The sequence below is a fragment of the Neovison vison genome, chromosome 1, assembly GCF_020171115.1.
Source record: "Neovison vison isolate M4711 chromosome 1, ASM_NN_V1, whole genome shotgun sequence".
Taxonomy (NCBI): Eukaryota; Metazoa; Chordata; class Mammalia; order Carnivora; family Mustelidae; genus Neogale; species Neogale vison.
The window spans coordinates 309,522,313-309,594,401 of NC_058091.1; the positions used below are offsets into that span (position 1 = coordinate 309,522,313).

A 72,089-nucleotide genomic window follows, 5' to 3' on the forward strand; every position below is an offset into this window, starting at 1 on the left:
TCAATTAACAACAGATCTGAATTTTAATGACAACACTAAAAAAAGGGCCAAAAATGTGTAGTTAAATCCCATGGCCTCTGATCCTACCTCAGGAAGAAGCCCCTCCAGTTTCAAGGGGATCTTACTGCAAAGCAAAAGACACAAGAGTAGAGGTAGACAAGTGTTTCGGGAAAGCACTTACCTGTAACGCATTTGGCTGAGTCACATCCAGCTGTGCCTGGGTTGAAAAGAAAAGAAAAATAGTGCAGTGGCAGGCTTGTGTTCCAGAAAGCATTTTGAACTCGAAAACCAGATTGGAGTGAAATAAAGGGAACATTGTGGTTGAGGGATTAGAAGGAAATATCTTGGAAAGGATGTTTTGAGTGGTCTGCCAATGGGAAGGGCCATGCTGTTGACAATGAAAACCAAGTCATAGTTGATGAAATCAATGAGCCTGGAGATTTAGGAGGCAGAGAGATATAGGACAGGATGCACTTTAAACTCTATTATCTTTCCATTATCAGCACATGGACATCTTCCATTTGTCTATACCCACACCAGAGAGAATTTCTCTCTGTCCACACCAGCACCTTATGTGCTGACTCACACATAATATGATGTATAATGATGTATATTATGTATAATGTATAATCATAATGAGAGGTCAAGTGTAATTCCCTTTTAAGCATTCATTGACAGAAATGTGCAAGTCTATTTATTGCTAGCCATGGCCTGTGTGCAACATGTGTAAGTTAGGGTGTAGGTTAAGCTGCTGTAACAAAGAGACCCCAAAGACAGTGGCTTGGACACGATAGATTCTCTTCTGTAACTGTCCAGACGGTATCAGTCTTGGGTGTTCTGTCAACAGTAGTATAGCTCTGCCATATAACATGTAGCTTCCACCTCTGGATCCAAGATCACTGCCTCAGATGTGCAGGGCAGGAAATGGGCCAGGAGGTTCACCCACATTCCTTTTTGGGATCATGGCCTGGAGGTGGTACTAAGTTTCCTAGAGCTGCTATAACAAAGTGCCACAGAATAGGGGGTTTAAGCAATAGAAGTTGATTCTTTCTCATTTCTGGAGACCAGATGTCCCAACTCAAAGCACGTTTGGTTCCTGTACAGGGCTGTGAGCAAGGGATCAGCTACAGAACTCTCTCCTCAGCTTGTAGATGCACATCTTCTCTTATATCTCTTCATCATTTTCCCTCCATGCTTCTATGTCCAAATCTCCTCCTTTCTTGAGACACCAGACATATTGGATAAGGGCCTACCCTAATGACTTCATTTTAACTTGATTACCTCCACAAAGACCTTGTCTCCAAATAAGCTCGCATTCCGAGGTATGGGGGTGGGCAGATTAGGACTTCAACATAAGAATTTTGGGAGTGACACAATCTGGCCTACAATAGCATTCATCACTTTTGTTCTTATCTTATTAAAACTTAGCCTGGGTCCACACCAAACTACAAGGGACACTAACACCCGTCCTAACTTGTGGCCTTTGAGCTTATATATTTTGTCCCTCTTCCTTTTAATGTTTAGGAGGAGGACACCCACTTTGTGACCAGACCCCCTGCTTTGGGTTTACAGGTCGGGCTTTTTAAAACATGGAGTCATGGGGTACAAAACAGACACAGTCTTGGGGCATGACTGGGTGAGTCAGCACATAAGGTGCTGGTGTGGACAGAGAGAAATTCTCTCTGGTGTGGGTATAGACAAATGGAAGATGTCCATGCGCCGATAATGGAAAGTTCTTTGTACAAAGAAGCCTGGATGACTGTTGGGCAAGGTTCAGCTCAGTTGCTAGGGGCACTCAAGCAAAGCTACTTGCTGTGGGCTCTGATGAGTTCACTCTCCCAGGGCTGCCTAAATTATGGTTCTTCCCCCTTCTCAGGAGTTCTTAGATATCAACTCCTTCCTACTATAGGTGCCATCTGGTAGCAATCTCTCCATTGCTTCCTTAACTCTCCACCAGTTCCCTGTGCTTCCTCCTCCCCCACCCTCCTTATACCCCTCCAACACCTGGAAACCTACTTTCTTCTTATTCTTTATGGCCCATTAAACCCAGAACCAGAGCAAGTGAAGGTATGGATGGTTTGCCTTTCCATGGAGAACAGGGAAGCCTATACTTCCAACCTCCCCAGGGAGGGAGGGGAAGCCTTTGTATTTCTTCCTTTTCCTGTAGCGTAAAACAAGCGGAAAAGAATGGTTCAGTTTCCGTATTCATACAGGCAGAAACTTGCACAACCTGCCTCAGTGCACTCCCAGCAGCTGAGACAACAGAACATTTTCAGAGATGGAGATGTGTCTAATGATAATGGGAGGTCAAGTAATAGTCTTACGTATTTCCTCTGGATTTGGCAGATGAAGGCCTTTTGGTGAACTTGTTGAGAGAAGTTTCTTTGGCTGGTAGAAGCAGAAGACAGATTGGGGTCCTTTGAAGTTTGGTGGGAGTTCAGCTTCCTGCAGCACACATGCTGAAAGTGGGCTGGTTCTGTTGCAGAGACCGAGGGAAAATCAACCTGTGGTCCATATGGGTTCTGCACACACGTGAATCAATAATAAAGATCGAGGATGAGTGAAGGAGAGGGAAAGGGTGATTAAGAGAGGCTCCTTGGAAGTTTTGAGACCATGAACCAGGCTGATTGTATATCCAGTAACACTAGCTTTTCAACTGTGGGCTTGCCAGATAGCTGGCATCACCTAATATTAAAGTGTTTTGTGTTTTTAATCAGATCTTTTATTTTGAGACAATTGTAACTTAACATACAGCTGTAGGAAGGAATACAGAGAGATCCTGGGTAAGGATGAAGGTCCTGATAGACATTGGTAATGAAGGGAGAGAGAAGAAAGACTGGAGGATGAGATCAAGGTGGTGGTTTTTATTAGTGGATTAAGGACTCTAAGCCAGACATGCAGAGAAGTGGTAAGTGTAGAAGGTCAGTGCATGAGATGGCATGAGAAAGACTGGCTGTGTTGGAGCATCAAGAGTGCTGAGCAAATATTCTAGAAGCTGAGGAAGAAAAAGTCAAATAATGGATGATTGAAATCAGGAATTCTGATTGAAATTTCTGGCCATGACAAGGCATGACTGTTGCATAGGTGGCCAAGCTGGAGGGGAGAAAAGTCGCTAGAGGTGAGGAGGTCAAGGGGCCAACAGGCACGGAAGTCTCTGGAGTCATCTACAGGGAGCTGTAGTCACCCGAGCCAGAACTTTGGAGGTCATTCTGGAACCTTCCTTTTCTTTATTTCCTATGTGCAAATTCATCAAGATTTTACCTTCCTGCTTCTTGTTTCTGAGCCATTCCCTCCATACCCACCAACTGTGACCAGTTTCTCTCTCCTCTACAGTAACTGCACACCTGGTCTCCTTAGCTCCAAGCTTCCTCTTACATTCATTCTCTACCCAGGTATCAGGGCGATGACCTTGGACTTGCAAACCTCACAACGGTGACCTTCTTGACAAAACCCACACTTGGCATCCGTCCAATGTATAGCAGGAGCTGGCCCTCCCTTCCCTTGCTCCCCATTTGGAAAAGCAGAGCTGCTTGGAGGTGCCCACACATTGGCTGATCCCTTCCCTTTCTCCTCTGTTTGGCTGGTTCTTACTCCTCCCCTGCATGGGCAAGCTCTCTGCCAAGCCCTTTCTTCGTCCTTGACCATGTCAAGTACATTCTCCCTTGTTCTTGACAAGATTAGAGTCTTCAGTACATCGCTCCCTGTTTGGGAGAACACTTCTGTATTACATTGGAAAGGTGTGTTTACGTGTCTGCCCTAAGACCATAAGCTCAGTACACGCAGAAAACATGTCTCATCTACAATGAACTGAAACTAGATCAAATTATCTTCTGTCTACACCAGATCTCTCAGCCTCGCTACTACTACCGGGGCTGGATATTTCTGTTGTTGGGGCTGTCCTGTGCATTGGAGGATGTTGAATAGCATCCCTAGATACCATTCACTAGAAAAGATGCCATTAGTGTCCCTAGTTGGGACAACCAACAGTGTCTACAGCCATTGCCAAATGTTCTTTGGGAGACAGACAGAATCACCCCAGCTCAAACCTCTGGTCTACACCAGGCAGATTCAGAAGGGGGCTGGCCGGAAGAGGACTAAAAGGTTAGTGTGCACGTGCCCCGCTGGGGCAGTTTCTGCCTTTCCCTGGGGGTGGGGGGTGAGGAGCTAAATCCCCTCTGTCTCACACAGGCCAATCTGTATCCAACGCTTGGTGGATTTTTTTATGATAACAATGTAATCTCAAAAAAGAAAAAAAAAGCCATTTCCACTGAAATACTGTGTCAGGAAGTTTATAATATCCTCAGAATGCCACTGAGAGGAAAATGTGCTTGAGAACAAACATCTGTTAGCCTGTTTGAAGCTGGGACGGCCCTCAGGGTCTGGCACTCACCGTCGGGCAAGAACAGGTCTTCGGTTTCTTTGAAGTTTAGCAAAAGATGCCGCGAGAAGTGTCTTTCTTTCCTCCTCTTCTTTTTTCACTTAAATGTGTAAATGGGAGAATTATGCCCCCTGATTTAGTAAGGCAGTGACGGTCGCAAATTATTTCAGAGGAATTGTGAAGCCACGTGGTATAAAAAGACCCAGCTGGATTGTCTCAGCAGAAGAAATAATTAGTTGTTTCCGGCCGGCATGTCTTCTGAGTCTGCTGCTTTTGTTCCAACAACCCGCTCGGTACTCGGCGTGGGCCACCTGCTGGTACAAAGTCTGGACCTTCTGCCTGATGATGCCCTTAGTCTGGGCCTCCTTAGCTCGTCCTCCTGATTCGGTGCAGCCCGGTCAGGTGTCTGTCCTTGCTGGGAGCTCTCCTGGGAAGGTTATCATGTTAGACGAATGGAGGTAGTGATTGTCTCTGAAGTTGAAGGAGTTTAAGCTATGTGTGATACGAAGGAGAGTTTGGGAATGGAAGTGACTGTATTTTGGAAAATATTTTGAGTGTGGGTGACCCCCACTTTTTTTTAAGGACCTAAAAGAGATAAGAAGGAAGACCAATGCTCTTCTCTCTATGTAGTGAGAAGGTACTTTTCCGTAGGTTTGAAAAAAATCAGATGTATGGGGCTCTCCTGATGGCTCCTACATAAGGGCCATAAAAACAAAATTGGATTTTCAAAATTTCTTATGAAAGAATTTTGTCTTTGGGATCCTTTGAAAGCATTGTAAGGATGTCCACCAGAAGTAACTTGAGTGTGGGGCATGTGGGGGCACAGTCGCTTGAGGTCTGACTCTTGATTGTGGCTCAGGTCGTGACCTCAGGGTTGTGGGATCGAGCCCCAAGTTGGGCTCCCTGCTCAGGATGGAGTCTGCTCCTCCCTCTCCCTCCCTCTCTATCCCCCTCCCCTAAAATCTATAAGTAAATAAAATCTTTTTATTAAAAACGTAACTGGAGCCCCATGAGAAGCACATGCATGGTGGAGGGAAGGTGAAAACAAGCTTAGCAGGAGAGGTCCCTCTGTACGTGGTCTGACGGTGAAGGTCAACACCGGCGAGACATCGTCTGAGCAGGGAATGTGCATGAGTGGGTTATGAAAGGCCAAGGGAGAGGGAAGCAAATTCTAGAGCATGTTAGGGAGCCTAAAAGAGAGTCAGATCTGCCATTGCCCTGAGTTCTGGGAGGCTTTGGTGAGTGTTTCTACTTCATAGGGAGCTTCAGTTTCCTCATCTGTGAGATCGAGAGAGTAAGACCTGTCCTATGAGGTCCTGTGAGGCTCTCATGAATTGGTGATGTGTTTTGAGGACTGTCAAGGTGCCCTGCCCTCCAGTCCCAGGGGGCCTGGTTTTGTGTCCCTTTGCAGTAGAGGGGATCTCAGCAGGACTAAGAGGCATGGTTTATTTGAAACATTCACATGAGGATTTCTGTATTTAAGTGCAGGAGAAAGACGGTAGTTTGGGGCAGGAGGGGAGGAGGTTGGGATGGGAACTGGGTCAGCAAGGAGGGGTCAGAGCTCTGCCCAACCATCGATCCTGAGGCAGTGGAAGAGGAAACTTTGGGCAGAGAGCAGGAACAGTTCTTCTTGAGGGTCAGAGGACATTGGGGAGGAAGGTCTGATGCCCCATAGGTATAGTGGTACAGCAATGTCCAGGGGTCCCCCTGATCTATATAGTGCCTTTTTTTTTTTATAGATTTTTATTTATTTATTTGAGAGAGAGAGAGAGAGATCACAAGTAGGCAGAGAGGCAGACAGAGAGAGAGGAAGGGAAGCAGGTTCCCTGCTGAGCAGAGAGCCCGATGCGGGGCTCGATCCCAGGACCTTGGGATCATGACCTGAGATGAAGGCAGAGGCTTTAACCCACTGAGCCACCCAGGCGCCCCTATATAGTGCCTTTGTTCAAAATGTGTCCCTTCTCTGCATGGCCATCATCCTACACTGAGCTTAGCAAGCAAAGCATGGAATGGAGCTCAGCTCCTACTTCCATCCCCTTGACTGGGTTTCCTTGTGCAGTCAACAACCTGTGCGGCTGCATATGGATGCTCTAGTGTCCTAGCCCACCTCATGAGACATAGTGGTGCGTGTGGGAGCAGTGCTGCCTGGAGATTCCCCCAGATACACAGTATGGACATTTCCTGTTTCCTCCTTGAGCAAACAGCTATATTCCTTGGTCCTTTGGAAAGGTAGGAGTTCTTGGAGAGGCCCCGCCTTGGCCCTTCCCTGGTTGGTTGCAGACATCCTCTGTGACTCTGTGAGATACTACTTGGAAGGAGAGCCCCTCCTGAAGGCAGAGAATGGGAGAGAGAAGACGTCAGTTATGGATGTGATCCCACTTGACTTCTATTGTCTCAGTTACTCCAGGAGCCAAAGTGAACGTCAAATGCGATTTGGTTATTATAAAGTAACGACGCTGGCCCCTGAGTCAAGCTATAGCTGTCGGCTCTTCTACTGAAACACGCACAAGTAGTCAGTTAACCAAATCTCACAGCACGAGAGACAGGACCTGAGGCCTCTCAGTCACTTTACGGTTTGGGAAGCAGTGGAAGAGCACATTGGTGTCTTGTCTTCAGTAATGCAGGTAATTCCAGGTAGAACAGGAACGAGGCTAGAACACGCCCCCCCCATGCCCACCCAGGGAAGTGTTCTTTCTATAACATTCTCTACCAAATACCAGGAAAAAAAAAATCCTTCCAATCTAATAGTTTTTTTGGTAAGAGCTTTAGTGACGTATAGTCTACATACCATAAAATTCAGACTTTCAGTGTACAGCTTGGTGGGTTTTAGTAAATTTACAGAGCTGGGCAGGTGTCCCCAAATCCAATTTTAGAACATTTCCATGACCCTGGAAAGACCCTGCCTGCCCATTTGCAGTAAATCTGTTTCTGTTCCCTTCCTTAACTCCAGGCAACCACTAATCTGCTATTTTTATAAAAGTTTGTCTTTTGTTAAAAAAAAGAAAAGAGTTTTCATGTTACACGAATCATACCATATGTGGTCCTTCCTGTGCGGTTTTTCCACTTCCTGTGATGTTCGCAGGGTCCCTGCCCGTTGTAGTTTGTGACGGGACTCCGTCCCCGCTTATCACCCAGTCGTGCTCCTGTGTATGGATGGTCTGCATTTTGTTTGTCCACTCCTCAGCTGGTGGGCATTTGGATGGTTTCCACTTTCTGGCTATTATGAATAATACTGCTTTGAACATTTATGTACAGGTCACTGTGTGGATGTAACAGATTTTTTTTACAGCGAATTTGCAAAGTGTTCCGAAGAGATTTCGGGGGATGCCTGGGGGCTCCATTGGTTAAGCGTCTGCCTTTGGCTCAGATCATGATCTCGGGGTCCTGGGACAGAGCCCCGCACTGGGCTCCCTGCTCAGCGGGGAGTCTGCTTGAGGATTCTCTCTCTCTCCCTCTCCTTCTGCTCATCCCCCTGCTCATGCTGTCTCTCCCTCTCTCGCAAATAAACACATAAGATCTTTAAAACGAAACCAAACCACTGGTCTATGTGTATGTTTTTATGCCAGTACCATGCTGTCTTGGTGATCACAGCTTTGTAATAAAGCTTGAAATCAGGTAAGGTGATGCCGCCAGCTTTATTTTTGTTTTTCAACATTTCCTTAGCGATTCGGGGTCTCTTCTGATTCCATACAAATTTTAGGATTATTTGCTCCAGCTCTTTGAAGAATGCCGGTGGAATTTTGATCGGAATGGCATTAAAAGTATAGATTGCTCTAGGCAGTATAGACATTTTAACAATGTTTATTCTTCCGATCCAAGAGCATGGAATGGTCTTCCATCTATTTGTGTCTTCTTCAATTTCTTTCATGAGTGTTCTGTAGTTCCTCAAGTACAGATCCTTTACCTCTTTAGTTAGGTTTATTCCCAGGTATCTTATGGTTCTTGGTGCTATAGTAAATGGAATCAATTCTCTAATTTCCCTTTCTGTATTTTCATTGTTAGTGTATAAGAAAGCCACTGATTTCTGCACATTGACTTTGTATCCTGCCACATTGCTGAATTGCTGTATGAGTTCTAGTAGTTTGGGGGTGGAGTCTTTTGGGTTTTCCATATAAAGAATCATGTCCTCTGCGAAGAGAGAGAGTTTGACTTCTTCATTACCAATTTGGATACCTTTTATTTCTCTCTGTTGTCTGATTGCTGTTGCTAGGACTTCTAATACTATGTTGAACAAGAGTGGTGAAAGTGGGCATCCGTGTCTTGTTCCTGATCTCAATGGGAAGGCTGCAAGCTTTTTCCCATTGAGGATGATATTTGCTGTGGGTCTTTCATAGATAGATTTGATGAGGTTCAGGAATGTTCCCTCTATCCCTATACTTTGAAGCGTTTTAATCAGGAACGGATGTTGGATTTTGTCAAATGCTTTTTCTGCATCAATTGAGAGGACCATGTGGTTCTTCTCTCTTCTCATATTAATTTGTTGTATCACATTGATTGATTTGCGAATGTTGAACCATCCTTGTAGCCCAGGGATGAATCCAACACATAGACCAGTGGAACAGAGTAGAGAGCCCAGATATGGACCCTCAACTCTATGGTCAATTAATCTTTGACAGAACAGGAAAAAATATACAGTGGAAAAAAGTCTCTTCAATAAATGGTGCTGGGAAAACTGGACAGCTATATGTAGAAGAATGAAACTCAACCATTCTCTTACACCATACACAAAGATCAACTCAAAATGGATAAAAGACCTCAACGTGAGACAGGAATCCATCAGAATCTTAGAGGAGAACATAGGCAGTAATCTCTTTGATATCAGCTACAGCAACTTCTTTCAAGATATGTCTCTAAAGGCAAAGGAAACAAAAGAGAAAACAAACTTTTGGGACTTCATCAAAATCAAAAGCTTCTGCACAGCAAAGGAAACAGTCAAAAAAACAAAAAGGCAACCCACGGGATGGGAGAAGATATTTGCAAATGACAGTACAGACAAAAGGTTGATATCCAGGATCTATAATGAACTCCTCAAACTCAACCCACACGAAACAGACAAACACATCAAAAAATGGGCAGAAGATATGAACAGACACTTCTCCAATCAAGAAATACAAATGGCTATCAGACACATGAAAAAATGCTCATCATCATTAGCCCTCAGGGAGATTCAAATTAAAACCACATTGAGATATCACCTTACACCAGTTAGAATGGCCAAAATTAACAAAACAGGAAACAACATGTGTTGGAGAGGATGTGGAGAAAGGGGAACCCTCTTCCACTGTTGGTGGGAATGCAAGTTGGTGCAGCCTCTTTGGAGAACAGTGTGGAGATTCCTCAAGAAATTAAAAATAGAGCTTCCCTATGACCCTGCAATTGCACTCCTGGGTATTTACCCGAAAGACACAGATGTAGTGAAAAGAAGGGCCATCTGTACCCCAATGTTTATAGCAGCAATGGCCACGGTCGCCAAACTATGGAAAGAACCAAGATGCCCTTCAACGGATGAAGGAAGATGTGGTCCATATACACTATGGAGTATTATGCCTCCATCAGAAAGGATGAATCCCCAACTTTTGTAGCAACATGGACGGGACTGGAAGAGATTATGCTGAGTGAAATAAGTCAAGCAGAGAGAGTCAATTATCATATGGTTTCACTTATTTGTGGAGCATAACAAATAGCATGGAGGACAAGGGGTGTTAGAGAGGAGTAGGGAATTTGGGTAAATTGGAAGGGGAGGTGAACCATGAGAGACTATGGACTCTGAAAAAACAGTCTGAGGGGTTTGAAGTGGCGGGGGGGTGGGAGGTTGGGGTACCAGGTGGTGGGTATTATAGAGGGCACGGCTTGCATGGAGCACTGGGTGTGGTGAAAAAATAATGAATAATGTTTTTCTGAAAATAAATAAATTGGGAAAAAAAAACAAAACAAAACCAGAAATCCCGGAATTCAGTATTGTGCTAAACACTGCCCTGTTTGCTTGTTTCTCTTTTAGTCACTGGGCAACGTACAATTATGGCACATCATCCGCGACCTCGCTAACACCCTCGGCACTGCTGTCAACAGACCTGACTGGGTGCTCGTTCCTCCTGGTACCTGGGATGGGCGGGAGATGCTTTTTGTCCTCCGTGGATAAGAATGTTTTGCTTTTAAGTCTGATGCTCTTCTGTTTCTCTCCAAAATGAAGATGGTTTTCTCAGCCTCAGAAACAGAAGAATCTTTATTAGAGAACGTGATAAAGGTGCAAGCTTTGGGCCATGCTGTCTTCAAACCCCTAAGGGCTACAGGACCAGTCCCTGCGAATGCCTTCCTTACCCTCGGTACTTCTGCCATTGGACTATTTGTTCTGGGGGCCTGTCCTTAGGTATCTGGGTCTGTTAGCAGCATTCCTGACCCCCACCCACTAGGTGCCAGTAGTGAACCTCGGTGACAGCTGTGTCTCCCAGCATTGTCCCTGGGCGAGGGGCCTGGCCGGAAGCACAGATTAAGGGACGGGTGTGAGGCCCGCTTGAACACAGCTCTTCGTCTAGCAGGGCTGGGGAGTGCGAGCCAGCCCAGCCTGTCCTGCTCCAGGAGGAGGATCCAGGGGTGCCGAGGACTCCTAGATAAGCCATCTATAAATGGAACTATGATCGCCCATGACTGTGACAACATGAGCTTTATTTAAAATACAATGTCTGCCAGAAGGAGAGTCTTGGGAAGGGACACATGTTTAAGCTGGGGGGAGGTCGTTATGGGAAAGAAGGGGATGAAAACTTCACAGCCTGAAGGGGAAATAACTTTTCCTTCCACTGATCTGAAGTCAAATACTGCTGGAGTCCAGAGCAGCCGCCCACCAGATGACCGAATCCGCCACAGAGCCAGGGCTGGCTGCCGCGCCTCGGGGGAGGGATGCTTCCCTTTTCTGCAAAGAACGGTTTACTGCACACAGAGGTTTTTGTGTTTTCGAATGACACATTTTTCAAGGACTTTTGGGTCACTCCCTTCTTTTGGTCGAGGAGCTCTGAATGCTCCCACAGAACAGGGGAATGCAGGGATTTTTACTTGTAGGGCAAACAACCGTCCCGATTTTCGGTGTTTGAGGGGTGTCCCAGGACACAAGACTTGCAGCGCAGAACCCCACAGGTGGTCACCTCACTCAGGAGAGACAGCGTGCTGCATGGGGGCCTACCCCTGAGCCTGGCTGGCCCTGCCTCCTTGAGGAGTCCCCTCCTTACCCTGGAAGCTGCAGGCTCTTCTCAGGGACGGTGGGCCTGGTGACACATCTGTGTCCCTGCTGGGGCAGCCACGTGGGCAGGCATGAGGGCGGGCGGGGGCAGTGAGTCTCTACTGAAACGGGTTCCCGCTGTGCCCGGGGTGGGTCCTCCAATGGGGAAGCAGGTCATGCCTCAACCCCTAGAGCGGCCGCATCTTCTAAGCCCTGGGGATGCTGTCCGAAGTCCTCCCAGAGCTCCTGCCTCCCAGGCTTGGCCACGTCTTTTTTCTCGGAGAACTAAGGAAGGAAAACTTGATGCTAGGGTGCTAAGAATAGGGTTCCATGGATGTGGGAATCCTACGTCATGTACACAGGGAGCTAAGCCCTTCTCACGTTAAAAAGCTTCTAGCTTTGAAGCCATTACTTTTCTCTCTGGCCCCACGGGGGAGAAATCTCCTAGAAATGGAGTGGTTTCCAAGTCCAAGGACACTCGACAATGATGTAAGCGTTGTGCCTTCGGGTTTCAAGTGGACACAGAGAAGAGCCAGAGTGGAAATTGCTTTTGGTTGCTGTGCAGAAAACACTGATTAGACATGCTAGCAGACATGCTTTGAACCGCCCAGAAGCTGACAGTATCACTGTTGCATTATTACTGAGTGAAAGTCGCATGATTACAACCTACACGCTATCCTGGAAAAGATAATCTTCGGTGGAGTTGCGGCTTCCAAGTTCGTTGCAATATCGCGATCGTTCTGTCTCCCTTCAAAGGGCTAGTCGAGAAAACAAGACAATCCTTCTTTTATTTCAGAGTGAAATGTGACCCCTCTCTGAGTCTCTTTGAGGGGTACAGTAACTTAGATTTAAAAATTTTTGGTAAAGGATCTGTCTCAGGAAAGGCTATTTAGTATAACTTCTGTATGAATCAGTGCTCAGTTTTCAAGTTGAAAATCAATTTTTAAAATATTTGTGTGATTAACTTGTAAGTAAAACAAACGAGGTCCACTTAAATAGCCAACCAAACTTAGAAACTTACTTAGTTACATTCCCTTAAGCACTTTGAAGCTTTATTCTCAAAATTTAGTCTGTCCATAGCACATTGTATTTCTTTCAGGACAGACTTACAAACCCAAGGAGCAAATTCCTTCTAAGCTCTGAGCTCCTAAATGTATAGGTGGCTAAATCAAGTTGTCTTACACTATCAAATGCTCTTTGCCAACTTAATCAAATTCTCTTACTCCTTCCAATCTCAAACCACGAGTCTATCAGATAATACCCTGGGGCCAATATGACATGTACTCTAATAGGCTGAAATTCTGTGTATGTTTCTAATGACTTAAATGACACATATTTTGTTCAAAACGATGCTTATGTAGTTTATTCTGAAATTCTACACCAAAGTATTAACGCTGTGGGTTCGAGTTGCTTCGTTATCTTGACGTGTTTGGTTCACGTTCCTGATGACAATGTTGCTCTATCCTCAAGGGAGACACAGGGAGCCAGCCTGTACCTCAGGCTCGGTTTGGGGATGTGGCTCAAGATCCAGGTTGTGTTCCCAGGGTGTGGACCCAGACCCAGCATCTGGCCACCATGTTTAGAGCGATGAGCCCTCAGGGCGATAGCCTGTCTCCAAGCCTCACTTTTCATGCCTCCTGCTGTGTTACGCTATCTCCCTCCCCGGTTTCTAAAAATAGCAACCTAGTGATTCACAACCTTTAATTCCCCGACTTAAATTGATGAGCCCCTGCTCCCCTTCAGGCTGGCATCTGATTTCTCTTCTCTCTGATCACATGGTGCAGCCAAGGCCAAAGGGCTCCTCACCCCAGACTGTGGGCTCGCTGACGTCCTGGACCGAGAGCCGCAAGTTCAAAAACAGGACTTGGGCTCATTTTATCGTGTCTTCCGAGGGCTGTTTTACTTGACTACTATGGTCTCGCAAACTCATACTCTCCTCCGTCTGTCCTTAAGGTTTTCCCATTTGCAGTATTTGGTTTCCTTTGAAGTGATCAAAGCTGAGTTTTCTCTTTGTTACTTGAGTTGAAAGAGCTACCTTTTACTGATTATCCCTTCACACCATAGATAGCATTGAGTTGTTTTGAAAACAAAGATGCCCTGACACAAATGTTTTATTCCGTTTTATCTTTACTTACCTTATGTAACTCTTAATTTCGACAAGGTAGCCCAGGACAGGTTTCATCTCCTCTGAGCCCCTTACTCCTACCACCCCCCCACTAAAAAATACCTACAAAGGAAAAAAAACAACAACAACTTTCATTCCTATGATTAGTTCTACTTTCTGTTGTCTCTGTTTTCAGGATTTTCATCTGCTGAGCATGGTCCTCTGCGAGTCTCTTGCTTGCCCCCACGCTCTACCCATAGACAAGACAGAGGAAAGTGTGCTTTGAGCGGGGGATGTCTTGCTTTTAGCTCTGGGATCATCTTTCACTGGGAAGCACTGGGATCGTCACTCACTACCAAGAACCTACAGGGGTATTGCAGGTAAAATGGCTCTTTTAGGTCAGAATCTCACTAGTTTCAAGGTGAAAAGTGGAACGGGGGGGAGGGAAAGGATCACAGAGGGGCCTTCATCTTTTCACTCCCCGTGAATCCCATTTTTCATCTCCCAAAGAAGAACTCAAGATTCATGGACAGATGGGCTTTTTCAGTGCACGTACCACCTTCCCCATGAGATGAATGATGGCGGCCACGGTTCTTCCTCCGTTGTCGTTTGGGAACGTCCCCGAGATGTAATGTTGACACCTGAGCAAAGAAATATGGGCGAGCCAACATTCATCCTTCCTTTTGAATGCTTTATCCTTTTGGATTAAATTTTGGATGAATTTTTTATCCTGTCATCAGTGGCTTCAGTGAAAGTGATTTTTTTCACTTCGCAAGTCTGGGTGATTGTTGCCAACATTTATAACCCAACTCAAAATGGTCAGGCATTTTAAAGAGAGGAGACATGAAGAAAGTCCACTTGTTCCAGGGATAATGCCGTCCTCCCCGCTGTGTATACCGACGGGCGCCCAGATAGGACAGGTGGGTTCATTCTATGTCCGTGACCTTTACAACCCAAGAGGCTTTGAGAAATGCCAGAGGCTCACCATGTCCTGAAAATTACTACTTGTGAATACGAGTCTTCATGCGTATATAAATGTATCTCTCTATAGGTAAACGTGTGTATACACGCACATATATGAAACTCTCTTCAACTGCACAGCTTTAACCGCCTGCAAAAGCAAATGTTACCTATTATGTACAGGTAGTAAAAAGTCCTTAAATGAACTCGGAGAAGAAGAATGATAATACCAAAACAAATAACATTCCAGATAGTCTTCCCACTGGAGGCAATATTTTTACTGCTTCTTTTCTTTTTTTTTTTAATTTATTTTCAGCATAACAGTATTCATTATTTTTTCACCACACCCAGTGCTCCGTGCAATCCGTGCCCTCTATAATACCCACCACCTGGTACCCCGACCTCCCACCCCCTACCCTTTCAAAACCCTCAGATTGTTTTTCAGAGTCTGATGTAGTTTAAGGCTTCCCTTACATAGAACCACCTATGTCACCATAAGATGGAGACATAATTTGGAAGTTGAAGGAGACAAAGTAAACTCAGATAATATATCCTCTCGTAAGTTAGTTAAAGTGTGGAAATACAAAATCACCAAAACAACAAAATAACCACCAACAACAACCCGAGATGTACTTGAAAAATACTTTGTGGAAGCCAAATTTAGTAAACCCCAGTTGCCTCAAGGAATTCAGTTTTGAAACTCCTAATTTTGGCTCACTTACACTCAAATGATCTGAAGTAAAAGGTAACCTCTTTTTTTTTTTTTTAAAGATTTTTATTTATTAGGAGAGAGAGTATGAGCAGGGGGAGAGGCAGGCAGAGGGAGAGGAAGAAGCAGGCTCCCTGATGAGTGCAGAGCCTGACATGGGGCTTGATTCTAGGACTCCGAAATCATGACCTGATTCAAAGGCAGACATGTTACTGACTGAGCCACCCAGGTGTCCTCAAATCAACCTCTTTTTAACACGAATAATCAGTAGCTCTCTAGAGAGATAAAGTGGACCGAAGACCATTCTAAAAATGTGTACAAAAAATAACATGCCTGCATGGCACCTTAGGAAGACTCATTTCACAAAAAGCCTGTCTGTAAACCCCAGGATCCCAGTGTGGATGGAGGAGGCAGGTGGCAGTTACTACTTCTAAGCCCATTTAACAGACCAGAGCACTGAGGCTTGGAGCATTTAGCTGGTTTATTTATGGTTAAAGAAGAGATGATCCAGAAGTTAGTGTGGTGTGCTCCCATCACGTGTGCGCGGGCTATGTCCACGTGACTCACGATCAAGTCAAATCCAGAGTCATTATGCTACTCTGATTCCAACTCCGGTCAGCTCTAAACCCTACGCAACACATATGTCTCTTTCCTGTCCCTAATTTGGGGCCTGTGTACATGGTGACCCCAGCGAAGGGGAGGACTCAGGTGCTCACAAGAGAGCTGGACAGCTCCGCTCCCAGCTCCCAACGACCTTTCTGTGCCCTGAGGCTCGCAGCCTTCTGAACCGGAGGTCCCACCCACACGGCCCTCTGAACCGGAGGTCCCACCCACTGGGCCCTCTGAACCGGAGGTCTCACCCACACGGCCTTCTGAACGGGAGGTCCCACCCACACGGCCGGTCAGTCAAGTGTTCGACAGCCTCGGGTACCCCAAACCCGGTGAATCTCCGAGAATGAGACTCAGGCTTCAGTAATTCTAAAGAAACATCTCCAGGTGATTTTCACACGTGGCTGGGGTTGAGCTATCCAGTCTGTCCTTGTCACCCTTCTCATCTTGCTGAATGGTATAACCTCTGGCGCCCTTTCCTCTTGCCCTAGATGCGGAGCCGCAGGATGCAGGGAGGGGTGGCGGTTGTCTCCATGACCTGCTTCCCTGCGTGTGTGTGTGTGTGTTCACTCTGGTATGACGCACTTATCAGCCAGGACACTGATGTCATTTAGAACGCTACTTATCAGACTTAAATGGGCATGAGGATGTATCAGCAGGAGTAGTTCATGTTCCAAGTCAGTGGGTCTTGGCTGGGGTGGGCAATTCTGCCCTCCTAACCAGCTCCCAGGGGGCAGGAATAGCTCCGAATCACAGCCTACACTTATAAGAGCAAAGATGCAAAACTTTTAAGAACTGATCAGTCCATCTCATTTCCCACACATGTACCCACAAATATCATATTTCATTGATTTTCATCTACCTTTTTTTTTTCACATTTCAGCAAGTGTGCAGTCAAAATGCATCTTCCAGACAACGATGTCTCATGTTTTCTGTGACCAGAAGCAGCCCACCCGGTCCCCATGGCCGGTGTGTGAGTAGACTCGCTCTGGCTGTCACACTGGTGGTGTTTGCATGAGTCACAAGTGTGTCAGTAGCTACATGACTGACTTTAACTGACACTTAAAAATCTCTCCAGAAATTACATCTCATTTTACACTTAAGGGAAAAGTTGTGAAATACACAGAAAGGAACGCAAATGGAGCCGCAGGGAATAAATATGTTACTAGGAGCGCAAATACGGCTCTTTGGTAGAATGATCATATTCTCTAATTTCTTGCAAAGTGACCACCAAAGGCTTAATGACAGATTGCAATATTTGTCCAGAATATTCACTGCTCCCCCCAGCTGGACTCCTGTCTCCCTGCAAGGCCCCTCCGTCCTGAACCCCCCCCGTGGGAGAATAGTCCACGCCAATCATGTCACATTTGACCACTGTGAGCACGAGTCCCCGGCCTGTGAGTGAGTGACACCTGGACTCCTGAGCCGAAGCCACAGGAGGGTCACAGCTGTCTGCTCTTTCTCTGTCCCTCTGACAGGAGAGTGGGGAGCCTCTGATCGGGGCTGTTCCCTCAGCCTGGGTCCTGGATGAGTGCATGGGGAGCAGAGCCGCAGTTACCACGAGTGAGAACGAGTCTTCTCCTGCTGACTAGGTGGTGTTCGTCAACACGGCACAATGTGTTGAAAGTTCACAGACATGAGGACCTAAGAAAGGAGGTGGGTGAGGAGGAATCCATACGGAAACACATGCAGAAGGACTCCTAGCGATGGGCAAATGAGGCCGGCAACGAACCACCAAACCCTAAGGAGGAATCAAGGTCCTTGGAGTAAGGAGGGGCTGGTGGGACCAGGTGTCTTCATGGACACGGTATTTTTCTTAGTCACTTGAAAGCTAAAAGTGTGTCTTGCAGTCAGTGTTGTCTGGGGGTCATGACGCAGTTGCTGGGTCCCAGCAGGGGTGCCGTACTGTGTTTTGGGGTGTGTGGGGTCCTGTCCTCTTCATGGGCTCATCGCTGGGGACCCTTTCTCAAACATTTCGGTGTAAAGTCTGTCAAAGGATTTGTTCATCTCAAGGCTATTTAATGAAGAAAAGGACTATGCGTAGGTACATCCTGCAAATAAGGAATAAATCGGATCAAATTCTTCCTGAAGGGGAAAATCTGAGGCCTTCCTGGTTGTCTTACTTTGAAAATTACTTTGTGTCAAATGCTTCCCCACCACCCCCTGGGAAGCTCTTCTGGCTCATGGGTCCGTGCTCTTTACTTATTTGGAGGACAACTTCTTTTTTTCTTTTTAAGTTACTAATTGTAGTTTTAAACATTTATTTATTTATATTGAGTGTTTTAAAAGTTTTTACTTAAATTCCAGTTAAATACAGTGTGGTACGAGGTTCGGGTGTACAATAGAGTGATTCAACAACTTCATACGTTACCCAGGGCGCATCACACTGAGTGTGCTCCTTAATAGCCATCCCCTATTTCATCCTTCACTTGACCTCCCTCCCCTCTGGTAACCCGCAGTTTGCTCTGTCACTACTTAAGAGCCATTTTCTTTATAGATCCTGGATACCAACCTTTTGTCTGTACTGTCATTTGCAAATAACTTCTCCCATTCTGTGGGTTGCCTCTTTGTTCTGTTGACTGTTTCCTTTGCTGTGCTCAAACTCAACACACACAAAACAGACAATCATATAAAAAAATGGGCAGAAGTTATGAACAGACACTTCTCCAATAAAGACATACAAATGACTACCAGACACATGAAAAAATGTTCATCATCACTAGCCATCAGGGAGATTCAAATTAAAACCACATTGAGATACCACCTTATACCAGTTAGAATGGCCAAAATTAACAAAACAGGAAACAACATGTGTTGGAGAGGATGTGGAGAAAGGGGAACCCTCTTCCACTGTTGGTGGGAATGCAAGTTGGTGCAGCCACTTTGGAAAACAGTGTGGAGACTCCTCAAGAAATTAAAATTAGAGCTTCCCTATGACCCTGCAACTGCACTCCTGGGTATTTACCCCAAAGATACAGATGTAGTGAAAAGAAGGGCAATCTGTACCCCAATGTTCATAGCAGCAATGGCCACGGTCGCCAAACTGTGGAAAGAACCAAGATGCCCTTAAACAGGTGAATGGATAAAGAAGATGTGGTCTATATACATTATGGAGTATGATGCCTCCATCAGAATGGATGAATACCCAACTTTTGTAGCAACATGGACAGGACTGGAAGAGATGATGCTGAGTGAAATAAGTCAAGCAGAGAGAGTCAATTATCATATGGTTTCACTTATTTGTGGAGCATAACAAATAGCATGGAGGACAAGGGGAGATGGAGAGAAGGGAGTTGGGGGAAATTGGAAGAGGAGGTGAACCATGAGAGACTATGGACTCTGAAAAACAATCTGAGGATTTTGAAGGGGCGGGAGGTGGGAGGTTGGGGGAGCCAGGTGGTGGGTATTAAGGAGGGCACAGATTGCATGGAGCACTGGGTGTGGTGCAAAAACAATGAATACTGTTATGCTGAAAAAAATTAATAAATTAAAAAAAAACAGCCTTTTTCTTGGTTTGCCTCTCTCTCTTTTTTCCCCTTTGTTCATTTGTTTTGTTTCTTAAATTCCACATATGCGTGAAACCCTATAGTATTTTTCTTTCTCTGTCTGACTTATTTCACTTAGCATTATACTCTCTAGCTCCATCCATATTGTAGCAATGACAAGATTCCATCCTTTTTATGGCTAAATAATATTCCATTGTAGATATGCCATAACTAGTTTATCCATTTATCTATTTTTTTATTGTGTTATGTTAGTCACCATACAATACCTCGTTAGTTTTTTTTTCAATTTATTTATTTTCAGAAAAACATTATTCATTATTTTTTCACCACACCCAGTGCTCCATGCAAGCCGTGCCCTCTATAATACCCACCACCTGGTACCCCAACCTCCCACCCCCCCGCCACTTCAAACCCCTCAGATTGTTTTTCAGAGTCCATAGTCTCTCATGATTCACCTCCCCTTCCAATTTACCCAAATTCCCTACTCCTCTCTAACGCCCCTTGTCCTCCATGCTATTTGTTATGCTCCACAAATAAGTGAAACCATATGATAATTCAATTATCATATGGTTAGTTTTTTTTAATTTATTTTTTATTTTCAGCATAACAGTATTCATTATTTTTGCACCACACCCAGTGCTCCATGCAATCTGTGCCCTCTATAATACCCACCACCTGGTACACTGACCTCCCACCCCCCACCCCTTCAAAACCCTCAGATTGTTTTTCAGAGTCCATAGTCTCTCATGGTTCACCTCCCTTTCCAATTTCCCTCAACTCCCTTCTCCTCTCCATTTCCCCTTGTCCTCCATGCTATTTGTTATGCTCCACAAATAAGTGAAACCATATGATAATTGACTCTCTCTGCTTGACTTATTTCACTCAGCATCATCTCTTCCAGTCCTGTCCATGTTGCTACAAAAGTTGGGTATTCGTCCTTTCTAATGGAGGCATAATACTCCATAGTGTATATGGACCACATCTTCCTTATCCATTCGTCTGTTGAAAGGCATCTTGGTTCTTTCCATAGTTTGGCGACCGTGGCCATTGCTGCTATAAATATTGGGGTACAGATGGCCCTTTTCACTACATCTGTATCTTTGGGGTAAATACCCAGGAGTGCAATGGCAGGGTCATAGGGAAGTTCTATTTTTAATTTCTTGAGGAATCTCCACACTGTTTTTGAAAGAGGCTGCACCAACTTGCATTTCCACCAACAGTGTAAAAGGGTTTCCCTTTCTCCACATCCCCTCCAACACATGTTGTTTCCTGTCTTACTAATTTTGGCCATTCTAACTGGTGTAAGGTGATATCTCAATGTAGTTTTAATTTGAATCTCCCTGATGGCTAGTGATGATGAACATTTTTTCATGTGTCTGATAGCCATTTGTATGTCTTTATTGGAGAAGTGTCTGTTCATATCTTCTGCCCATTTTTTGATATGATTGTCTGTTTTGTGTGTGTTGAGTTTGAGGAGTTCATTATAGATCCTGGATATCAACCTTTTGTCTGTACTGTCATTTGCAAATATCTTCTCCCATTCCGTGGGTTGCCTCTTTGTTTTTTTGACTGTTTCCTTGGCTGTGCAGAAGCTTTTGATTTTGATGAAGTCCCAAAAGTTCATTTTCACTTTTGTTTCCTTTGCCTTTGGAGACATATCTTGAAAGAAGTTGCTGTGGCTGATATGGAAGAGATTACTGCCTATGTTCTCCTCTAGGATTCTGATGGATTCCTGTCTCATGTTGAGGTCTTTTATCCATTTTGAGTTTATCTTTTATTATTATTATTATTTGACAGATAGATCACAAGCAGACAGAGAGGCAGGCAGAGAGAGGAAGGGAAGCAGGCTGAGCAGAGAGCCCGATGCGGGGCTCGATCCCAGAACCCTGGGACCACGACCCGAGCCGAAAGCAGAGGCCTTAACCCACTGAGCCCCCAGGTGCCCCGAGTTTATCTTTTTTGATGTCGTGTTCCATGATCCATGGTTTGCGTATAACACCTAGTGCTCCATACAATGCGTGCCTTCATTAATACCCATCATAGTGCCAACCCATCACTGCCCCCACTCCCTTCTAAAACCCTCAGTTTTTTCCAGGCGTCCATAATCTCTCATGGTTTGTCTCCCCCTCTGATTTCTCCTCTTCATTCTTCACTTCTCCTAATGTCCTCCATGCTATTCCTTATGTTCCACAAATAAGTGAAACCATGTGATAATTGACTTTCTCTGCTTCACTTATTTCACTCAGTATAATCTTCTCCAGGCCCATGCAAGATGATGCAAAAGTTGGGTCTTCATCCTTTCTGATGGCTGTGTAATACTCCATAGTATATATGAACCACATTTTCTTTATCCATTCAACTGTTGAAGGGCATCTAGGCTCTTTCCACATTGTGGCTATTGTGGACATTGCTGCTAAGAACATCAGGGTACAGATGGCCCTTCTTTTCACTACATCTGTATCTTTGGGGTAAATACCCAATAAGGCAATTGCTGGGTCATAGGGAAGCTCTATACATAATTTCTCTATATATAATTTGTTTCCAAAGTGCCTGCATCTTTGCACTCCCACCAATGGTGTAAGAGAGTTCCCCTTTCTCCCCACCCTCTCCAATATTTGTTGTTTCCCACCTTGTTAATTTTTGTCATTCTAAGTGGCATACAGTGGTATCTCAATGTGGTTTTAATTTGAAGTTCCCTGATAATTATTTTTGGGACTTCATCAAGATAAAATCTTCTGCACAGAAAAGGGAACAGTCAATAAAACAAAGAGGCAACTCACGGGACGGGAGAAGATATTCACAAATGACACTACAGACAAAGGGCTGATATCCAAGATCTATTAAGAACTTCTCAAACTCAACACCCAAAAAACAGATAGTCATGTCAAAGAATGGACAGAAGACACGAACAGACACTTCTCCAATGAAGATGTACAAGTGGCTAGTATAGATATTTTAATAGTATTTGTTACTCCAATCCATGAGCATGGGATGTCTTTCCATTTCTTTGTGTCATCTTCAATTTCTTTCAACAGTGTTTTGTAGTTTTCAGAGTATAGGTCCTTCACCACTTCGGTTAAACTCATTCTTAGAGATTTTATTATCTTTGGGGCAATTGTAAATGGGATTGTTTTCTTAATTTCTCTTCCTGCTGCTTCATTATTGGCATATAGAAATGCAACAGATTTCTGTACATTGATCTTATATCCTGTGACTTTACTGAATTCATTGAACAGTTATAGAGTGTTTGGGTGACATCTTTATGGTTTCCTGAGAGCTTTTCCCCTAAGGTCAGGAACAAGTCAGGGATGTCCACTCTCACCATTGTCCTCAGTATAGTAGTGGCAGTCCTAGCCACAATAATCAGAGAAGAAAAAGAAATAAAAGACATCCAAACTGGTAAAGAAAAAGTCAAGATCTCACTATGTGCAGATGACAAGACAGTATTCATGGATGGCAACTCTTTTTAGACAGTGGATGCATTATGGAGGGTGGGGAAAGTTAGGTGGGAGGGTAATGTCTACCAACGCATTATTGCTCTAGTTACGTGAGAGTAGAAGAGAACAAGTAGTATCACTATGAGATCATGATACCTACAAGACATCGAGATTTAGGGTACACAGGTGTGTGTATGAATGCATGTGTTGTCCACACATGGCCCTTGTGTATGGGTGGGGGAGGCGATCATTAATGGAACTATACTTCTGTTTTTCTTTTCCTCTTTATTTTGTCTCTATTTGATGAAAAAAACTTACAACAAAAGTTTATTCTAGTTTTAGAACCCAGAATATTTTTGTTTTTTACTTAAAATTCCCACTGTACTCTTCTCTAAAATATGCTAGTAGCTTTGAAAACTTTGAATGATGTTCAGCTGAAATTAAGCCACTGCTCTACAAGACTCGTGCTTCCCTTTGAGATGTAAGGCAAGACAAAAGAACTATGATGATGCCTTCTTTTGGTTTCTAGCTCCTCCTTTATTCCTTTTTTTTTTTTTTTAAAGAGATGAAGGTCTCAGGAAAAGTGCTTCTCTCACATACTGTTGGAAACTCTTCAGATTCTAAGAACTGACTTCGGAGAATTTTTAGGTCAAAGATAAGGGCCGGCTAGACATGACGAGCCACAACAAAATGACTGGGTGCCAGCAGGGATTACTTCGTGGTGTTGAGCCCTATTAGGGAGGTCAGCGGGAGCAACTGGGTATGGACCAGTTGTAGAGCTCCGACCCAATTTGCCCAAGCTGATAACAATCAGTCATCCTTAAGTTGCCTACAGGTGAAGAGTCAAATGAAGTTCGGAAAATTGACTGGTGTGTTTGGACAGTACAAGTAGCTTACCTAGGGACGCCTGGTTGGTTCATTTAGTTAAGCATCTGCCTTCCTTGTGATCCCAGGGTTCTTGGATCAAGCCCAGCATCAGGCTCCTTGTTCAGCAGGAGGCCTGCTTCTCCCTCTGTCTGCCGCTCCCTCTGCTTGTGCTGTCTCTGCCTCTGACAAATAAAAGCTTAAACAAAACAAAACAAGATTATGCAGGGAAAGAACTCCAGTCTAAGTCCCCACATTTGGATTGGACATATGTATGGCTATCCATGTGATTCTCAGCAAGAAGCCATCCTGCTCTCTCGCTGCAGTTCCCCTGCAGTCCGAAGAGGCTGACCCCGATGATCCCTCCTCTCCCTCTGAATGCTGACCGCCCCACAGTTCTGCTCCCTCCTCACCAGGTATGGCTGTTGGGAGCCTGCAGCAGGCTTGCCACGTGCTGGGTACAGCAGAATCGCCTGGATGGTCCCACATTAAACTTGACAGTGTCCATAACATCTGTCATCCAGGTGCAATTGGTTGAATCACTGTCATCCTCCGAAGTCCAACCGCTCAATCGCAAGAAAGCCGGGACAAGAACACCATCTTGAACAACGTATGTGGCATGGTGCAGGAGAGGTGTGCCCTATGCTTTGGCACGAGCTCCTTTTGCACCAGCACACACACTCTGTGGGGGCCTCCTTCACACTTGATTGTTTGTAAGGAGTTCTGACAGTGTCTCTTGTGAAGCTGCTGGAAAGAGGAGCACCTGGGTGGCTTAGCATACAAGAGATGCTAGGTCCTTAATTGTCTGGGAAGACAGTTAAGGAATAAATGACCAGGTTCTGGTATTTGTGAAGTGTCATTTGCAAGAAATTGATTAGGGTGGGCAGCAAACATTTGCAGCTGCCTGTTACAAGGGCTTTGCAATCCCCCCAAGGAAAGGGGTTTCTTTTGCAGCAGCCCGTGGAAACTAAGTATCTTCTATTTCCATGAGGATGGAAAAAAATAAGGTGGCTGCTAGGATATCTTTATGTTACTTGGCTTCCTACAAGGACAAAGGGGAAAAATGCAAACAGATTTATAAATACCATGTAAGAAGCAACTAACTCTACATTGTCCCTTTCCCCACAGTGTTCTCTTTCAATCTTCCGGTGCTATCATCAGCAAAACAAATTTTTTCTTAAATGTGTATGCCTGCCAAGACTATACATTTCTCACTAATATACTAAATGAGTAACTGATGCATGCTTCCTACTACCCTTGTCCTGCTTCCTGGGTTCATCTCATACTCATTTCCTGATTGTCTGTGATCATCAGCTATTGGCCTAGGTGAGGGGGACCCAAAATGAATGGGCAGTCTCTTGACTTTTTTTTTTTTTTAAAGATTTATTAGAGTGAGAGAAAGAGAGCACAGGCATGCCTGCAAGTATGGGGAAGGGCAGTGGGAAAGGGAGAGAAAATCTCAAGTGGGTTGCACACGGAAGACAGAGCCTGATGCAGGGCTTAATTCCAGGACCCTGAGATCATGACCTGAGCTGAAACCAAGAGTCAGCTGTTTAATGGACTCAGCCACCCAGGCTCCCCGCCATCTCTGCTTTTATGATATTCTCCAAGGTCAAGTGGAGAAACACACACCAAACAGATCATTAAATGCAATCCAGTGGGTCCATACCTTAGGGAATCATGAGATGCTTCACAGAGATGGACCTCCTAGGTTGAATGGCCAAGAATGAGCAGGAGTCATTTAAGGGAAGTTTCCTGGAAGACAGAGTGCATTAGTAAAGCAATGGAGGAGAAAAGCAGGGTGATTTATGTGGGGCAAGTTCACTTCCCCTGCAGCAAGCAGCTACAGGGAAAGACCACCGGAGGGAAGGCAGAGGAGCAAGGCTGGGACCAGACCACAGAAGGCTGTGTTGCCACAAAGAAGGAAGTTATTTCTCATTCTCAATTTTATCTTGTTTTGCAGACAGCCCTTCTAATTTGTAGCAAATTTAATCCCTTTTTTGTTGTTGTTGAATCTTCTAGGGACATGGGTCTCAGCCTCTGCTGTGCGTGAGAGTCACATGGAGGGCTTCAGGGATGCTCAATGCTCAGGTGCATCTAGTACCAATTAGTTGAGATGCAGGCATCGGTCCTCTGACAGCTTCCCAGGTGGTTGCCATGCTTAGCCCGGGCTGAGAAGCACATCACTATCTGCTGTTTAATGAAGGTAAGAAAGGTAAATTCCAGGCATCGCTTACTTTCCTTTGAAATTCACATCCCTTCCTTACTGGGATCAGTGGTCCATGGTCAGTCAGCACCTGTCACACTTACCCATGAACTTATTGACAATTAAAGGTAACATGGGCAGCAATGGAACTTTCATATGGGGATTTTATCAAAGGCTCTCAATGATCTTTCTAGGAATCACACTCCCAGAAAGGGTGGGCCCGCAGAGGGAGGTCCTGGTGTAATTTCAGAGGTCACCGCTGTCCTCCCCCAGTTCAGGGCCTGCCACCCCAGGCTTCCACCTCTGTTACCACTTCCTGACGACTCCCTGTCTGGTCCTGTGTGAGCTGACGTTTTCTCTTCCGTCCTTAGAAATTAGGCATTTATGTGTGACACATCGGACTTGAAAGGTAAGTCACCGATTGTAAATAAGCAGAGGGAAGTTATGACAGTTCTTCACAGGATGGCTGGTGTTGTGGGTTGCTAAAATTATTTGATTTTTTGGTCTGCTTCATTTCTTTGTCTATTTTCAATGACAGTGTGGATTCAGGTACAAGCGCGTCTAGACTTTCCGAGACAGTTCTGGTGAAGGAGATGTCGTTTCTTTTATGAAAGCAGATGTGGAGAAGAGAGAGGATCCTGGGGGATAAATGGATCTGGGTTTGAATCCTAAGTCTGACCAGCGAGCCGTGCTTACTCCGCAGAGCGCTGTCCTTACCTGCGGGAGCATTTTAACGCCATTGGGCTACTAGGACGACACGATGTGAGGCTCATGTAGAACACTGAACATTAGCTTAAGCAGGAATAAGGTGATGCAGGTGGTACCAGTTCTGCTAGTGATAGAGTTTCTGGAGAATGTGTCAACTATGAGAAGAGATACATATGCTAATTGAAGAGCTGTCCTATCTCAGGTTTGGTGCTCGCCTCACACACACGAAGGTGGTGGACGAGAGCCCCTGTTTCCAAGTCTCTTGAGGTAATCACTGTTCATTTCCAGCTGATGCCCACTTGCAGAATATACTATATAATCATTGAAAATAGTGATTTAGAGGCTTATTAGTTACTGGGATAACTTCTGCCAGATATTATTGCATGAGAAAAGCAGGATTTTGAAGAGGCACATAAAATACTGTTTTTTAAAAAAAAAAAACAAACAGTGACAAAACCCTCTCCCAGAGATGTACCTTCACATAATGAGTGTACGCCTACAAAGACGTGTGTGGGAGCCTGTGAGTAAATAGAGGCGGACTGAAGGAAACCCACATCCAGGTGTCAGCACAGCTCACCCAGTGGGGCAGGGATGGGGACAATGTGACAACAGGTGTTAGCGCAGGTGACACAGGTGTGGAGAATAAGATCTCATTCGAGTCAAGGGTTGTGTTGTGTGAGTGTTTGTGTGTGTGTGTGCATGTGGTTTCAGAAAGAGATACAGTCAAATGAATGATATACTAAATGCTGGCTAACTGAACATCATTCAGAAAAATAAATTAGAAAAAAAGAAAGAGATGCAGTCTTTGTTATTGTTGAAAAAGTTGTAGACTCTTTAAGTCAAGAGACAGTTACATCTCAAAAAAGACACACTGAAGTCCTAGCCACCAGTAGCCCCCCCCCCGATTGCGACCTTATTTGGAAATAGGGTCATCGCAGATGTAACAAGGTAATGTGACTGATGTCGTGTGGAGAATGATGGTGGCCCCGTGAAGACAGATGTTCACAGAGAGACACCACATGAAGGCAAGGATTACAGTGATGCTGGCCAGTGAGGGGGTACCAGGCACTGATGCCCCCAGAGCTGAAAGGAGCAAGAAGGACCCACCCCCAGTGCCTTCAGAGGAAACATGGCCCTGCGGACACCTTGATTTTGGACTTCCAGCCTCCAGAACTCTTAGTAAATACATTTCCATTGTCCTAAACTACAGAGTTTGTGGCATTTTCCTACAGCAGCCCAGAGAGACCCACCGAGCCATCATTCTTGATTCTGTTTTATAACCTGGCTTTGTTTTCATTTAACAAAATATTGTGAACATCTTTCTGTGTCATTAAAGCTACAGCCACGATAGTCAGGATTCAATTTCCTTTCACCTCTGAAAGGATGAGTGCATTTTGAATCCTGTAAACTGACCTGATAAAGGAAACATGACCTTGCCACCCGGAGATTTGGGGTTGGGGCCTTTTCTCAGATGCGCAAACCCGTGCCTGAGTTCTTGTCTCTGCTTTGCCTGTGTTGAGTGCTGGTCACTCTCCAGGCCTCGTGTGCGATCCTGGGGCTATCACACTTGCCACAGTGTCAGACGTGGGTCCTGGCAGGTGGCTTCTTGGGAAACTCAGCCAGAGCCCCAGGCCCAAGCCGTCACAGGAGCCCTGGACCTGCAGCTCTCGGGGCCCAGCAGGGGACTGGCTGGACAGAGCTGGACTCACGGACAGCCCGGTGGGTCAAGGGCTCTCCCTTCCCTCGACGAACCCCTGAAGACCAGAGCAAGTACGTTTCTGCTAGTCTGTGTGGAGATATGCTCAGAATGAAAATCATATTTATTTATAGAAAATGAAGAACTAAGGGCACCGGGGTGGCTCAGTGAGTTAAGCACCCAGCTCCTGATTTTCAGCTCAGGTCATGATCTCAGGGTCGTGGGATTGAGCCCCATGTCAGGCTTCAGGTTCTCTCTCCCTCTCTCTCAAATAAATAAATAAAATCTTTAAAAAAAGAAAATTGAGAACTAATATTCATAGCAGACTTTTCTAAGGCACAAAATGTTTAGTACCACCTATATTCTTATATTTATGAACTTATTTAACCTCATGATATGCTAATGCCCTACATATGGCTATCATCCTCATTTTACAGCTGAGAAGCCGAAATACAGAGAGGCTAAGCCACTTGCCCAAGGTCACAAAGCTAATAAGTAGAGCAGGAATTTGAAGGCAGGCAGTCGAGCGGCAGGGACCAGGTTTGAAATCACGTGGCTCTCCATACTTCTAACAATATTCTGGCCTTTCTGATACGATAACACACAGTTTTGGTCTTCACATTTTCAAGTGGTAGAAATAACCAAGAGGGGGAATAAAAAAGAAAATAAATGTGGAACAATCTCATTTCATCAAAAAGGTACAAAATACTTTTACTCTAGAGGAAATCAGGCCAAAATCTTGTTTGGTAATTTGAAGTGCCTTCGTGCAGAGGGGAGGGTATGGGCTTGAGGAGTTCAGGTTAGAGGCGAGGAAGGACTTCCCAGTGGGCCGGGGCCAAAGGTGATTAAGTAAACCTCATCCCCCCGCCCCCGACTGAGCTCAGATGGACACGCTCGAGGCCATCTGGTTCTGGAAGGACGAGGCGGGCTGGGGCGTCCTCCAGCCTCCGTGAAACTCTTGGTCTTGCTCCCAAGACCAGATGCTCTTGGGAGCAGCTACTGTTTCAAGAGCCATTTTGGCCAGTTACGTTATTGCCTTTCTTACTAGCTAAGGAGTTCAAGCAGCATCACGGAGATGGCCTCTCCAGACGCCTGCGTGAGATGATTTAAGCGAATGAGGAGTGACACAATGTCCTAGTGGTTTCTCTAGGTAAAGGGGAGCTAGGCTAATGGGAGCATTTAATCGGCTTAATAAAGTGCTCAGAAGCCAATAGTGTGGAGAGGAGGAGGCAGCAGGGCTGTAGGGAAGGGATTTGACGGGGGTGAGACAGCGCGCCCCCACCCAACCCCGTGCAGCCAGCAGGGGAGGTAGAGCAGTCTGCAAACCGTACTACCGCCCTCCCGACTTCTATCAGCTCCAGCAGCACCCCTCAGAGAGGCAGTCTGGATGGTGGCCTCCTTGTTTAGAAGCTCCTGTCTCCCAGCTGGCCTCGTTCTGAGATGATGTCCCAGCTTTTACTGCAGCTTGTAAAATGCTAACCCCTTTGTCCCATTGGCTTGCAGATAAAAATCCCTCCCTCTCTCCCCAAAGGATTTTTTTTTTTTTTTTTAAATAAGCAGGAGTCTTTTTTCCTCAATGCAACTCAATGCAACACTGAGTTCTGGCATTATGACGGAGAGAAAAAACTGATTGACTTTCAGCGTGTTTGGAAGTCACAGCAGATGTGGGTGTGAATTCTGTTCCACGTAACATTAGTCTCCAGGTAATGTGTGTGTTGGTGACAGAAAGCCAAGGTCCCGGGGACTCGAGATGGAGCAGCAGCCAGATCCACGGCTCTAGATGGACACACAGCTTGGCTCAGTGTGGCTTCTCTGTTGTGTGCTGTGAGGTCTCTGTTGTGTGTTGTGTGCTGTGAGTGTTCGGGTCAGTCTCAGCAAGATCAGGCATTACTATGCAGGTGGGACCTCTTCCTACCTCCTCCAGGATGCCTGCCTGGGAGAAATTAGTTTAATATTAGCATTCAGTTTTGCAGGGGAAAGGACAGGGCAGGGGATATCTGTAAAGTGGTCACTATGTTGTTAAAAACCACTCCTTCCAAACTCTTCTGGAAACCCGCCAAGCCCAGCCCCCACTGTGCTGCAGTTGGGAGTGGGAAGAAGGTGATGTGGTAGTCTAAGTGCAGGAGCCGGCCCCCTTTCATCTCCGAAAACCCCCAGTGGACCACGTTGAGGCCTTTAGCTCTTATGCTGGGCCCCACATGGATATGCAGTGTGGCCTACGGCAAAGGAATGGCGTGGCCTGGCTTGCGTAGGCAGAGGCTCACTGGCTGCTGGGTTGGGATGGGGAACAAAAGAGGGAGGCCCCGATTCAGAAGCTGTTGCAGCAAACCAGGGAAGAGGTGATGGGGCTGGGGGAGAGGTGGAAGCCGAGGAAGGCAGAGGGAAGGGAGAGCCAACGGGGCTTGATTGTGGGGTGCGAAAGATCAGCCTTAAATATGACTCAGAGGCTTCAAGAATAGGGGACTGGGAGAATGGAGTTGCTGCCAAATGAGGTGGAGAAATCTGCCGGGAAGACTCAGCCTTGAACAGATCCTTGTGGGTAGCCAAGTGGGGATGCCAAGCAAGCAGGTGCCTACATTAGTTTAGGGCTCAGAAAAGTAACCTGGATGAAAAATAAGAATGTGGGGGTCCTGGCACATGGATGGTGTGATGGTTATTTTATACATCCCCTTGGCTGCCCTGCAGGATCCAGTTATTTAATCTAACACTTACCAGCTGTGGCTACAAAAGTATTTTGTCGATAGAGTTAAATGTAGATGTAGCCAAATTAATTAACCTTAAAGAAAGGAGGTTACCCTTGATACTGTGGGGGGTGGGTGGGCCTTGTCTGATCAGTTGAAGGTCTTCAGAGCAAAAACTGAGGGTTTTCAGAGAAATTCTGTCTCCAGACTGCAGCATCCCCTCCTGCCTAAAGGCCAATTGATTTTTTTTCTTCTTTCTTTCTTTTTTTTTTTTTTTTGTTAAGTTGAGATGACTAACAGCAGGTTTCCATGCTGTTGGGAATGAGCTCCCAGAGATGGTGAAGTTGATGATACAGGAGAGGAAGGAGGCTTTGCAGGACCAGGGCTCCAGAGGGGTGTAGGTCGGCCTTTGATGGAAATGTGGATTTGCCTCCAGCAGGAGTTGTCAGATTTGCAAGGGCATCAGAATTGACCCAAGGGCTTGTTAAAACTCAGAATTCTGGACTCCACCCCAGGGATTCCAGGCCTGAGATCTGACCTGTGAATCTGCATTTCTTCCCAGTTCTCAGGAGCCCCTGGGAATGCTGCTGGTCCAGGACCACACTCTGAGAACCATGGACTTAGAGCGATCCAGTGGGAGGGAGAATATGTGAACCCAGATGCTCGACAGAAGAGAGGCGTGGTGGGGGGCTGACCGTGCCCTCCAGTGGTTCTGATTTCCAGGTTAAGTAGGAAGTCAGGCTCCTTGCTGAAATGGGGGAGAGAAGAGAAGGCTGTGGGCATTTGAGGAGAGAGGAAAGGCTGGGGAAATAGTCATTGAGAGGAGACGGGAAAGAGAGTAAACTTGAGCGAGAGATCACGGGCATGACATCAATCACTGCGGTCCGCTGGAGCTTCTCCATCACGAATTTCAAGGGAGCTCAGGCAGCATGCTGTGTTTTGTCCCAGCTCTATCCAGTGGGCAGAGGGCTGGATTTCAGAGTAGTCATTTTGCTGAGTGAGTGTGAGCATGTATGACAAAGCAGGAGGGCAAGAGTCTAAGGAACGGGAGCTGAGTAAGGAGGGGAGAGAAAGGAGAGGCTGGCGGTGCAGGAGAGGGGAGGTGGGGACTGAGCCTGAGCGGCACCAACCTGGGCCCTCAACAAGAGGGGATTTCAGTCAAAGACAGTAAGGAGGGCTGGCCAGGCAGTGGGAAGAAACCAAGAGTGGACTATGTGAACTCTTGGCTCTGATCAGTCCACCCCAGCCCTGGGGACTTGCTAACTCCCCGTGTCACTGTGCTCTCACCTCTGCCCAGAGCGGGTCCCTGAGCCGCCCAGCTGCCCCACTACCTTCTGGGAACAGACAGCAAGGACCATGGATCCGAGTCTGTCCTCCAGGGTCAGGGTCTGCCAGGTCAGAAGGGCAACGAAGCCCGGATGAAGACAGCAGCCACAGCAAGCCGGGTCTAGCCCACGTTGGGGAGGCCCCTCTGATTGTGTATTTAGCTGCTGGCTGTGTTACAGGGACCCCACAGGCTGCAGGATGGATTCTGATCCTTGATCAGAGTCTTATCAGGGGTCATGAGACTCATCCCACCAAGGTGGACCCTCGTGTCCTTTGGGGGATTCAGAGCTGCCCTAAGCAGATCTGTCTGGAAATAGAATCCTACATTGTGGGCTGCCTCGTGTTTATTGTTCTGCCTTCTACCTTGTTTCGACCTCTCTGTTGTGTTTCCCATGAGCAGATCCCCAGCGAGGAGGCCTCAAGACCTCTCCCATCTTGGTCCCCAGCCTGCTCCAGATGTTCCACAATATTCTAGACCACTCTTCCCTGCATGTTTTGGCTTCGCATTGAAGCTGATTTTGAATTTAGAGGAAGCATTTGTGAACATTTATTTAACATCCTTTGGCATTAAAAATATTAAACACCTACATAGTCAAGATTATCTAGGCTTGTTGAAGGTTTTCACTGACAAAATCGAAGTATTCCATTATGCTGCTTTTCTGGATGGATGATAATGACTGACTCGAAAAAACAAGATCTTTGGCTTCTGTGCAGCATTCCTGCATAGCACTTAACTATGTTATTTGGAAACGCCGGAGAATAAATCTGAAAGGCCAAGTCGTGTTCTGGCTGTGAGCAGCTCAGCCCTGGGTGATCGCAGAACCCCAGACAACAAGGAACGCATTCAGATAAAATATTAATAGAATGGAATGAAAACATATTTCTCTTTCCCTTAGGCCACCTCCGTGTGCATTTGACACGTGGATGCTTCTGTCTTAGGGTAACCTAGTCTGTGTCCTTGTGGGACGTGAAACTGTGGGTGTAACGATAAACTTTTAATTTATTTATTATACTGGTGGGATAATTTGCTATTGAATGAGGTGCTGGATCATTTCTTCTTGCACTGGGTCTTCCATTATGTTCCTGTCTGTTTGTCTTGCTGTCATGTTTCTGCCCCTGCCATGAACGATCTCTTCAGTGCTGTGTGCCCTGACATCCGTCAGAAAGGAGGGTGGTTTCCCGCATTTGGAAGCACCTTCCGGTTGGAGGGAAACTAGAGATCACCCGCATGGGTGTGATAGTCCCACACTCGTGGAGAAGAAGCCACTGTTTCTTTCCTTCCTTCCTTCATTCCTTCCTTTCCTTCTTTCCTCCCTCCCTCCCTCCTTTCTTTCTTCCTTTCTTTTCTTTCTTTTTGACAGATCACTGGCTACTTCCGTTGTAAGCGTCTGGCTTTGGCTAGCATGTATTCACACCTACTTTGTGTTGGCGTTGTATTTGGCCCTTAAAATATGTCATTTTAGTTGAATTATTCCATGCAATCTCATCCCAACTCAGACGACATGTGTTCTTGTTTGGGATGCCGAGAAGAGCGATGAACTTGTCTCTGTCGAGGCAGGAGTACGTGATGGTCTCAGTCCAAGTTCAGTGTTGGTCCAAGCCTCGTGATGGGCACTTCAATTATGTTTTATTTAAATAACTGAATACCATTTTTATTATTATAAAAGCTACATAGACTCCTTGTAGAGAAATTTTAATGGTATAAAAAGTAAAATTAAAGTTGTATTTCTGCCACCCAGAGACAAGCACTGCTAACTCATTGCTTTTTCTAGGGTGTGTGTGTGTGTGTGTGTGTGTGTGTGTGTGTGTGTTTGTGATTTTAATGTATTCAGATTCAAACCACAAATAAATTTTATATTCTACTCTTTAATCACTTGATACTGTATTGTGAGCATATTTTCCTGTTGTTAAATTTTTCCAAAGCATGGCTATTTTAAGGAACTTCATGGCTGCATCATGACTTATTTAACATTTTCCCTTGCTGGTGGCTGTCAGTTTCTCTTTTGATTTTGAAAAGGTTCCATAAGCACATCTACCCATACATCTCGGTTGAAATTTCTGATTCCTTCTCTAGGCGTGGTTTCTAAAACTGGGATTACTGGATCCTGTGCCACGTGCTCTTCTTTGAGACAACTCGAAAATTTTTTTATCATGCAAGATACTTCTCTGAGTTAGGACAGAATAGGTGTGAATGATCTGATGCTTTCCTGTCTTCTTGGGGGTTGACAATGTTTGCGTATTTGTATATAGGCATAGGGGACATACATATTAGTGAACAATGATAATTCTCAGATTTGCCTTTTTCTTAGCAGAAATTCTTTCTAGATTCAAGTCATAAGCTGACTGAGCCTTACTTTTGTTGGAAATGCAAGGTTAGTCTCTTTAGGTGGCCTTCACAGGTATTTTCGAAAGATTGTTGGGAGCAGTTCAAAAATGCTAGCCAGAAATTATTTTAATCTTGAAAACCCCAATCTAACCAGGACATTGCAATCTGAAAGATACTTTTGAAGGTGATCTTTGAAGCTTCTATAGACCGGAGTAGTCTCCTAAAAAGCAAAGAAAGCCTGTGGCAAATACGAGAAGGCAGTCCTATAGGGGGACAGAAGAGTGACTGTCACATTGACATACTTTTGTAGGACTTCAAATACGTAAGTGATTTATAATCCTTCTGGAATTAGGGGGAAACATGATGAATTTTCCAAAATCCAACTTTGTCTCCCATTCATTTTCTCCACTCCCTCTGTTCCCAAGGTCCCTTGTCACCCTTCCTGTCTGACTGGTTAAACACATAACCATTTAATTTATTTTGACTAGCATCCCTACGGAAATCGAGGGAGGAAAAAGGCTAGGAGGTCATTTCAATTTTCTCTTTAATCTTTTGTGCCTTCCCTTTTATCCTCCCTAAACTGTAGAGTAATTAGATTCTTGCATTATTTTACTTTTTGAACTTCTACAAACATTCGCTTTTATTTTCCATATTGTTTTAGTAGCTACACAATGCTCCTCTCGATGGGTTAGGAGCACGCAGCAATTTGTGTGAAAATGGTCTGTTTTATGTTTATTTCCTCCTCCTTTCTTCCTTGCAGAGTCTAATGCCCCGTCATCCTGGTGTTCATGACTTTCATTCCTTGTCGTACGCTGGGGTTCTCAGGGCTTTGCTCTTCCCCATGCTTCCCTTTGTTCTGCTTCTTGCCTCTGCTTCTCTTTCCGCTCGGCCCCTTGGCGGAGTCGGCGCTCAGATGTTCTTGCACATCTGGTCCATTTACAGACAATAACTTCTGACTGTTTGCTTCCTTCTCTCGGTTTTTGTTGGCATTCGTGGAGTCCTAGGGTGAATGCTGGCCTTGCTGTTTTCCCTCATCCGTAATATCTCTCACACCACTTCTTCAGTGATTTGCCCGAGTCTACTTCTTCGGTTTCATTTTAAATCCCACAAAACGAATCCTCCAAAGGGTAAGCTTAAGCGAGGTTTTGATATGAACCCAGGGAATGCATACTTGGCCCCAAGAGCTACCTTCTATTTTTACAAGTTCATCTACTTTTTTTCTATGATATGGTTATGTATAAAGAAGTTTTCTGGAATATTCTCTTTTGTGATCATGGTGTAAATTTCTATTAGAGGATTCCAGTGAGAAAAGGCAATAGGACATGTTTTTTCTTTTTTTCTTTCTTTTTGATAGGAATTCCCCGAAGAGAATTCTTTGTTTCCAATTCAGACTCACCTTCTCATCCCCGAGGAGATAGTTCCTGTGTAAGGTTAGACACAAGAAACTCTCACAAAATGCAAATTATTCTCCATTCCCAGAAGGAGAACGTTTTTTTGGAAAGAGATCCTCTCCCGGAGTGGTGTGAAGTTTGTCACTCTTTCCCAGATTCCAACAAGTAGCTGTCAGGCCTAGGTCTGTCAGCGGCTCTGGTGCGAGCTCTTAAAAAAGGAGGGATGAAAGAAAAAATTCAGATCATTGCAAACTTTCACATAGAAACTGATTTTGGAAAAATGAAGCTTCTCAGGACAACTTACTGGTTCTGGGTTGCGCTGTACTCAGACCTCAAGCACGTACTCCCAAAAATGGGGTCTTAGTTCTGGTTGGGAAAAGATGCATCACTAGCAAGATAGTTAAATTTGAAATGCTGTAAAATCTAATATTTTTTTTCCCCTGGGAAGCTGGTGATACGAACCAGGTTTTAGTAATATTGATAACTAAAATCAGGGTCCTTTGACTCTCCTGAAAGATATAAAAGGTACAAGATCCTGTTTTGTGCCTTTATAGGCAGAAATTCCTTTGGATAGGTGTTTTGTTTCTTAGGGATCTTTTATCTGGGAGGCTGTGTCGGCGGGCACAGGATCCGAGAGCCGGGCGTTGGGCAGGCTGAAGACGCACCCCTGGAAGGCTCCACATGCTGGGTGGAGGCGGAAGGAGTTCAGAAAACATGTTCTGTTGTCAAGGTGGGGCTGGGGAAAGGCTCCCGCATTCCCATGATGCAGGGGCAGGCAGTGATCTGCGGCACACTTTTCCTTTGTCCAGGGCTCTGAGCGTCCAGGAGAACCATGGGGAGTGGTGCAGGACTCAAGGGGACCCACATGACCCAGCTCAAAGACGGTGCTATTTAAAGTCTTCCCGGTTCGCAAAGCTCTGTCCCTCCAGTGGAGCCCAAGGGACTAGCCCCAGGATTTAGAAATGTCCGAGTTCAGGGTTCTGGAAGACGGTTCAGTGGAGCTCCACGGAAAGCTGGGTGAAGCGTCCTTCAGGAACAGAAACTGCGGAACCAGAACAAGGTGCCGTCTGAACGTTTATGCCTCATTTTATTGCAGCAATTCCTGGCTGTCTAGTAACAGGGTAGTAATTACTACTGCGACCCTCGCAACCCTGTGTTTGAGGACACACATGCATAGTCAGAGAGTGGGCACAGAGAATCACAGCCTGCTGGATAACAGACGAAAGGCCCTAAAAGGCTACATAAAAATATTTCAAAGGGCAAAAGGAGTTTAGGGAAAATGACAAATGGTTCTCCTGTAAAGTGAGTCCATAAGAAGCCTATCTATGAAAAAGCTAAGCATTGCCGTAAGGAGTATAGGCAGGTGGGTGGAACTGGGATTCGAATGGCTAGCAGAGGAGCTGGCAGCTTCTTGGTAGCAGCGGAGCCCAAATCAGCATGTATCATCAGGATCAGAGGTATCAGTGCTGTGAGCCCCAGGGTTCAACAGGTGCCGGAGTTCTACGCCTTCGCTAGATCTTCCCTGGCAACTTTGTTAAGCTCAGCAAGGCTACAGTTAACAGGCTAAGGACTGTGGAACCATATAGAGCATGGGGGACCCAACCCTGCAGTTGATGAATGAATTGATCTACAAACGTGATTATGGCAAAATCAACAAGAAGCAGATTGCCCTGACAGATAACACATTGATCATTCCATCTCTTAGTAACTGGGGCATCATCTGCATAGAGGATCTGATTCCCGAAATCTATACCATTGGAAGACATTTCAAAAGAAGCAACTTTTGACAGACCTTCAATTATCTTCTCCACAGTGGGGGAATGAAGTAGAAGACCACCCGCTTTGCAGAAGGTGGAGATGCTGGCAATGGGGAAGACCGGATCAATAGGTTATTAGGATGAACTAAGGTGTCTACTAGGATTATTTCTGTAATCCGGTCAGTTAATAAAAGACCACTTTCAAATTGAAAAAAAAAATAAAGTGAATACGTAAGAACGAAGAAAATTATCAGAATTATTTTGCAAAGGTATTAACACAATTTCTTCTGCCCTGAAATTTTCAAGTGGCAGAGAGAGTCCACCATTTGTATAAAGGACGGTAAGTTCCTATTTTCCTGTATCAAAGTGGGTTTTTTTTTTCCTGATACTAAAGTAAAACCATTAAGACTGTCACTTTTAGTTAGGCCATTTTCCCTTTGAATCAGACTCGTAGACAGCATCCTTCCTCTCATCCAATTAAATAAAAATTCTAAAATAAGGAATATAAAAAGAAAAGGCATATGTTGTGCCACTTCTTTCAGAGGATTATTAATTTGTCAGTATTTTTTTATAATTTATTTTTAAAATTTCTTTTCAGTGTTTCAGAATTCATTGTTTATGCACCACACCCAGTGCTCCATGCAATACGTGCCCTCCTTAATATTCACCACCAGACTCACCCAACTTCCCACCCCCCCGCCCCTCCAAAACCCTCAGATTGTTTCTCAGAGTCCACAGTCTCTCATGGTTCATCTCCCTCTCTGATTTCCCCCAACGCCCTTCTCCTCTCCACCTCCCCATGTCCTCCATGCTATTTGTTATGCTCCACAAATAAGTGTAAACCATATGATAACTGACTCTCTCTGCTTGACTTATTTCACTCACCATAATCTCTTCCAGTCCCATCCATGTTGATACGAAAGTTGGGTATTCGTCCTTTCTGATGGAAGCATCATACTCCATTGTATAGATGGACCACATCTTCCTTATCCATTTGTCTGTTGAAGGGCATCTTGATTCTTTCCACAATTTGGTGACTGTGGCCATTCCTGCTATGAACATTGGGGTACAGATGGCCCTTCTTTTCATTACATCTGTATCTTTGGGGTAAATACCCAATAGTGCAATTGTAGGGTCCTAGGGAAGCTCTATTTTTAATTTCTTAAGGAATCTCCACACTGTTCTCCAAAGTGGCTGCACCAACTTGCATTCCCACCCGCAGTGGAAGAGGGTTCCCCTTTCTCCACATCCTCTCCAACACACGTTGTTTACCGTCTTGTTGATTTTTTCGGTGTATTTTCTCCTCAGTTTGGCCATAGCCTTCTCAGAGGAGTAGTGCCCATTTTTTGGGGTTAACATTTTTCCCCAGTGAAAGAGAAATTAGTTAAAATAAAGCAATTGCCTTTTTTTGTATTAACCTTCTATCCTATGATGTTGTTATCTTCTCTTATTAGCTCCAGGAATTATTTTGTACATTCTTTAGAATTTTCTGCATAGATGATCATATCATGAATAAAGACAGTTTTCTTTCTTCCTTTCATATATAGATAGATAGATACATATATACATACACACATATATACATATATATATATATATATATATATAATTTCTCTTTCTTGTCTTATTGCACTATTAGGATTTCTAGTATAGTGTTGAATAAGAATGGTGCAAAAGAACATCTTGCCTTTTCCCTGATCTCAAGGGAAAAGCATCCTGTCTTTCACCATTAAGTATGATGTTAGCTACTGGTTTGTTGTTATTGCTGACTTAGAAATGTTCTAAAATAAAGTTGAGGAAGTTCCTCTTTCTTTTCAGTGTGATGAGAGTTTTTATTATGATTGGATGCTGAATTTTGTCACATGCTTTTTTGTATCAACTGACATGATTTTTCTTCTTTCACCTGTTGATGTGGTGGATTACAATGATTCCTTTCTTTTAAACTTTATTTTTTCAGTTTTCCAAGATTCATTGTTTATGCATCACACCCAGTTCTCCAGTGATTGCTTTTTTAATGTTAAAGCAGCATTGCATAATGGAAATATTCCCACTTGGTTGTAGAGTATAATTCTTTTTACACAATTTTGGATTTTATTTGGTAATATTTTGTTGAGGATTTTTCAGCCTGTGTTCATGAGAGATATTGGTCTGTGGTATTCTTTTCTTGTAGTGTCTTTGTCTAGTTTTGTTATCATGATAATGCTGGCCTCATAGCATGCATTAATAAGTATTCCCTTGACTTTTATCTTCTGGAGGTGTTTTCATAGAATTAGCATTATTTCTTCCTTAAATGCTTGGTGTAATTCACCAGTGAACCAATCTAGGTCTGGTGCTTTCTGTTTTGGAAGGTTATTATTTATTAATCTAACTTTTAAGAACAAATAAAGGCTTACCCAAACTAATTCTCATATATGTATTAGTAGTTTGTGTTTTTTAAGGAATTGCTCCATTTCATCTAAGTCATAAAATATGTGGGCATACAATTATTCATAATGTGATCAGCTTTTTTAAAAAAATATTTTGTTTATTTATTTGACACAGAGAGAGAGATCACAAGTAGGCAGAGAGGCAGGCAGAGAGAGAGGGGGAAGCAGGCTCCCTGCCGAACAGAGAGCCCAATGTGGGGCCCGATCCCAGGACCCTGAGACCATGACCTGAGCTGAAGGCAGAGGCTTAACCCACTGAGCCACCCAGGCGCCCCTGATTTTATTAGCTTTTTAACGTCCACGGGATCAGTAGTGATGGCCCCTCTTTCATTTCTGTATAGACAATTTCTGTCTTCTCTTGAGTTGGTTAGTGTAGTGAGGGGCTTATCCAATTTATTGGTCTTTTCAAAAAAACAGCACTTGTTTTTATTGATTGTCTTAAAACCATTTCTAAGAAAGAAAGACGTAAAAGGCACTGTGGCTGAGCAGAGGGAACTGCACATTTATTCACAACTGTTCTTTAGTGGTGCTGAGCATACAGTACAAATCTTATGACAGGTAGAGTGAGCCATGTATCATAGAAAACTACCATTTTTATTAATTTTTTTATGAGAGTGAGTGAGCATGAGTTGGAGGGGAAGGGCAGAGGGAGGGAGAGAATCTTAAGCAGGCTCCATGCTCAGCACGGAGCTTGACACAGACTCGGTCTCATCACCCTGAGACCATGACCTGAGTTGAAATCAAGAGTTGGACACTTAGACAACTGAGCCATCCAGGTGCCCCCCAAAACTACCACTTTTAAAATAGTGACAACCTAGTTTCTTCTCAACATTATTTCAGACAAATTTCAGTGAGGATGACCTTTGTTCTAAAGGCAGTGGGTAGCGTACTATTCACCAGAACAATTCGATAACTATTTTTCAGTCATAACTGTTTTCTTCCCAGGAAAAACCCTATACACGAGAGATTTTCAAACTTCATTTGTATAAAAATAATGTGGAGATTATTTAAAACACAGATCCCTGGTTCCCACCCAAATTCTGTTTGTGTCTGTGGAGGAGGCCAGAAATTTATTAATTGTAGAGGCGCCCAGACGAATACAATGCAGTTGCCTAATGATCTTTCGCTGACAACATTGCCATTGACCTTGGAGCCAGAAAGACCCTCAGAGGCCATTCATCCTGACCCTTCATTTTATGAATGAGATACTGGACGTCTAGAGTTGGCTATCAGAGTTGGTCCATGTCAGTGCTGGAAACCGAGCCCGGGATTTCAGCCCCCCAGTACAGTGACACATTACTGCAGATCACTGGTGATGACAGTTCAGCTGGATCATCCAATTTATTAGTCAAATTTTGAATATATTTTGACAATTGTACAAGTCAAATTTTATATAATGAATGTTTTCAATGACTGTTGAAATTGCAAAGAGCGTGTAATAGATATGATGTTTCATCGGTAGGGTAAGGGAATGTGGTCATCCCTGCCTGCTTTGACATCTTCATTCCCAGTAGCTACAACTAGATAAACTGTGCAAAATTTTGTGGCTCACCAGTCTGGCTGAACATTCTAGGAATAGGTACTTAACTCTCAGAGTTCCCTTGTTAATTGATGAGAAAAACCAACTCTTTCACTCCTGTTTATGTTTGTACGAGAGTCATGATTTTACCATTTGGATTATTCTTTACTAGTTTGGAGGTGCCATTTATTTTTTTATTTTTATTTTTAAAAGTATCTTATTTATTTATTAGAGAGAGAGAGAGACAGCCAGAAAGGGAACATAAGCAGGGGGTGTAGGAGAGGGAGAAGCAGGTTTCCCGCTCAGCAGGGAGCCCAATGTGGGTCTTGATCCCAGGACCCGGGATCATGACCTGAGCTGAAGACAGACGCTTAACGACTAAGCCACCCAGGTGCTCCTGGAGGTGCCATTTAGATATGAGGATTACCTGACAAACTGTGTTGCTGGAGTGGTAAACGTCATGGCCCGTTCAAACCTGTGTGGATTTGTTCTTCGTTTCTTGTCTGAGTTCAAAGTGACTTAAACTTTACCATTGCGGATGTTCTGTTTTATTTTATTCCTTTTCCCTGATGCAGTGTTTCATTTTCGTTTCTGGCACACAGATGGCCAGGTGGGTGCTAAGTTACTCCCCACTGGAGAAACAGCAGTGACTGGAAATTTGGTTCTACCATCTACAGTTTGTTGATTTCTACAGGTGGAGGGTAGGGATCTCTTCTCTGCTGGGTGACAGATAATCAGATATTTTGTTTTTTCACCCTTCGTGTTTGTCTATTCTGAACTCTAATCAGTTAAGACTTTCTGGGAGGGAGAACAACTCTTTGAGATTGAGGCCACAGAGTTTTTGTGTGGCTGTGTTTATTTTAAACCTGAGGCTGATATTGTAGAACTGAAGTTACATCTTCTTGATGTTTCTTGTATGTCTATATGCCCAAGTATGTAATTGAGAAAGGCTTCTACCTCTTGTGTTAGTAGGATTCCCCACCCCCCACCACCTGTCTCCAGAGTATATTAACAAATTAGATTGTTTACATGTCTTAAAAGAGCTCTCTTCTGATCATTTATTGAAATAAGTATACACTTATATAGATAAAATATTCCTGAATCTTCCCCCAAAGTAATGAAATTGAATTTCTAATAATTTAAAAGAGTTACAGCTAAAATGATTATTTTTCTGCATCAGAAATATTTTAAGAACCCATGTTTACGTAAGTAAGATAAAGCTTTAGTGATCTGGACTGGTTTACTCGTTATGGTTTTCAAAAATAAATCTATGTTTTATCTGATTCGGTGGAATTAAGGGTATGTAAGCACATGTGTTGCTTTACTTGGTTGATATTCTCATTCTTGAGGAGAACAGTCAGTCTGAACTTCCTTAAATTCTGAAGGTTTCATGATCAAATAAGCTAAAAATACTCCTACACATTGTTAAAGATTACAAAAAGTAATTTGTGCTCAACTAAATTGAGTCATTATTCTAACAAACTTTTTATATCAATAGTAATTATGTTTTGTAGTGTGTCAGCTTAAACATAATTTTCAAGGTCTTCAGGTAATTGAAAGTCTTAAACTAATATTAAATTGAGCTAATTAATGGATAATTCTTGGATACCTTGATATTTTCTATGTAATATGGAATTCTGAAATATTAATGTTTAAGCATAACTTCAAGCTTCACATTTCTCTATACAATCTTTGGGTCGCGTTACTAAACAGGTTCACTTTTACCACTTTAAGAGGGTATAAAAGGGTTGGGTGTGGGTGTAGAAAGTGTTTTAAACATATTCACAAGCTATGTTATTCTGCTTAAACACTGCAAAATGACAGACGGCTCTCAATCATATACCCCCTAATTTTCTCTGTGAAAGAAGGAAATTTTCACATTGGTCCAAGTTATAATTAATACACATGGTTGAGACTACACTATAAGCAATAAAGATAGAAAAATGCAAGTGGATATGTGGCTTTGTTTTATCAGGAAAAAAATAATTTTGTTCTACTATAGAGTCTGTTTGTTCTAGAATACAGAAATGCTTTGAGAAAGACAAGGCCTGGAAAATAAATTTTATTCCCCTTGATTTATAACAGCTGAATCTGAAAAGAAGGCTTAAAATAAGTTAAAATTTTAGCTAAGTTGGCTCATTTTTGATGGGTTTGTTTCACGGTTTGCTGATTAATACTGTTATTTACAAGATGAAAGAGTCTTCTTTACTTTCTGTAAAATCTGTCTACGTAGCAGAGAACCTGTGCCTACTAGAACAATTTTCTGTGCTTTACGTTGACTTTATTATGTCCTTGATTGTTTAAAAAGAAAATATCCAAAGAACAAAGTTCTCCCACTTGTGAAAGAGCTAAGGTTTTTTATGAGTGTATTACCTTTTATGTGTATTTCAAAATATTTTGTTGTCACTTTGATTAAATAGGTCACCATCCAGTTGGTTCTCAGACACCAATGATTCAACCAAAATCAAGTGCCCCAGCTCTCCTCTGACAACTCTTTCGACTTTCCTTCACCAAGCCTGGATCCTATATTTAGAAAAAAAAAATAAAAGAAAATTTCAGGATATCTTTTACACCTAAAACTATCTTTGAGATTTCCCAAAAGCTCAGAGCAATCATGAAGATTTAGTTTTTACCATATAAAAAGAGAAATACTAGAAATAATTAAGTTTGTTTAATGTGTTAGGTCTCTCTTAAATTAGTTCAACGCTATTACAAGAGCTAAAGGGAAAAACTCATCAAATTAGGAGAGATGTGTAGCCTTTGCTTGCGTTTGTTGATGTGCGATGTTATTAATATAAATATTTCAGAAAGTCTGTGCCTTATGAGAAAACTCTCGGGGCTGGTTTTACTCTCAGGGGACACATTGATCAAACCCTTCTGAACTAATTATGCATTGTACTCCGATAGGGAGTTTATCCTGCCATATTCTGGTATTATTGATGACAATAATAAATTAACCACAATCATTAAGTATTTGTCATCTGTAGATAATTTTTGCTTTATTCCAGCGCTTGCCTGCTTGAAGGCCTTCTCCTAAGGTACAGGCCAGCAGTTTTGTCCTTAGTTTTAGATCTTTGGAGGAAAGGACGATAGCAGGTACTTTGAACTATGGATGCTTCTAAGGAGAGACGCCTGGGAGGAGGATTCTGAACCGATATTGTTTAGATACCATCGAACTGTACCACCAGATGGAGGCAGGGTCTCCTGGTTTCTTCCTGGTCGAGAAGCAGATGGCTTCCTGAAAACTGGCTGGCCACCCTTGATTCAACAGAACCAGAAGATGAAGGAACCAATGACAAAAATTTTGTTGTGATGAGTTGCTCAGAATTTTGTTGATGTTTTGTTCAATGCTCTGTCTTTTTATGTATGTATATTAGGAAGCACTTTCTCTTTCTTTCTGAATCATTCCTAAGGACGTTTAGTTAAGAACTCTCTTCTTTTGGAAAGGGAAGGGAAACATTCCGATTCCGATTCCCACTGCTCCCTCCAAATTTGCCATCCGATTCCCACTGCTCCCTCCAAATTTGCCATCTCTAATCAGCTCCCTTTACTTCTCATGGAAAAATAGTTATTTAGCTAGATTTAATATAAAGCTATCTACCATCTGACTGGAATAATTGAACAGGCAAGAAAGGCCACTGAAGGAGTGTCATGTTTGAAAAGAATTCTGATTTAATTGGGAATAACAACTAACTCTCAAGAAAAAAGTACATTTTTCAGGGTTAATGTAACTTAAGGTCCAGGCCTCACAGATGGTGAGGAATGTCAGGTCCTGTCAGGCCAAGAACCCCGGCAAGTCTGAGGGACCTTGAAGGGCAGAAGTCACCCAAGTTTGCAGGTGCCATAAGTGATATCCAGTAGACAGTTTCTTGGACCTGGTTTCCTGGCTTCAGGATAGCGAATGGCACTGGCTTTAAAAGATAAAATTCCATCTCTTTATGAAAATGTCCACACCGGATTTAATTCTGTGGCCTTGGTAATAACTCAGAATGGCATGGTTCTCAATTTACAAAGCAAATATATGGTTAATTAGCATTCCCGCAACAGCCATGGAAATAACCAGGCCAAACCTAATGAGACCAGCATTTTTGTGATGGAGCGTGATTCTAGGAGACGGTGTTTATGATCTCCAGGGCAAGCTGATTGGGAAAATTTTTGAAGGCCTTTGAAATGGGCAGCAGATTACAGATTGTCATTTTAACAGAATTCTGGAAATTGTCTGGCAGATCCTCCAGGGTTATGTCATTCTAAAGGGGGCTGTCCCTTTATTGTCTCTGACTAGCTTATACCGCAGCTCTGTCACTTGCACCAAACTACTAGAAATGCAAATTAATTTTGTCTGCTGGTGAGACAATTGATTTCTATCCTGAGAAAAGAAATGATCCAAACATCATTACAAAGATTACGTTTTGTGCCTCATTCTGCATCTATCAGAGATTCATTTCAGTATTTTGAACGTTTCAGATAGATCTGTTTTTCACATTCTTCTTTGAGTCCGATAAATATATCCCTTAAAATTTTTTTAAAGATTTTATTTATTTGTTTGAGAGAGAGTGTGAGGGTGGTGTGAGAGGCAGAGGGAGAAGCAGATTCCCCGCTGAGCGGGGAGCCCGATGCGGGGCTTGATCCCAGGACCCGCAGATCGTGACCGGAGACGAACGCGAATGCTTAACCAACTGAGCCGCCCAGGCGCACACTGTCCAGTTAATATTCATGCAACAGTTATGACTTCTTGAATTTGAAAGTGCTCCTTTTGAAAGATCATCCTTTAGCCCTTAATAAGTAAACAGGGGCCTACAGGTAATGGGGTGTTTGTGCAGGGAATCAGAGGCCAGTCTGGAGGAGTCTGGTGTCCTAAATCACAAGATGGTGATTCTGTCTGGTTCATATCACTCACCCAATCCCAACCAGCTCAGGGAATTTGCATGTTAGTCCATGCTTCGAGCACTCTGTTAATAATTCTGGTTTGAGGCTTGCAGGATTGGGGTAAGGAATTATCAGCTTTGGAATTAACACACCTGACTAGTCCAATGGCTCATCCAGATCCACTTTAAAACATAAAATGGAAGTTTCAGGAAGACAATACTGGACAAGATTTTGTAGGTGATATTTTAACGAAGAATCCCCAGTGGGAGTTCTGTGTTCAAGCAAAAAATAAAACAAAGCAGAAAACCCCCAAAAGGGTGTTAAATGAAAGGCTTGAAGCTGTGACAGGAAGGCCAACATTCATGTGGTGAGTAGGAAAACAGGGAAGAGGAAAATCAAGCCATAGAGGAGACTGTAAAGGAAAAGCATTTCCAGTCTCGAATGTATGCCCATGGGTCCTGATCCTGTGTGGGAGTCCTTAAGTCTTATCCTCTTTCCTTTGTTTCCATGGGAAACTACGAACTGTAATATTCTGACATCTGAAGGTTCCCAGATTGACATTGGGAGGAATGAAGGCTTTATAAGATTGTCTGTGGTGTTCTGCCAAGTATTTAATGCACAATTAGTCAAGGACCCCATTAGAATGTAAGCAAAACTGAACCTATGGTTAATTAAAGCAACTGGACAGTGACACTGAGAGCTGGTGGCTTAGGGACCGCAGGACACTGAAATTAGAAAATTTAGTCCATTAAGTATTGCTCATAACCATTGTGAAGTTTGTTCTTTGGAGAAGAGTTTGGGCAGAACAATGACTAGTTATTAAAATAGGCATTTTAGGATCTTGGCTCAAAATCGAGTTGCTTAACTAGAATGTGTCCTCTACCTTCATGAGTAGGAAATTACTGTGAACTTCTTAACCTGTATAGAGGCACAGGGGTAAAATGGAAATGGGGAATGTAGAGCAAGTGAGGGACTCGTCATTGAGTAAATAATTGAAAAAAAAAACAAGAAAAGACCATTTATATTGGATGCTTCTATAATCTTCTAAAATGACATACTCAAAAATGAGGAGAAACAAGATCCAGATTCAGGTTTACACACCTCTACTGAGCACCAACTGTATGCTGAGTCTCCATACTAAGACAATTTCATTGTTTCCGGAGAATGTATTATGTGTTCTCATCGGACAAATATATTGACCAGAGATGACCATAAGATTACCAAACGTTAGGTCTGGAAGAATCATTGGAACCATCTATCCCACTTTGTAAGCTTTTTCTTGAGGGGAGAGGTAAGGAATATTTTGGCGTCTTATGAAAACTGTGAATCTTTTATGTAAAAAAAAAATACATATGCAAACATATTCCAAAATTTGCCAAGTTTTACCAGAACTCATAAGATATATTCCTAGATCTTTGTTTAAAAAGCCCTTAAGCTAGTTGCCTCAACTTATGTGTAAGAAAACAGCTTGATATGGCCCCGGGCACCCAGCCAGTTTTTGAGGAGCATGGACTGGGTTCCAGAGTCCAGGACAATTCTTGTCACCCTGTACACCCTCGGCATTTCTGGACCATTTGGTGTTGGGTGTTGGGTTGTTTTGATGAATCAGCAGACAAAATATTTTAAAGATAGCATGTAGTGCATAAACAATGAATTCTGGAACACTGAAAAGAAATTTTAAAAATGAATAAAAAATTTTAAAAAAAGATAGCATGTATTTCTGGCCGTCTGTGATAGTTGTATAATAGCTCATTGAAAGCTACGCTATGGCATTTTATATGGGAGGATACATCCTATCAATGTTGCATAAGCCTGTGACTTGTCCTGCTTATGCTTCTGAAGAGCTAATGGGCAATCTTCTCTAACCTGAGAGGAAACAACTATCTCAATCTGATTGCCAGTTAGGGGGTTAATTCGGTAATTTTGTGTTTGATCACTGCTTTTGGAAGTGCTCCAACTGTCTGCAGTCACACCGAAAAGAAATTATGGTGAGTTATATGTTGTTTCTAATGATGAAAGTGGCAAAGTGACCATTTTCTCTCTAATTATCACGTAAATTATGTTACATCTATTGCCGGGCCTCTGTGGTAGAGACTTCTGGTCTTCACCAATATTAGGTTCTTTTTTTCTCTTGGGTAATTGAGAAGATGAAACTTCCCAGCCCCATAGGGGTTAAGCAGGACATGTCTGGTCCATGATTTCAAGAAATAGTGATGAGGGTCATTTTCAGAGCAAAGCATTTAAAATCTGGGTAATGGAAAAGACTTCCATAAAGGGTGGGCTGGATTTTAAGTTTGCAATGGTGTTTGCAAAGGTGCGGGCTGGGTTTTAAGAAAGCAACAAGGGATGGTGGTACACTCTGGGTCTGGTGACATTGGGGAGGCCTTACAGCATGTATGCTTAAAGAGGCAAGAGAAGGGGGCAGTTACCAGAACATAGAGAGGGAAAGAGAGAGCAAGGTCTGGTGGTTGGAAGAGGGATGCAGAAGGCTACCATGACCCCATGGAGAGGAAGTGGAGGAATTACACCTGCTGTCTCTCAAGTTTTGCCCTTGGATATCCTGCTGGCATTCCCCACTGGTCAAGTTTGATGAGGACATGATCCCACAGAGCAAACTTCTGTGACTCAGAACAGGCTAGAGGGTTCTGGGATAGGGGTCTGGAAGGGCAAAGGGAGATGCCCAACAGAGAAACCCTTGGTGCCTCTTCCCCTGCAGCATCCATTAGGGGGACTCAGGTTCACAGCAGCTGGAATGCTGAGCACCCCCCACCCCCACTGTGGAGGACAGGGGTCCTGAAGGGTTGCTGGCTCCACCAATGTCATTGCATGAGCAGGAAATGCTCTTGTCATGTTCAACAAGCAAGATTTTGTAGTTGTTTGCACTTGACTGATAAGCCAACCTCTCCAAATTGGTGCTTCTCTGGGGAGGAGTTTTGATGTTCTTCCTGTTAATGTGCAAAGACAAGAATTCCTTCGGTGCCTGGGGGGAGGAGTGAAATGCATCTCCTTGTTTCCTCTGTGGATTTATGAAAGCTTCATTAGCCCACATGGGGATACTGTTACTGGCTCGACGACACCTCAAGTCTCCAATGAGTCATGCAGTTCTCATGCATGTTCTCGTTCATGCCTTTTGGAACCTTTCAGTACCTGGAGATTTAATGCCTAAAATATGCATATTCTGTGCTTGATCAATAATTCAAATTTTGTCCAGTGTCAGCCACAGCACTGTGCCATGGTCAATTTTTCAGAGTTATTGATCACACTTTTATCCACTTAACCCGGTCCTTCTTTGGAGAAAGCCTTCAGTACTGGGGTCTACACTCCAGTGAGAATGAACGTGCTGGGCCGTTCTCCAACATTAACATCACATTTTACAAGAGCAGCTCTTGTCCTATTGATGAGACAGTGGGCCACAATTTAATAATGTGTGAGCTCTTTCTCCCTGTTCGTTCTTTTTGCATTCGTATCCTAGTCTTCCAGGAAAAACTCTATACCTGTCAGACCTGTGCCTGAACCTTCCATGATACAGATCTTGGAATCTAGAGAATGGATAGGAAGAAGAAAGCTTGAGAAGTAAGGGAGAGAAAGAAAGATTTCATTCAAGAGCTTCAATTTATTTTCATAATTGAAAGCTAAAAAGCAGGAAATGGGAGGAGGCTAAGGAAAGTGGCCCCAGGCTAGATTAGGGGAGGCATTTTTAGTGTCTGATATTTGAGAAGCTCTGGAGAAGCTATGGACATGAGAGATCTACAGAGGAGTAGAGGAGTTTGAGAATTTTTTTCTGAGCATTATGAATGAGCGCTTCCATAATGCTGAGCCTCCCATATGTTTGGAATCCCCTTTGAAACTACGTCAGACCACTGGATTATGGTTTTTGAAAGTTCAAATATATGCTGAGATGGTATCACCTGAGATCCTTGGATTTATTTGTTTTGAAAATTTGGTTTATATTCTGGAATACCTCTCTTTTCAAAATTAAGCATTTAGATAACTTTATCATCTAGTTAACAGAAGAATAAAAAGCTGGCAGATAGCAACTGCTTCCATTTTCCTTCATCAAACCTAGAAATTCACCTGCAACCATCTATATCCATCATTTCCTCCCTCCCCCAACCCCCCATTACAGTGGGAATTCACCTGCAACCGTCTATATCTATAATTTCCTCCCCCCCACCCCGTTACAGTGGAAGACATGTCTTGTATCACCATCCATAGCATGTCTCTTCATCTCTGTTCTGACACTCGTTGTCTCCTTGATGATCTGAATGGTCAATTTTATCTTCTCCACTGGCTTCTTCAGATTAACACTTTCCTTTCTTCAAAACAAATTTTCTAACAATTTCCTACCATCCCATTTCTTGCTTCTCTTTTTTAGTCCAGCTTCTTGAGAGGGGTGTCTCACTTGTTTTCCCTACATCCTCACCTTATACTCACCCCTCCTTAACACACTTTGGGCTGATCTCTGTCCCCACTATTCCACTAAACATATTCTCACTCAGGTCCCCAATGGTATCTGTTTTGCAAAATCCAAGGCTCATGCTTCTACCTTGCTGCACCTCTCAGCAGCCTTTGGAAATTTGGATTATGCCCACCATTTTGAAATTTTCCCTGTTAGCTATCATAACACTGAATTCTCCTGGTTTTCTTTCTCTCTGGCTATGGGCTTAGTCTCTGTGTAGATTCCTCTGCTGACCTGCTCCTTAAAAATAGTGGTCCTTGGGGCACCTGGGTGGCAGCCTAAGCCACTGCCTTCGGCTCAGGTCATGATCTCAGGGTCCTGGGATTGAGTCCCACATCAGGCTCTCTGCTCAGCAGGGAGCCTGATTCCCTCTTTCTCTCTATCTCTGCCTGCCTCTCTGCCTACTTGTGATCTCTCTCTGTCAAATAAATAAATAAAATCTTTTAAAAAAATAGTGTTCCTTGGAGTTCTTCACTAAATTCTCAATCTATACACTTACCTCAGGCACTATCATACTTACTGACCTCCATCTGCATTTGTATATTGATGCCTCTAAATCTTTGTTTCCAACAAAATCTCTCCCTTGAGATGCAGGCTGATATAACTAATTACTTATGATTATCTACAACAATCAACTCCCCATTACAAATACAGCATATCCAAATGTGGACTCATTTTATATGCCCAACTGTAACGTATCTCGCATTCAATCACAGTATCTCGTACTCCATACTTTATTGAATGGCTATCATCCATCCAGTTGTCCAAAGCCAGGGTGATTCCCATTGACTGTTTCTCTCCCTTCTCCAGTTGCCAACTCCTATCAACACCACCTTCTAATCTTTCCTAGAGTTCACCCACTTTTCTCCACGCCCACTGTCACGATCCAAGGCCAGTCCACTTCCACTCTCACCAGAGTTCCTACCTGGTCCGCTCACAGCCCTTTTCATCCAAGTTGTTCTCTGTACTGTACCCGGAAGGAGCTTCCACGAATGCAGATGTGATCTTGTCAGTTGCTTGGTGTCGCTTCAAACCTTGCAAGACAAGATTCCCTGTAAGATGAGGTCTGCAGCTTCTATCATTCTAGTCTCATCTCTCGGACAGAAATCTATATTTTGAACTTTGAACAAGTGGCTTTATCCTTTATCTAGTGCAGACACAGATTTCAAAGTTTCTCTGGAACTTTACCATGACAGTTTACAAGTATTTAAAAGACATGATAACTGAGTCAAAAATGGAGAATTTAAACATGATAAGCACTGGAAGTTGACATGGATGTAAAAGTTTGAGTTTCATTTTTGCCAAGGGTGTAACCTAACACAGTCACAGGATCCAGGGAGTAGAACATGCACGTTTTTGAGCATCATTATTCTGCCTACCATCGCTGTGAACAATCAGGTAAAACTGTCTTCACTGCTGGCTCTGATAATCTAGTGATACCCTGTGAGATTCAGCTGCTCCTCAATGTACGTCCAAGCTTGTAATAAATAATCTCCTTGATTACAAAGGTATTTCCCAACCCCCATCAGCAAGTTTCAGTGAACACAGTGTTGTGTGTGTGTGTGTGTGTGTGTGTGTGTGTGTGAATGTATCCAGATACATTCACCCTGCTAAAAACAACACCTAGGCTTCATCCCATATTTTTCTAGTCCCATTTTATTTTCTAGAAACTAAATAAACTGATATTTTATTTAATAATTTTCTTTACACATATTGAAGGAGTCCCTCTGACCTCTGAGCCCTGTTCTGGACACTGAGAAGGAGAGGGTCTGTGGAAGTCTGGAAATTGCAAAGGCACAATTAATACAGACAAAACCAGTCCAATAATCATATCTTATAGAATCTAAAAAGTGTCAAAGTCTGTGCTTTCCAGAATCCAAGCTGAAGATGTTCAAAGATAGGAGAAAGCAGTGTGGCTTGAGCTGGTCTTGGGCTGAAAGAAAGAGGGAAGACTATCCCGGGTGGAACCAGGTTGCAGGACCATCTGATGGAAGATTTTCAACCAAGCATTCAAGCACAAGTGATCCAGAAGAGTAGATGATAACAAATTAGGTGCATTTGGCTTTAAACTCTGTCATTTTAACAATGATTTCTTTTGAAATTACATTCCATTTAGGAAAATATAAAAAGGAAATTGCACATCCTCAACATAAAAAGGCACTAACAATTTTTTTGTATTTTAAAATCAGTTCCAAAGACAATATTCTCATCCAGCCCCCCCGCACTCCTCCTCACCTGTCTTCTAGTAACGTCCACCCAGGATAACTGTCTAGATCCCTAAACTGATGGGATTTCCTTGGTCTGAAGAAGAGATCTTAGGACCTGTTGGAAGGAAGTGCCAATTCCATGTCATGTACGATCTATGACACTGCTTAGGTCGTGTAAAATATTCATATTAATGCAATTTTGTGGTGTCTAATCCACACTCATTTATATTTCCATGGCTTCCTGGTAATGATGCTGATTATGCAGCTGGTGGAGAGGCGTGAAGTGACAGTTATGATGATTTTGTCAACAGTGAGGTGTTTGACTGTAAACTGTTCCCGTCAAGAAATCCTCCACGTTAATTTGTTTTCTTCTTATTGCCAGTAGAAAAGTCTCAGCGGAGACTGTGAAACTTAAAATCTCTGACTTCATTAGCATCCAGAGGGGGAATCCAGGGCGAGAGAAGAGGGAAAAACAGGGAGTTGCTTCTGGCACTAATTAACGGTACAAACGAAGAACATAGCCCGTAAAGTTAATCTGGAACTTTTTTTGCAAGTAGAGTCTCCTCTATGGATTGTCTGGTTGAAGAAAATGGAAGCGGGACGAGCTCCGCTGTTCGCTCTGCGTTACCCGTTGTCTTCACACATGGGCGACTGCGCGCCTCCCTTCTGACTGGTCCCTGCCAGGATCCTGTTTTTGCTAATCATGTCACCCAGGCTGTGCCCACAGTTGAGTGGGCCACTCTTCCCTCTGTCTCTCTGACTCTACCTCACCGACTTCTTCTCAGGTCTAATCTAGGTATTTTTTCCTTCATTCATCTTTTGGGTTTTCTCCTCCTCTGCCATTTAGAGCTTCAGGCAGATAAAACGTTTTAGGCTCTTCTGTGGATGACATCCGGGAGAGTCAGCCAAGCCTCCCCAGATGGATGGAAGTTTCCTTTTCAAGTATTCTCAGCCTGAAGGTTATTAATGTCACATGGCAGGAATCTGAGCGAAAATCAAGTCCGTGTATGGAAAATAGAACAACCCAAGTATTTTGTTGTTGTTGTTGTTAATCAACACTAAACCTTGTGTTGTTTTTCTTCGCTATAGAAGTGAGAAAAACTAGGAACTTAGGGTCAAATTAAAAGATATTTGTCCCTTCTGAAATGTCAGCCCTCCACACCCAACTTGGTGTTTTCTTCTGGGTTAGCATGTGGCTGGCAGAGCAAGCAAATGTCCCGTTAGGGAGACTGAAGTTAAGTGTGCAGGTATTTCTAGGGGGAGTACAACTGTTTGGCGAGGGACTCGCAGCCTGTGTTTTGCATGCTTCAGGAGCAGGCATGCAGGTAAGACTTTATCTCTATGACACCTGGCTCAGATTTTGGGAGGGTGAGTCGCAGCCAGCGAGTGAGGTGGGGAGTCCCCCCTTTCCAGGCCTTTTCATCAGAGATCATGTGCTCACAAAACACTGAGAAATTAACAGGAAATCTTTTCTTTGAAAAATTGTTTGTGCTGCCATATGGTACATGACACAGGGGAGAAAGCCTCATTAATGATGACATTTGCTCTGTGGAGAAATCTCACCTACAGGAGGGAGCATCTGAACACGGAGATGAGTGCCTGCAGCCCGAGGAACTTTTAGAGGTTGATCGGCTCGCCTCCTCCCTGACCCTCTCAATTCAAGTCAGAAACTGGTTGGCCTGTTTCACAGATGTGGGACAGAGACGCCGACAGGTGTGGCATTCGCTGGGTATCCTGGACCGGCTAAGGAGAGATGACAGCACAGGTCTCCTGTCTGCCCTAGAAGCCAGTCAACTCATAGATCTGTTTTCCAATGTACACAAAATAAAATCACTATCTTTTTTCAAGTAAATCTTCCTTTTGGTCATTTCTAAGATCCCACAAAGACCCTCATTTTAATGGACGTATGTCAAGATTTGACATTAATAACATTTGTCATCCTGGGGAAAGAGTGGGTGTATTGTCATAGATCAGCAACTTGGAACATCCCAAATCCATTGGCAACCAGGCACTGGTTTCAGTGGGACACTTTGGAGAGTTGTGGGCTGAAAAATTCACTGGAGCAGGGGCTGGAAAGTGAGGGTCACAATGACATCTGTGGCCCTTTGGGGAATCTCCTAACTTACTTGGATTTCTGTCTCTGATGAGTGAAATGAGGAGATTAAGGAAGATGATCCCTGAGATTTCCTTCTGATTTTGAAGTTCTCTGAGTTCATGGGTGCAGAAAGAGTGTGTGGTTGACTTCCGGCCACCCTCTGGGACTCTGATTAGCAGTGATTTCTGGTATTTCAGTGGAGGAAAAGATATAATGACTCTGCCCAAATGGCAGGGGCTGGTTGATGAAGAATGGCATGGGAAGAGACAGATACCTAATTCCTGCTCAGGATTTAATGAGAGGTTGCTTTGGGGCTAAGCTCTGTTTATAATAAGTCCCACCTGGGACAGATTGTATTGTTAATAAATGTCTTTGAGTTCCTCTGCTACCACCAGGATGCATCAAAAGAACTAATTACTCAAATTTTTGTTTAATGGTGCTTATCTAAATAACTTAGGAGCTTTTGAGTGAAAACAATAAAAATGCAAATGATTATGGTGCAGTGCAGTGTAATAAGGATATTTTCATAATCAGAAGTGAAGGAGTCGCAAAGCCAGCAGCAGTAAGCCGCTGGTGGGTATTACTTCTCAAAAGTACTGCCATGGTTTCAAGGCACTAGGGACCCATAGTAACGGGTCTCTAGCTTCTGCCCCTTAACCTCCACTTGCTCCAACAAGTGTGGATGCTCCAAAAGCTCATCTTGGGTCTTGGAAGGTAATGGAGTGACACATTCCACAGATATCACATGCACTAGAAAATTCCACAATTTAAGTGGTTGTTGATCTCCAGTGTAAATTTGTCTTTAACTAGGTTCCGTTAACTTGTTCATTTTGAGAGTCTCGGAAAAGTGCATTAGGAAAGAGATGTCTATACCATGGTGCCTTCCTAGTTGCGTTGAAAAATGGTGCATGAAGTAGTAGTGTGTGTTAACGAGGCACTATGGTGTGAAGGCCCCAGCTGCATTGCTGGCTTTATTACTTCTTTTCTGGGTCTTTGGGCACAAATTGCATAATCTCTCAGGGCTTCATTTTCTCAACATTTCTTTTCACCTTCAAATTGGTCCTCGGAAAAAGACTTTGTGGTAGGGAAATCCTGAGTGGGAGAACACCCTGTTGACAGATGCCTCATTTATTTCAGTAAATCAAAGTGACTGAGAAAACTGGTACATTTCCCAAACTTCATAAACCTCGGGACCTCTCTGAGGAACATGTCCCATCCCTCTCAGGGCCATGTGGCAGGTCCCCAAGGTGTGATTTCTGCACATTTTGACCAAAGCTACAGAGAGATGAATTAAATCCAATAACCAAAGTTAACCTGCTTTAAAAAAGAGCTTGGATTCTGGAAGGACTCATTGAGTTACTGTATTTCATAGACTCTAAAATGCCACTGATTATAAAAGGCACAGTTACTTTATATACTTCTAAGAAAAAAAAATGCTGCTAGTTAAACTATGACATGGTTTTGGTTATAAGACTCGTCCTGATTTAGAGATACCTTAAAGTCTCCGAATTCAAGGAGTGCTCGCGGAATCAAAGTTGGAGAAAGCTTCTGCCACCAGGCTTGTAAGAAGGAGCATGCCGAGGGCACTGGAGGGATTCCTGCACTGAAAGACCTCTATGCTCGCATCTCCTACATCAAATGTTTGCATGAGTAAATTTCACCATAACTCTAAGGCATCGCTGGGCATCTTCCTGGCCTTTGAGGGATGAAGCCACTAAGATATAGCAAGGTGGTGTAGCACCAAGAGTTAGTGAATTCCAGTGGTTTTTTGGATGCTGGTATGTGGTGACGTGGCTCTTTATAGTCATAACTATTTTAAAAAAATATTATTTATTGGGGCGCCTGGGTGGTTCAGTCAGTTGAATGTCAGACTCTTGATTTTAGCTCAGGTTGTGATCTCAGGGTCGTGAGATTGAGCCCCACATCAGACTCTGCCCTCAGTGTGGAGTCTGCTTAAGAGTCTCTCTCTTGCTCTCCCTCTGCTCCTCCCCCTGCTCACTCTCACATGCTCTCTCTCAAATAAATAAATAAGATCTTAAAAATATGTAGTTTTATGTACCAGTCCTTAATTTTACTGATTCCGCCTTTAAGTTTGGATTCTGGACTCGAGTTTGGATTCCCTACCGTCCAAGAAATGGTTCCTCCTAGGGCAGGTTAGGGAATGTCCCTCCCAGGGAATGTCAGCCGCCCAACCTGGAGAAGGTGCCTGGAGTCAGATGAGCCAGGAGGCCGCTCACTGTTCCCCGCGAGAGCGACCACCTCCCCAGGAAAAAGCCCCAGAGGAAAGACAACTGGTTTTGAACACACAAGGACAAGGGGGTATGTGCTCTCCAAATAAGAGTTGGTCTCTTGGGAAAAGAAGAATATGGAAGTGACCAAGCTTCATGACCGTAGCCGCTGAAGGCAGTTTGCTGTCGTTTCTAACTTCTAACTTTATCTAGAAATAGGTGTTGAAGAAAATATGTGTTTTTTCTTTTTTTCTGAATTGAGTTAAAACAGAAAAATATGGTGATGTTAGATTGGCTTTTTCCAGCAGCTTGACATGGGAATTACTGCTGGAGCTTATCTCTGTAGCGTGAGAAAAAAAAAAAAATTAAATGCCAGCCTTGGCATATGTGAACAGAGACAGTGAGTCTCCTGGTGGAGTATTGGAGGGTCCAAAGACCCATCTGCCCTGAAACTCGTTCTCTGCGGCCCCTGCGGCCCCTGACGTTTGGCTTGTTAGTCACGCCTCTGAATCAGGACATGAGATTTTAAGGCATTGTCGGTACCACAAGGGCTGGGGCATAAAGTAGGACTCCCCATTGTGACCTTAGCCTGAACTGGCCACCAGCTAGTGTCCTGAAGAAATGGAAATGAATGGTAAGTTTGAAGACTGTAATAATCTTTGCGAGGTGGGCTCATGATAGAAGCCATTCTCAATGAGATAAAACAAATGTGATATTATGACAATAATTGTGGATTCTACAGGGGACCCAGAGTAAGAAATGTGCTTTGGCTTCAGGAAAACTTGGATCCAGGGACTGGACTGGTGGTGGTGACGAGGGTGGGTGTCCCTTCCCCTGACCTCCTCGCTCCCAGTGTCCCCTCCTCTTCTCTGATTCATTTATCAGGGAGCAAGGCAGCTACCGCGGGGTCGAGGGCTGCCTGCCCCCCAGCCCAGGGCACACAGACACTGGCTTCTCTTTCCCTGCCACCACTCCTGCCTGGCCCTGCTCGGATCAGGCTCTCATCCTTGGACTTAGAAACTCTGACAAGGGGAAGAGGGAACTCCTGGAAAAGCAGTCATTTCCCAGCAAGCAGAAAAATGGACTGGTCAGACCAGATCCCGAAGTGAAAAAAACCTCATATCTTGCAGGAGGAGAGAAAGAAAAGAGGAGACAGGCAGAATGCTGGGATGATTGGTGTTCTCGAAACCACAGGAATGAGAGCCGCGGGAGCATCGTGGGTCTGGGTGGGGAGATCGGGGTGAAGAGTGCCCTGTGCAGGTGTTTTTCTGTGCCATCCTGGGCTCTGTGTCGTCGCCGGGGTGTGGGCTGTTGGGGGGATGGGCCGGGCTTCCCATCTACAAACCCGAGATAAAAGTGTATGCCACCCCGCTCCACCCAGGGATTCGGGTAGGAAGCATCGGGCTGGGATTTGTTTCTGCTGGATACACAGCTTAGCACGTGGTAGATCATCAAGGCACCACACATGGTCGATTAATCACCAATGTTCATTGTATTGGACCAAGCATTGTGGGGGGTTTCGTCTTTTAGAAAAAATTAATTTTATTTTGTCCCACATCTTTGTGGTCATGTATTTTCTTACACCTTGGTGATTAAAAATATTGTATCAACTTTCCTTTCATTCGATACTGACAGAAGTTCTCAGGCACTATTTTGGTGCAGATACAAGGTAATGAGTTGAGATGTTAAAGCCAGTTCATTTCAGTGAAATTTATTCCAGGCAAAGAAAGGTGCGGGAGGTTGGGGGAGTGGGCAGTTTCCATAGATATGACAAAATGTTTCCAGATATCAAGTGGCAGACAAAACTTAGGAATAATTATGTGGCAAAACTACTTCATTAAAGTTTAAAGCTTCATAATATGCTCTTGCCAGAAAAAAAAAAAGCAATGCAATTAAAAAAAAAAAGATTTTATTTATTTACTTGTCAGAGAGAGAGAGAAAGCACAAGCAGGGAGAGTGCCAGGCACAGGGAGAAGTGGGCTCTGTGCTGAACAGGGAGCCCAGTGCAGGACTCGATCCCAGGACCCAGGCATCATGACCTGAGCCACCCAGGTGTCCCGCAAGGCAATTTCTTTTTAATGATAATGTTTTGTTTTGTTTTTAGCAATGCAATCTTTTAACGATTATTTTCTCCCCTTTTTGGAGGTGATGATAAGCTGCTTAAAAATGGAGTGAAAAACCCAAGGCCAATTGCTACTCGCAAGAGAAAGCAGAGGGGCTGTGGCCATTCGTGAGCATGTGCAAATCCTCATTGTGAGGTTTTTTGTTTTTGTTTTTTTTTGTTTTTATTTTTAGTAGCTTTTATTTTTATTTATTTTTTTTCAATTTATTTATTTTCAGAAAAACATTGTGAGTTTTATTAGGGGTCAGGTTTAGGTCCAGAGGCCCCAAGCTTGACTTTTTTTGGGTGGCAAGCTAACAGTTGCCTGAGGCTAAGCTGCTTTGAAACCAAATGCAGATGTTTTGGGTTTCTTCTCCCTGATGTCATGTTTCACTCTTCTTTTAAAGTTTTCCCAGATGTCCACTGGGTTCAGATCTGCTACCTATTTTTTTTTTTTTTTAAGTAAGCTCCATGCCCAGTGCAAAGCCCAGTGCGGGGCTTGAACTCATGACCCTGAGATCAAGACATGAGCCAAAATTAAGAGTTGGACGCTTAACTGACTGAGCCACCCAGACGCCCCCAGACCTGCTCACAACTTTGAATCCTGAATCTTTGCCACTGAGCCCCACTGTTTTGGTGGGATAACTCCACAGACTTTCTCTATAAAAGGGCCAGGTAGTAAATATTTTTGCCTTGGGAGCCTCATTTGGTCGCAGTCACCACTACTCAGCTCAGCCTTGGTCACACAAAAGCCACCATAGACAATGGCCACGTGAACGGGTATGGTTGTGTTCCAGAAAATTCCATCTGCAGCAGTAGGTGGTGGGCGAGATTTGGCCCACTGACTGTAGTTTGCTGACTTTTGAGTTACACCATTGGTAAAATATAGTGGTTTCCACATACAATTACTTGGAGCTGTGGATGTGAAATGAACAAAACTCTTAGAATTTCTAAGAAGTGGAGAAGAGTTTCATTCAAACTCACCTGAGGACACTGTCTGGGACACACAGTCTTCACAGAGAAGAGTGAGCCCAGAGAAGGAATGCTTTATATGGGTCATGCATATTTTTCATTACATCGAGAGCTACAAATCATCATGATGAAGGACATTCCAGAAAATGATAAACTTTATCTTGTGCTTATAGTATGTGCGAGGTTGCAGGCTTTGGAGGTATGGCAATGGAATCTAGGGATATTTTCACTCTTATCTTTAGTTAGAAATTTTTTTTTTTAGGTTATTTGCTAACCAAGCAGATGTACAATATGTGCTTGGCAGAAATAGAACCCATGCTTTGAAGTTTGGTTAAGTCACTCTGACCTTGGTCAGTGTTGACGCGTAGCTTCCCTGGGAGCCCAACAGCAGAGCCCACACACATAAAAAGTTGAAAATTTCCTTTATCACTTCCCTTTTTTGATTGATAATCTTTCCTCAGAAAGCACTGTTGATCACCCTTATTTTTCTGTCCCTCGGTACCAGGGTGACTGGCCTGGACCCATCAAGTTCCAAGGTTCACCGTTGGGGGGAAAGTAACATAAATGATGGGAAGCTTAAAAAATGATAACATTTTTTCTATTAATTTCAGTTGACAGGCAAACACAGTACATATGCTTGGTTCAGATTATCTACTTTTACATTTGCTATAAAGTTTATAATAAAGATACATGAACAGTGAAATAATTCCAATAAGTAACATTTGAAGGAACCAGTGTGATTTTGGAGTTTTCTTTATTGGCTGTGATCATTATTTTGAGGGGTTCTTAGATGGTTATTATTTTGACCTGGCTTGGCTTTTGTGCCCAGTTATTTAACCAAACCCTAATAAAATGTTGTGGAGAAAGGCATTTTGTCTGTCTTATGTGATTAATATCTATGACCAGTTAATTGCTAGTAAAGACGATTACCTTCAATAATGTGGGTGGGCCTCATTTAATCAGTTGAAGATTTTAAGAAGAAGAAGAGGGGACAAACCCTGAGACCCCTCTAGGAAGAAGAATTTTGCCTCAACAATGCAATATATGCCTGAGTTTCTAGCCACTGTCTTGCCCTAGAGATGTCAAGCTTGTCAGCCTCCACAGTCATGTGAGCTAATTCATAGATATATCTCCTATTGATTTCTTTCTCTGGAGAACCCTGCATGATCTAAAAGAAAAATGCCTATTGCATTATTTCTTACCCTGAAGACTCATTCTACTTTACTGTTATTATCTTTACATATTTATTTGTTTATTCTCCATCCAGCCACCCATCCATTCTTTTAACAATCTTTGCCATCTAAGTAAATGGTACCAGCGTGCACAAGTTCTTAAAACTGGAATCCTCGAAGGTACCCAAGCCTCCTGTCTTTATCTCCGAAACATATTTCCTCCCCACCCTCATCCCATTTCCATGGTGCCGCCTTATTCCGAACCCCCTCTGGATAAAAGAACCTAAAGTAGAATTTTTCTCTGGCTTCTTTGAGCCTCTTCTTCATGTTGCCATGACATTTGGAATCCATATGCATTGAAATCATCCTTCCATATTTTGCAAAATTAATATCTAAAGACATACGCAGAAGAATAGCAGCCGTTACCACTATATGCTATGATTTGATCTTGATATATTACACAATAGGCCTATTTTTATACTCTTAATTTCCTCTCCTAGGAATTCCTCTTCTGCATTCCTTCCTCCTTTATCTACCAGTCCACCTCTAGAACATTTGACACAATTTCATTACATAAAATTATAAGACAAGGTTCATGGGTGTCATCAAGAAAGGTGAGAAAAAAGAAAAAAAAGGTTAATTTGGCTCAATATACTGTAAATCAAAGCATGATACACTTTTCACTTTTTTGCAGAGGGGTCACTGAGTCAGTCCACATTATTAACGATCATCTTGCTCATTCCATCAAGTGAGATGTTGAGGATGGATGGGTCAATGTTGCTATAAAATAACAGGAAACCATTCCTAACTTTTATTTTTTTTCTTTTTTCTTTTCAGTGTTCCAGAATCCATTGTTTATGCACCACACCCAGTGCTCCATGCAGTCAATGACCTCCATAATACCGACCACCAGGCTCACCCAACCTCCCACCCCTTCCCCTCCAAAACCCTCAGTTTGTTTCTCAGAGTCCACAGTCTCTCATGGTTTGTCTTCCCCTCCAGTTCCCCCCAACTCCTCCTCTCCATCTCCCCATATCCTCCATGTTATTTATTCCTTATGTTCCATAAGTAAGTGAAACCATGTGATAACTGACTCTCTCTGCTTGACTTATTTCACTCAGCATCATCTCTTCCAGTCCTGTCCATGTTGCTATAAAAGTTGGGTATTCATCCTTTCTGATGGAGGCATAATACTCCATAGTGTATATGGACCACATCTTCCTTATCCATTCATCCGTTGAAGGGCATCTTGGTTCTTTCCACAGTTTGGCAACTGTGACAATTGCTGCTATGAACATTGGGGTGTAAATGGCCTTTTTTTTCCACTACATACGTATCTTTGGGGTAAATTCCCAGTGGTGTGATTGCAGGGTCATAGGGATGCTCTATTTTTAATTTCTTAAGGAAACTTCACACTGTTTTCCAAAGTGGCTGCACCAACTTGCATTCCCACTGACAGTGTAAGAGGGTTCCCCTTTCTCCACATCCTCTCCAAAACACTGTCTTGTTGATTTTGGCCATTCTAACTGTTGTAAGGTGGTATCTCAATGTGGTTTTGATTTGAATCTCCCTGATGATGATGAACATTTTTTCACGTGTCTGTTAACCATTCGTATGTCTTCTTTGGAGAAGTGTCTGTTCATGTCTTCTGCCCATTTTTTGACATAATTATCTGTTTTGTGTGTGTTGAGTTTGAGGAGTTCTTTACAGATCTTGGATATAAGCCCTTTGTCTGCACTGTCATTTGCAAATATCTTCTCCCATTCTGTGGGTTGCCTCTTTGTTTTGTTGACTGTTTTCTTTGCTGTGCAGAAGCTTTTCATCTTGATGAAGTCATCACTAACTTTTAAAAAGAATTGCTAGGTAAACCAGACTTTCAGAGAACATTGGAAACAATGTGTGTGCCATCTTGCTAAGTACTGTCTCTGGCATTACTTACTCTTACTCTAACCTGCTTGTCATCATTCCTGGGAAGGAAGGGCCATTGCTGACTTCTCGTTTCTAGAATCTTCTTTACAACTTCTCAGACATTCTCAGCGAGGAGGACTCTGGTGCATGTCACCAGGGGCATGCCCAGCAATAAATAGGGGACCCCTATTAAGGGCAGAGTGGGGTCACATATGGTCAGAAAGGCAGAAATGAAAGTTGGCCCTGGGCATCACTTTCTCTGAACTGGTGTGTGGTCAGAAGCCAGAGGGTGGGCTGCTCTGCCTGCCAGCATCACCCTTGGGAAAGACCCTCACTCAGGCAAGGGGACGAGTTCCTTTTTTATTAGACCTTGTGTTACGGTGTCTGATGGCTCCCACCCCCAGCCACATGCACACATTCATGGTGAGCCTGGTCTGTGGGTAGCTCAGATCTGGGTCCATCCTGGCTTTACCTCTGAGTGTGAGTTTTTAAAAGATGAGATGAAAAGACGAGGGTCAGAAGGTAAGAGAGGTGGAGAGGCCCTCTGTGGCAAAGCTGGATGCTTGGATTTCTCTTCCTCACTCCTGGAGGGATCCCTGGTCTGGTCCCGTTGGCCAGCACCTCTCTGCCTCCTCCTCATCTTAGGGGAACCTTCCTCAGTATAGATAGGAGCAGACCACAACGTCCCTCAGGGGCTCAGTTTCTCTGCTGGACTCTTGCTTCTCTGGGTTCCAGGAAGCCCCAACAAGAAGCAAGTGTGTTGAGTTTTTCAGATTCCAAGTTCCTAGACCTTCCACTTCCCAGGGTTGGGAAGAATACAAGAAGAGGACAAAGCTTTATTTCCAGTACACCCCCTCTCCTTTGATTCACTTCTTGGCCTAGGCCCAGCTGGGAAAGGGCTTCTCTATTCCCCACCCCTGGGCCCCCCAGCACCACCAGTCCACATTCGCTCTTTCCATTTGCATAGAATGGGCCACACAGTTAGCACAAGCTTCCATAAATCTGAGTAAAGGAATTTTGTGCAAACTTAACTTCTACCAGACTTCTTGAAGAGTCCTGATGTTTTTTTTTTTTCCCCCTGAATATTTGAAAACACAAGACACACAATGGCATTCTTGGGCAGTGATGGTTTAGGGAAAGTTGGACTATTTCATCCACAAGTTCTTGAATTTCTGGTAGGGAAAGTACTATGTAAACAGAATGCTGTATTAAAAGTTTGTTCATTTTTCCTCTTATTTTTTAAATGTCTCAGTTACGATACCAACAAAAGCTGTGCTCAAATCAGATTTGATGGACCTTCTTTCGTACATTTCCGGCGACCTTGCTGTTAGCTCCATGTGGGTATATCTTGATCAGCCCTGTCTTCGTGTGCCAGGAATAGTATTTCTTTTTTATATAACTTATCATTTAATTTTGTGACTCTGTTCCATGGAGGTGGTACAAATTTTGCCAACTTGAGGTGACCCCCACATTTCTGGGGTCGTATTTCAACTCTGATCGCGAGAGAAGACAGGGGAGAGCCTATCAGACATTTATTTGTCTGGGATGCTAGGGTCTGCTATTGTATCTTTGATCCTTGAGTTCCAGCCCTCCCTCCCACTCCACATCATCCCCCTGTTTTGCATGACCCATTTGTGGATCTAATTTGGCTGCCTTACATCTGTGCCCAGGATGCATTCTGCTTCCATGGCTCTGCCTGAGGCCAGATTCAAACCCCCCACCATCAGGAATCCTTGTCAACACTCTTGGGGTTCAGTCTGAGGAGTGCACAGGTGCAATCCTTTGCTCAGAGTCCTTCCAGCATCATAGATCTGCTGGCTTTTACTGACTGTCCCCCCACAATCCTGGGGATGCTAATCTTTCCCGGGTGGCAAGAATAGATAGGCTTTTTATTTGGAACCTCCACTTGGAAAACCCCAGAGCATTTCCCTGCTTTTTGCCATAACATGATTCTCACCTGAGCTCATACACTTGGCTCCTCCCTCCTGGTTCTCAAAAAGTCCCGGCAAATGTGAAGGGGTAATGTCAGTTAAGGCTGAAAGAGTATCATCGGAGACAGTTTTTCTCCTTCATCAGCTCTACCTAGTAAATGACGCTTTACTGATGTCCGCTTCCTGATGGAAATGTATTAAGGTCTTAGAAAACAATGGTGAACATAACATCATTCTCTCTTTAAGGCTAACAATTCAGGATGAAAAAAAAAAAAAAGACTGCCTTGATCTGAGCTTGATAATAGAGTATAAACCAGCACTCTGGTAGGCAGGTTGAGGATACCAGCATGCCATGTGGGTGTCTGCACTGTTTCTTGAGTATCATTTGGTGCTCAGGAATCACTATGTCCAGAATTTGAAATTACTACTTTTACCACTGATGTGAGGCAATGGGGTCATCCCTCCCGAAGCGATGGAGCCACACAATGTGCAGATCCCATCTTAAGTACTGAAAATGTGTCCCTCAGCTGCTCACAGTTTGCATGAAAAACTTTCCCTGCAAGTAGGTAGGCCAGCACAACAACACTGGCCTTAAATGAGCTGAGGAGATTAACACTTTCTTTTTTTTTTTAATTTTTAATTTTTTAAATTTATTTTTAGCCTAACAGTATTCATTGTTTTTGCACTACACCCAGTGCTCCATGCAATCCGTGCCCTCTCCAGTACCCACCACCTGGTTCCCCCAACCTCCCACCCCCGCCCCTTCAAACCCCTCAGATATTTTTCAGAGACTATGGATTCTGAAAAACAATCTGAGATTAACACTTTCTTAGAAAAGAAAACTTGCCTGGTGGATCCTTAGTGTTGAGCCTCTGTGTTTAAAAGTTCTAGGTGCAATCTTGAAAATCTATGAGAGATCAACAGCCAGGAAGTTCTTGGATCCCATCAACCAGTTCAGCCATTTGCTCAGGGGTCCCGCATCACTGTGTACAATGCATATTGACACAGTTCAGAGACCAAGGTGGCCCAGGACCAAATGACAGAAGCATCACACTGAGTTCAAAATGGACTGCCCAACACAATGCCATCCCTACTCCCTAGGTTTAATATATACCTTTGCAGGGCTCCGTAATTCTGAATGTATTGATTTTATCACTGTTTCTGGAAGAATTACATTGCAATCAGTGGAAGGTCCTTTGAGAGAAGTTTCTTGGTAACTGTTTTCCATTGTTTGTCCAGCATCTAGCCATCTGCCTGCACTTGGTCCATGCTTAGGATTTGGCCCTAAAGCCATACTAACAGAAAATACTTGCTTGTAAAACTCCCTCAAGGAAAAGTCATTTATGTCAAAGAAATGAGGTCATTCTTGTACTTGGCCTGATTCTGTGACACCAGGAACTTGTCAGTTACTACTTGTATTCTGCACAAGGATATAATTTGCCTCAGTGGTTCACTAGAAAATGTTACATCTTATTGATAGATTTGCCTAAGAACAATACAAAGACTACATTTGTAGTCCATACATGGGGCAGAGTTTAAAATAGATTTTTCCCTTGGAAATAACGATTTGGAAATAAATTTCCTTTTGCACATTGTGTTATTTATATATGTTCTAGCTCATTGCAAAGGAAGATAGAAAATGGCTTAAGAAGATACAATATTTCAACATAATAAAAAAAATTAGTAATATCGATGAGGCATTTTTAGAAAACCAAATAAAGGACCAGGGGTCTGGACTGAAAATAGAGCCAGAGGGAGGGTCGCCTGGCAGGCCCCATGGTCTTACACATGGTGGAAGGTGGACCACAAAGTTGGTTCTAACCATGAGCCCTACAAAAAGATGCAAATGAAATCAGCCACAGAGCTGGATTTCAGAAAATGCTTGAGTCAAGTTTTAAAGGGTGGGTAGAGTTTGCCAAAGAGTCAAAAGCAAGGACCATGGTTAGTGAAAGGCATAGGTAGTAGATTTTAGCAGAGGCAAGAAATGTGCAAACATCTTCCAACATGAGAGGAAAGAAGCCATTCATAGGAGCCCAAAAAGCAGGGGTTAAGTACAACAACCCATGTACAACACTTACACACTTAGTATAGTCCCTGCAAAGAAAACATCTAATAAATGTGATGGTTACACTGTCTGTGGTGGCTTTGGCGTTGTTTGATGGTGATCATTCTGTTGGGGTGGTGATGGTAGTGGGTGAGTTGTTGAAGTGCCTGTTGGTGGTGACTTTGGTGTGCCAGTTGATGGAGGCCATGTTGGTTTTGTTGCCACTGATGAAGACGGTGGTGATGGTTTTTGTTATTATGGGTGGTACTGATGGTTTTGTTATTGGGCTCAGTGGTAGTAGTGTTGGTGGTAGTGTTGATAGTGGTAGTGGTTTTGTTGTTGATTTTCTTCGTTTGGGTGGTAGTCATTGTGTCATCATTCTTGGTGGTGCTATCAGTGGTAGTTTGGTTGTTGCTGTTGTTGCTACTGGTGATGGTTGTGATGGTAGTATAAGGAAATATCCATGCCTGGACCTCAGGGGACAAGAATGGCTAGGGTTCGGGCTGGTTCAGGCCTTCAGTTGGATTGTCTTACATTCATAAAGATATGTTGTTGGGCTGTGTGACATGTTGTGAAAATGAGTAATAAGAGTTTGTGCCTCAGAGTCCACAATGGCCAGGTCCCTCTCCCCTTAGGAGAAGACCCCAGGCCCGTAGTTATTAGGTGGTAAGACCTTGGAGCCTGAGAGCCATAGAACTCAGGTGTTATTTGATAAAGACTGTGCAAAATCTTTGTGGCAATACCAGAGAAATACCAAAACTCTTCCCAAGGTCTAAGGAATTTTAAAATGTCAGTCGATCTGCAAGCTGGATTAGCAGGCTTGGAGCCCTGGGTCGGCAGATGGTGACAAGCTCTCAAATGCCAATTTGACCCCAGACTGAAATATTTCTGTGCACACTCCCGATCTCTATCTTACTTTTATTCACGTCCATCTGTTTCAGAGGCTGGTTGTTCACTCAAGAACTGGGCACTCTCTTTGTAACGCGGCAGGGGCACGGTAAAGCCTCTGTAGGCATTTGTAGGGCCATCTCACAGCGTGAGTGACAACTTCTGTGTAAGCAGTTTAGGGAGGGCGAAATGGATGGCAGCTGTCCCAGGCCTCACCCGGAGCAATGGTGCCGGGAAGATTCCAGGCACCAATTTTTCAGTCTTGGCATCCCTAGGTTCTATGACTATATTTGCTCAAGTGCTTCTGATATTCTAAATACTAAGTGGTATTTTTCTGCAGTGAGCTTGGATGATTGTAGGAAGGATGAATAATGCAGAAAACAGCCCAAGGAGGGAAAAGAAAGAAGGTAGAACCATTAATGAAAAGAGTATGGGGATTTAACTTTTGCTTTGCAGCGTGGAGGCCCACCTATGATGCAGAAGCTTAGTGTGCCCACATTTCAGAAGAACGACTCCCTCCCCCCAGGCCTGGCACTGCTCCAAAGGGTAAGCATAGCTTGTGTTTTGGTGAAAAAGTGATCCACTGTGTTTCTCCAGGAAGCAGCAAATCAATCTCGTCAAGTCGTGGGGATTAAACTCAAACTTTTCTATAGTGCTTAGTACAGTGTGGATGTATTAGTTATCCACTGTTGCAAATAAATTACTCTTAACCTGGTAGTGTCAAATGAGGACATTTGTCAGCTCACTGTTTCTGTGGGTTGAGAACCTGGGCATAGTTAGGTGGGGTCCGGTGGCTCAGAGTCGCCAGTGAGGTTGCCATCCGGGTCTCAGCAGCAGTGGCTTTGACCTCATGGCTCAGCTGGGAAGAATGCTTCTGGGCTGCTGGTCTGAAGGTCTCAGGGCCTCCGTGGGCTGGGCTCACAAGATGGCAGCTTGTTTCAGCACCGGAGGCAAGCAAAAAGAACCAAGGAGAAGGAGTGGAGACAGGAAGGAAGTCACAGTTTTCAGAGCCTCACCGAAGGAGCGACACACCATCACTTTGAGGGCATTGTCTTCTTTAGAATCCAGTGGTTGCCTGGCCCACCCACAATGAGGAAAGAGTAGCGGAAGAGGTGGGGTCCTTGGGAGCCATTTTGAAGTTGCGGAACACAGAAGCGGGTCTGTATTTGACTGTGATTATTGTGATTCCTAACCAGGTACTATTTCGTATAAGCTGAAGACACAGCAAAGAAGAGCAGTAAAAATAGGGGTTTTTTGAAAAATACATAAAGCTTTATTGAAATCACATGTTGGACCTATTTGCTGAATCTTCAGTCACATCTTGTGTGTTTCTCTTTCAATTTCCTATTCCCTAGTTACTCAGGGCAAGAGGTCTTTAACCAGTGAGTGTAAAATCTCCATTAATTAGAAATAGTCACTATCCTTTGTAGTAGTGAGCTAAAAATATTCAAAACTGAATTTGTCAAACGAGTAAAAACATTTCTGTAGAAGATAAGCAAAAAGAGGGAAAAATAATCCAGCAACACTCAAAACACGATGGTGATGATGATACCTTTTGTTTGACTTTCTTTTTTTAAGATTTTATTTATTCAGTGCATACAGTAGGTGCATCCAGATCCTTGGAGCTTTTAATAACCTTTTGTTTCATGCTTCTGGACCTCTGTAAGCTTAGGAAGGGCCTTATTTTCTAGAAGGAGGAGTGCAATCTCAAGATGACAGAGGTGATTGGGAGCACAAGGGCTGTAACCCAGCCTAACTCCAGAGCCATTGTCTGCACAGCTCCTCCACATTCTGGTTTAGGAACATACTTTTATATACAATTTCATGTACAATTTGCTTCTGGACCATTTTTTTTTTAACAATTGAGTTTAAAAATGTATGCAGCCTTGGTGTCTGACATGCTGTTTTCACGAGAACCTTCAAGGAGCCACTTCATGAAAAGCTCCTTTGGTCTTTGCTGGCATAGACTCGGCTCCTAACCTATCAGAGAATTTCTTCCAAAAAAGCCTTAATTAGCACATTACTCACTGATAGAAAATAACCTCACACACTCCTGGTTCTCAGCTAACACCTATGGCAGGTGAAAGGGGTCCCCAGAGGCCCCCAGCTGCACGGCCCACGTTACACCCAGGTTTCCAAACATTACTGAAGCCATTGCCCCTGCCCAAGGGAATGTGAAATGACAGCATCAGGAGATGGGGGCACAGCAGCCCTTCAAGTGTAATGTCGTGCTAAGGAAGCTCCTGAGACACCTCCTCAAGATTCTGATATCAGTTCCTTTGGACATATAGCTAGAAGTGGGGTTGCTGGATCATACTGTAGCTCTAGCTTTAGTTTTTAGGACTCTGCATACTCTTTCCCATAGTGACTCCATGAACTCCCATGTCCACCCAGCATACAAGCATCGTCTCTTCTCTGCATCCTTATTAACACTTTGTAGATCTCTTGACTTCTTCAGAACAGCCATTCCAACAGGTGTGAGATAACATCTCCTGTGGTTTTGATTTGCATTTCCCTGGTAATTACTGATGTTGAGCACATTTTCATACACCTATTGGCCATTTTTATGTCTTCCCTGGGGAAATGGTACTTAGTTTCTTAGAAAATGTCTTTCATTTTTAAAGTTCATTATTTAGGATTTTTTTTTTTTTTGCTATTGAGTTGTAAGAGTTCCTTATATATTTTGTGTATTAAACCTTAATCAGATATATGGTTTACAAACATTTTCACTCATTCCATAGGTTACCTTTCCAAGCGTTGACTATTTCCTGTGTTAGGCAGAAGCTTCTTAGCTTTGTGTAGTCCCACTTGTTTATTTTTGCTTTTGTTGCTTATGTTTTAGTGTCATATCCAAAGAATCACTACCAAGACATGTCAAAAAAAGGTAAAAAATTTTTTTCCTTATATTTCCTTCTAGGAAATTTTAGGTCTAAATGTTTCAGGTCTAAATGTTTAAATCTAATCCACTGTGAGTTAATTTTGTATATGGTGTGAGATAAGAGTTCAATTTCATTCTTTGGTATGTGGATATCCAATTTTTTAAAACTCCATTTATTGAAAAGACTATTCTTTCTCCATTATATACTCTTGCTATCCTTGTCAAAAGTCAGCTGACTAAGGGGACACCTGGGTGGCTCAGTCGTCAAGAATCTGCCTTTGGCTCAGCTCATGATCCCAGGGTTCTGGGCCCAAGCCCCAAATGAGGATCCCTGATCGGTGGGGAATCTGCTTCTCCCTCTCCCACTGCCCCTGCTTGTGTTCCCTCTCTTGCTATCTCTCTCTGTCAAATAAATAAATAAAATCTTTTTTTTTTTAATAGTCAGTTGACCACATATGTGTGGGTTTATTTCTAGGCTCTCTATTCTCTTCCATTGGTCTGTATGTCTATTCATATGCCAGTATTAC

General features: G+C 43.6%; 1 pseudogene; it reads left to right on the forward strand.

Moving 5' to 3' along the window:
- Positions 1–4,629: 4,629 nt before the first annotated feature.
- LOC122895895 lies at positions 4,630–38,012 on the forward strand (annotated as a pseudogene).
- The last annotated feature ends 34,077 nt before the right edge of the window (positions 38,013–72,089 follow it).